The sequence below is a fragment of the Sander lucioperca genome, chromosome 15 (genome assembly GCF_008315115.2).
Source record: "Sander lucioperca isolate FBNREF2018 chromosome 15, SLUC_FBN_1.2, whole genome shotgun sequence".
In the NCBI taxonomy this organism is placed as follows: domain Eukaryota; kingdom Metazoa; phylum Chordata; class Actinopteri; order Perciformes; family Percidae; genus Sander; species Sander lucioperca.
This window is the reverse complement of record NC_050187.1, coordinates 5,955,991-6,028,079: the sequence shown is the minus strand read 5'-3', so window position 1 is coordinate 6,028,079 and position 72,089 is coordinate 5,955,991. Positions and strand designations below refer to the sequence as shown.

The 72,089-nt window shown below is 40.9% G+C and overlaps 2 protein-coding genes and 1 long non-coding RNA gene across 3 annotated transcripts; 2 read left to right on the top strand and 1 right to left on the bottom strand.

The window, feature by feature from the left end:
* Positions 1 to 7,060: 7,060 nt before the first annotated feature.
* Positions 7,061 to 33,963, bottom strand: LOC116064180. Its single transcript, XM_035992471.1, has 7 exons — positions 33,902 to 33,963; positions 33,263 to 33,520; positions 28,926 to 29,491; positions 18,854 to 18,998; positions 8,479 to 8,520; positions 7,230 to 8,084; positions 7,061 to 7,197 (listed from the first exon to the last, which is right to left on the bottom strand). Exons 1-6 carry the CDS (start codon positions 33,921 to 33,923, stop codon positions 7,273 to 7,275), a joined length of 1,845 nt encoding a protein of 614 aa, XP_035848364.1. The 5' UTR covers positions 33,924 to 33,963; the 3' UTR covers positions 7,061 to 7,197; positions 7,230 to 7,272.
* Positions 33,964 to 42,874: 8,911 nt separating this feature from the next.
* LOC116064188 (E3 ubiquitin-protein ligase TRIM39-like) lies at positions 42,875 to 61,239 on the top strand. Its single transcript, XM_031319229.2, has 2 exons — positions 42,875 to 42,971; positions 59,400 to 61,239. The coding sequence occupies exons 1-2, from the start codon at positions 42,953 to 42,955 to the stop codon at positions 60,779 to 60,781; spliced, it is 1,401 nt and encodes a 466-aa protein (XP_031175089.1). The 5' UTR covers positions 42,875 to 42,952; the 3' UTR covers positions 60,782 to 61,239.
* Positions 61,240 to 61,944: 705 nt separating this feature from the next.
* Positions 61,945 to 62,556, top strand: LOC116064189. Its single transcript, XR_004895228.1, has 2 exons — positions 61,945 to 62,018; positions 62,275 to 62,556. It is a non-coding gene; the product is annotated as an uncharacterized LOC116064189 (long non-coding RNA).
* The last annotated feature ends 9,533 nt before the right edge of the window (positions 62,557 to 72,089 follow it).

Genomic DNA, 72,089 nt, shown 5'->3' with positions numbered 1-72,089 from the left:
GCCTCGCGATAACACGCCATGTGGCTTTAGAAAGTGGCGTGTATGTTTACACTGTGACGTTGCAGACTGCCGTCCGCTGTATACAGCGTAGACATACACGCGTATAGTTCAAAATGCGTACAGATAACACGCCACTTGGCTTTAGGAAAGTGCCGTGTATGTTTACATGATGTCATGTTACTTTTCTTTTTAACTCTGTAACAGTAGAACTGAATGTTTTTGTCATTTGACTTCAATAAATGTCTGTGGTATGAAATAAAAGCAGTCTTGATCATTGGTAACATTCAGCAGAAAGGGAACTGAACTCTGTTTAGTAGCACATTTATCTACATCAGTATTACATTGTGTTGCCAGGTTTTCCTAAAAGCATGTTTGCAGAAGTAGTGAGACTGTAAATCAACAGCCATCTGATCTTAAAGCTACTGAATAAACATTTATCATAGGGTTGTGCTTTCAGATAATAAGGCCTCCTGCACACTGTCTGTGTGGCGTGAGCGTGTCAGCTGCGTGGCGTTTCCATTTTTATTTCGCTAACCTCTGTTAACAGGTTAGAGCTTGCACACTGCGTGACACGCACTTCTACCAGCAGCAACAGCGTTGCGTCAGACACGTTTCTGGTGTGCAAAGACAGAAAAGTAAGTAAAGTTTATTTGTATAGCACCTTTCACAGATAAAAATCACAAAGTGCTTCACAATAAAATGTAATACAACACAAGAAGTCACAATACAATCAAATTAAAATACAAGAAAATGTATAGACAAATAGAAAACATAAACAACCATAAAAACCCCTCAACTAACTAAAAGCCTGCTTGAATAGCAGAGTTTTCAATTGCTTTTTAAAAGATTCGACAGAATTCACGCAACGTAGAGGGAGCCAAGTCATTCCACAGCCTAGGAGCTACTGCTGGGAAAGATCGGTCCCCTGTAGTTTTAAACTGAGTGTGGGAAACCAAGCCTCTGACCCAATGACCTCAGACTACGGGTGGGAGTATGAAGCTGTACCAAGTCAGAGATGTAGGGAGGAACCTGACCGTGCAGAGCTCTAAAATTAAGGACCAGGATTTTAAATTAAAATTTAAAAAAACGCCACGCAACTGACACGCAACAGAAACGCCACGCTCACGTCATGCAGCCAACCTAATGCTTACTGAAACGTAGAAGGCAGTGGGAACAGAAATATCAGAAGATTACCTTTGTTAGCTGATAATGGGCTCATAGTCAGCTGCAAATATGGCTTGACCCCAAAAAATTATAACAAAAGATTTCTCAGTGGTTTACAGTAGTATCAGATGTACTTAAAAACATCCTAAAAGTTTACCAAAGTTTGACTCCAAGAAAGGCCCCATTTTCAAAATGGCGGCCGTCAGGTCCTTAAAATGACCATTACTCCTTTGTATTCCTCCTAGACCAGGAATACTGGTGCCTGATACATGTTTTGCCCATGTACTATTGTAATTAGCATATTTGCATGATAGAGAAGTGATTACAGGTACAATTGAATTTTAAAGCAATTGGTTATAAGCATATTTAATGTGAAAAATAAGGGCGAATACAATAACAATTTTATATTACAATTTCAAAGTAATTGCATATTTCTCCTTTCTCATATCGTTTTGCCTAGTGTTAGTGGTTTCTGTGGTTCATAACCATTCTTTTGATTCCAACAAAGAATACATACAACTGTGTGATACTGTAAAATTAGTCAAAACAGGGCTGCCACGCTCAATACCGCTAATGAAAGTTACGAATGTAACTACGGTTCTATGAATCTTGGATGACCGCCAGAGGCAGTGTTTCACACTGAATATATTCCATATTGCACTTGTGCAGGTCGAGTATTTATATCAACAAAGTCACTTGTGACCTCGGGGTGACCCTAGCCAAGGTATTAAGTTCCGGTGTCACCCTGAGCTCATTCCTTCAGAATCTTCTCCCATGTTCCCAAGATTCCGAGTGACCAAGAACTCTGGCGGTCATCCAGGATTCATAGAACTGTATTTACATTCGTAACTTTCGTTCTATTTCATCCTTACGGAACGCCAGAGGCAGTGTTTCACACTGGATGACTCATATCAACAGCAGACGCCCTCAGCCGGAAAACCACGGCCAATGAATGGGGGGGTGGCATCATGCATCCTGCAATAACGTGAGAACGTGCTTGGCGACGCCATGAGGCCGCGGCACATATTTCCTCCCAGGGCACACCTCTCCAGTCGTCCACGACGTGGAGACACTCCTGGTAGAGTGACATGTCACTCCAGATGGTAGGGATTGACCACTTGCTCTGTATGCAGAGGCAATGGCCTCCACAAACCAGTGGGAAAGGCGCTGCTTTGAGAGACCACAGCCTGTCATACGACCACCATAACAGACAAAAAGTTGCTCAGACTGACAAATTCAGATGGTAGTGTCAACACAAACCTTAAGGGCCTGCACTGGGCATAACAGACTTGACTCATCCCCTCCTCCAGAAAAACATGCCAAGTGGATAGGCGGATTGAGGTGTAAGCGTGCCAGCATATTAGGGAGGAATGCCATATTAGGTCACAAAATGACACCAGAGCCATCCAAGTACCACCTCAAACAGGAATCACTCATGAGCAAAGCAGGTAGCAGGCCAACACGTTCCATGGAAGTGATGGAAAAGAGAAACGCAGCCTAGGCTGACAACTACCTCAGCTCTGCCTGTGCCAATGTTCAAAGGGAGGCGAGCATAGGACGTCCAGCACCAGGGGCAGAACCCCTGCAGGAGCCCTTGGGGCGCCCGAGGGACACAACCCTAGAGCCCCAGTTAAGAAGCAGGATACGACCTGTGGCTCCCCACAGTGTCATTGTCAACCGCAACATGCTGCGATGAAATGGCAGATCCACAGACTCTTAGGGTAGGAGGTAACCATCCACCATCCAGTAGGTTCTGCAGGAACTCAAGGATGGAAGGCACAGAACAATGCACTGGGTATAAGTATGAGCCGTACACCACCGAGAAAAAAGTTACCACCTGTTCCCGTACTGCAGATGGGCAGACAGTGATCTAGCATTCAGGATAGTATCTCTGACAGGTCCTATGCAATCTGTCAACAGCGGGTCAGGCCCCACAGCTGAAGGCGACAGGGGTCCATATCTGGATGAATCCGCCACAGGGGGCTCTTGACGACAGAGGAAGACTGCGACCAGGTCTAGTGCCCCCCTGGTGGTATATGTGAAAGACTGTCAAGGTGTAGTTCGACCTGATGAGCATGTGCCTTCCCCACAGGTATGGCAGGAAATGCCGTAGAGCCAGGTGCACAGCCCGTAGTTCCATCACAATGATGTGCTCAAGGGCCTCATGAGCCGACCACAGGCTCTAAGCCATCCTGTTTAGCCACACTACGCCCTGTGCCACTTGGTAACCTAGTGGAAACCATTCAGCCATCCCTTCAGGGGGCGCAGAGACAGAAAGCCCAAGGGAACGACAGCCGAGGCAGCTGTCAACTTGCCCACAAGGCAAAGAAACTGGCCGTAGGGAACATCCTGTCCCCTTGTCATTCATGCTCTGAAGCGATGGACAGGCCCACATAGTGACACCGCTTAGAGCCCCACCGATGAAGGTTATGCGCTGGGAATGAGTCAGAGAACTCCTTTGAGGTACACCGTGAGATCCAGTCGGGCCACTTGTGAAAGAAAGCGAGACGCGTCCTGGGCTGCCCGAAGCCGGGACTGCACACAAATCAACCAGCCACCTAGACACGGCAGGATCCTCATGCCCTGCGACTGCAGGGATGAGAGGGCTGCTGCAACGCACCTGGTAAATACCCGTGGAGAGAGGGAGAGTCCAAACGGGAGGACCCTGAAATTACAATGACTGACCAGGAAGGCAGAACAAAGACACTGCCTGTGGTGAGGCACAATAGGAACAGGAAAATAAGCATCCATCAAATGGATGGACGTGAACCAGTCCTCTTTGGCAACAGCACGAATAACATCTGCTGTGCTCAACATGTGGAACGGCAACACTTTCAAAAGGTTGTTGAGTCCCCTGAGACCCAGAACAGGGCGAAGCACACCACCTTTCCACTGGACCAGAAAATAATGTCATCTTGACCTGGCTGAAGGTTGGGGGCTGGCTTGTACCCTTGAGCTAAGGTGGAAACCACCCACTTCCCCTTGGGGGGGGGGGGGGGGGGGGCGACGAGTAGCCTCCATGGCCTGAGGCTGTGAAGAGAGCAAGTGAGCAGGTACGCGACGTAGCAAACAGGCCTCTCATTGGGGCGTTGAGGCCCATGGTGGCCCCCCAGGGTAAGCCGGTGATTGGAAGCGATGAAGATCTCGTTGGCCGGCCAGTAGGGGGCATGTCCCCGCGAAGACCAGTGAACTGCCGCCTGGTCTGACCAGCCTGGACAGTACACTCAAGCACCTGTAAAGCAGCCGAGAGGGCAAGCATGAGGTGAGAGAGGAAGTTACCAAAGCACAACTTTGATGGTGGAGTCATCTGCAAGAGTTTTTGCCCTGTCTTTCTGTTTGAAGTATATTCCAAAAATGGGTTTTCCAATCATCTTTTCAATGATCTCATTGCCAACACTCTCAAACTCATGCACATTCACCTCCTCTTTGGCAACAACACCAGTTACAATGTTTCTCAGAGATGGGTCTGGAGAGAATGGTGTGCAAATCCTAAGCTTTTCCTTAATCTTTTCTAGATCAGAGTGATCTCTTTTCATCCTTGCTTCTGAGGATTCTCTGTGCTGCTCACTTGTCATGTAGGTGAGGTCATTGAATTCCTGCATGGCGTTGTTGTATTCAGATGTGATGGGTGTAGGCATGGTCCTCAATGCTCGCATTTCTTCAGTCATTCTACTTCCGTGGGTCAAGCCTCCACTGCTTTTCAAGGATCGCATTAATGTCTGCTCGATGACAAAGTCAGAGCTAAGGCCTGCCCAGTACTGGTTGCTGTGGCGGATCACATGGAATACCCCTGGAAAACTTGTCATATACATCAGGGTGTCTGGTCTCGAGTAGGCACATTTCTTGTAGGTAGAAATATGCCGATTTCAGGTAGCTGCAGTGCCCAGTGGTGGCAAATATTGGCAGACAGTCCAACATTTTAATGAGGTAAGCAATATCAAATGTCAGTATTCTCTTCCACCATCTTCTGAATTGCTGAAAATTGTGAATTTAGATTTGCTGAGTTTAGTATAATCCCACCTTTATACTCAAAAACATCTATAGAGGATGCATTACATATGTATTACCTTATTCGAATTGAAATGAGTGAACATTTTAGAAGGTTCACACACAGGCCTCTCTTTGGGCTAATTAAGAGTTGTTTTTGATCAAAGTTATACAACTCCAATTTAAGTTACTTTTGGGTGCAATAACTTTTACATTGAATGTCAAGTCCATGTTTTAGCAAAAAATGGTACGTGTCCAAAAAAACGTACATCAACGACATCTCTGGTTCACCCCAAACAAAGATAAAACCTTACAGTATCTCACAGAATTATGTATTACATAAGTATGTAATCATGTCAGTGCAATTTAGACAAGTCCAATGGATTTATAGACCTAGAAAACATGGGGTTAGACATCAAGATTACTTTGCTAGGTCAAATAATGAATAAGTTAGGATATTTTAAGGGCTTCCTGCCCATCTCGGACACCATCTTGAAAATTACCCCTTTCTAGTGGTCAAATTTTGGTAAACTTTTAGTATGTTATTAAGGACACTTAATACTACAAAAAACAGCTGAGAAACCTTTTGTTAGAATTTTTTTAGGGTTAGGTGTTTTTTTTCCATATATGCAGCCGCCTATCATGAAGATGAAACCGGCAAACATTTACAGTAATGCTCATGTATGAGAGGTGGATATCACCCACTATGCATTGCAGTTATGCATTGTGTACATGTCTCTAGACAAGTACAAATCAGAAAACAGAGTGACTGAAAGAGGATGGGATAATGGACAACAACTTAGAGTTTAGGCAAGAGTGCAGAAAAAAAACACAAAATGTTCATATATATTCACATGATAATAATAAGACACATAAAATAATTAGGCAAAACACATATAGGGTGTTCATCTACTTTATCACATTACATCTGACCACCTCATGTTTCATGTTCTAAGAAGCCAATTATCGACCTTTAAACATGACTGAGCCTCTGAAAAGGAAGATTACTGGAGAGAAGGGGTGGTGATGGCGCAGTGGATATGACACATGCCTTTGGTGTGGGAGACCCGGGTTCAATTCCCACTGCAATACATCGACCAATGTGCCCCTGAGCAAGACACTTAACCCCTAGTTGCTCCAGAGGCATGAGACCTCTGACATATATAGCAATTGTAAGTCGCTTTGGATAAAGCGTCAGCTAAATGACATGTAATGTAATAAAAAAGGGGACTTCACAAACATGTTTAAGGCCTAAGCATGGAATGACTACAAAATAAAAACCTCATTCAAAAATCATTAAAATTTGTGTGTGACAAATATACAGTATGTCAAAATCTAAGCTTTGTCTAGCTGCTTTGTCTAGGAAGTGATTAGCTCTCAGTAGCAAACTCTTATATGTATATAAAAATCACGCATGGAAACATTATGTACATAAAAGAATTGTTGCATCGAGGTGCATCGATAATCGGTTTAGAATCAAATCGTATTTGCTATATATATATAAGTTTATAGAAATGAGGACACAGAAAATACATAAAATACATAAAAATATAAAACACGACAAAATGCAACTTTGGCCAAAACATTTATTCTGTAACTAAACACACTGATGATTGAACATGTTTTGTACTACATGTGTTATTACATAATAATTGTTGCAGAACTCATGTTTAGCTTTTTCTTCAGTATATTCACTGGGTGGAGCACTGGCACACAATATGTTTATTATAGGCATACTATACAATTACTTTTTATGCCTTTTTATGACTTTTTATAACTTTTTATTACATTTTTCGACTGACTATATGTTGGAGTCATGTGGACCTATGTCAAAGATTGTTGTTCCCATCAGTCACACACATGTGAAAATAGGGTCCAGTTTGAAGAGAAAAAAAACCTACCCTTTAATCTACAAAGTGAGGACTATTTTAGAAATTGGCTTAGAAATCAGAACTTGTTTTTAACTCAAAGTAATCCAGTGATAGTTGACTGTACATCCATCAGGAGCTGCTGACTCATCATTCAGACACTGGGCCTACAAGGAAACTAATTTAGTCTGAAAACATGTTGTAGCTAACTCACTGACATTATACTTTATACTATCTTACACCAGAGAAGCTGCTATATGATTACACAGAAGTGTATATTGACGGGTTGTACAGTACATTGACGTTCAGCCTTAGCTCTTGCTTCAGCCTCATGTATTAAGTTCATTATTTGTTTTTTCAGTTCCAACATCTCCCCGGAGAATCTGGCTGTCAGTTCCTCGATCTCTTTGTTCCTCTGTGCCTCAGTCTCTTTCAGGATTTCTTTTTTTTTCTTCTCTATTTCTTCCTCTGCTTTTATGTACATCTCTGTGGTGTAGTACGACCCGCCATTATCCTCGACCATCTCGTCTATCATCTTCAGAAGCTCAGTGACTTGAGACGGGTTTTCCACCTCGTTGTTGAAGACGTGATAACGACCATGACATTTCTGAATGATTTCTTGCAGGTCGTCACTCTTTGAAACAAACTCTTCAATAGTTTGTTTCTTCAGCTTGTCTCCATGGGTAAACAGCACCATTGTGTAGTTATCTTCATCTTCACCAAATGTGTCTTGAATCATTTTCACAGTTTGTTTCTCTTCCTCTGTGAACCTGCCGAGCTGAAGAATCACCAGGAAGGCATGAGGACCAGGAGAGGACATACCGATACACATCTTGATCCTTTTCAACACTTCTTCATTGCCTAAACTCGTGTCAAACAGCCCTGGAGTGTCGATGAGTGCAACCTTCTTCCCTCCAACCTCTCCTCTTTCTTTCTTGCATTCAGATGTCACAGAAACGGCGGCTAGTTCAGACTCAAAAGCCTCTCTGGCCAAGATGGTGTTTCCTACTGAACTCTTTCCCGCCCCTGTCTTCCCAATCAGAACGATCCTCAACTCATCAGATCCTGCAGATAAAAATACACAGAACTTTACATCAGACACTGTGAGGACTGCTGTTGTGAGTACATGTTCGATGGAGAGAGGTTTCGTCTTAGTTTTAGTGAACATCCAGTCAGAACATTTTGATTCTTGGCTGTGACGTAGCTTACATAGTTTGAAAATAGATGCAGACTGAGATGTTGCTGTTCCTAACGCTAGATTTGGTTTATCAAAGACGCTAGCGAAGCTACACAGGAGAGAAATAATCACAGCAGAAACCACAGATAGGTGGGACCTCCCTGTTTAACTATATATCTTCAAATGTTACAGTTATAGCTGGAAATGACGACAAGTTTGCTGATTTATCATCTCTCATGTGCATTGAATAATGGAGAAAGCAGTAGGAAAATAATGTGTTACCTTTCAACATTTTGGACGCCATGTCTCTCAGCTGGTCAGAGTCTGAAATGGGAGAAAAGAAAAGTTTCTTCAAGTATTTAATAATATGCAGATGGAATAACACAGAAACAGAATAAAGGCAGTAATAATAACATGAAATGGAATAAATAAATATGTTTATTACTGTATTATAAAACTCTTATTTCAACTCGATTCTATGTTTTAATATATTCTGAGTATGAAGTCCTCTTTTATTTTAAACTGTTTCTGACTGGATCAGCTTTTGTCTGAGCAACAGAAGAAAACTAAATAACAATAACAATAATAATAATAATAATAATAACTAGAACTGCAAGCAGTTATCACGGGGCCCAAGCCACCCACGCCAGTCACCCCCGACGCCCGGGGGAGCGAGCGAAAGCCGAACCCGAAGCCGGGCGGCGGGGAGGCAAACGTCAGGCTAAATATCGAGAGGCGCGAGCCACGACGTCTGCGGTACTTCGCCGTTGCAAACGTAGCAGTCAACAGTTCACCTCCACGCATATACAGACCACCTTTAACAATTCTCTACAACAAACAAACTTCTTAACCCCCCTGACCGCGGGGTACAGCAGAGAGAAATGAGAGAGTGACCGAGAGGGTGGAGGGGGGAGGCAGGTGTGGTGGTTGAAGGAGCAGGGGAGGTGGTCACGTTGTTGCAAATGGCGTCATAGGCGCCGATTTATGTTTTCCTCCGTGGGTGCTTCATGGGAAATTAAGCATCAATGCCACCAACATGACCAATCACACTATGACAGACTCTCCACTTAGCACCAACTGCAATGTTTAATTGCACAGTATCGGCTCCTATGAATGGTGTTGATTTTGGATTGAAAAAGTGAGAGAAAAGAGTTGAATTTGTCCACTGTGAAGGTTTAGCAACTTTGTCAAGTGGGTTAAGAAGTTTGTTTATTGTAAAACACCAGGGGAGCACACAAAAGTAAAAACCAAAACGGTAGGAGGCAAACATCAGTAAATATTGAGAAGTGTGAGCTGCAAGGTCTGTAGTACAATCCCATTGCAAATGTCATTAACATTGAGTAAAAGGGCCAAAACTCGTCTACGTCGATTATAGCACCCCCTAATGGCCGATCTTTGCCAGATTTGGTACAGAGTCTCAGAGCGGCATGCTGAACGAGCACACACAAGTTTCGTGTTGATTGCATTCACTGTGGCAGAGATATTGCAATTGCATTATTGTAGAAAACTAGGGGAGCACGCGAAAGCAAAAACCAAAACGTAACGGTAGGAGGTAAATATCAGTAAATATTGAGAAGTGTGAGCTGCAAGGTCTGTGGTACAATCCCATTGCAAATATGTCATTAACAGTGGCAGCTTGGCAAGGCAGCTTTATTTGTATAGCACATTTCAGCAACAGGGCAATTCAAAGTGCTTTACATGAAAACAGATTAAAAAATTAAAAACAGATAAAATACGAGAATAAAAGTTACAGTGCAGTATAAGAAATGAAACATTGAAGAGCAATTAAAACAGTTAAATATATAAAAGCAGATAAAATAGGAATTTCTCTTTTTATGCTTATATAGATTGTCATACAGTGTCAACAATGCAACTTCAGTATAAGAAATGAACAGTTAATTAAAGAAAGGCAACATCAAAAAGAAAGGTCTTCAGCCTTGATTTAAAAGAACTGAGAGTTGCAGCAGACCTGCAGTTTCCTGGGAGTTTGTTCCAGATATGTGGAGCATAAAAACTGAACGCTGCTTCCCCCTGTTTAGTTCTGACTCTGGGGACAACAAGCAGACCTGTCTCAGACCACCTGAGAGGTCTGGGGGGGTCATAGTGTACTAGCAGATCAGAAATGTATTTTGGTGATTTATAAACCAGCAGAAGTATTTTGAAATCAATTTTTTGAGGCACTGGAAGCCAGTGTAGAGACTTCAGAACTGGAGTGATGTGATCCACTTTCTTGGTCTTAGTGAGGACTCGAGCAGCAGCGTTCTGAATCAGCTGCAGCTGTCTGATTAATTTTTTAGGGAGACCTGTAAAGGCACCGTTACAGTAGTCAAGTCTACTGAAGATAAAAGCATGGACAAGTTTTTCCAAGTCCTGCTGAGACATAAGTCCTTTAACCCTTGAGATATTTTTAAGGTGGTAATAGGCTGACTTTGTAATTGTCTTAATGTGGCTGTTAAAATTCAGGTCTGAGTCCATGACTACACCAAGATTTCTGGCTTTGTCTGTTGTTTTTAACATTATCGTTTGAAGCTGAGTGCTGACTTTTAATAATTCCTCTTTTGCTCCAAAAACAACCACCTCAGTTTTTTCTTCATTTAATTTAAGAAAGTTCTGGCACATCCAGTCGTTAATTTGTTCAATGCACTTAGTCAGTTGTTGTATTGGACTATAGTCCCCTGGCGATAAGGTTATATAAATTTGTGTGTCATCCGCATAACTATGGTAACTTATTTTATTGTTTTCCATATTTTGAGCCAGTGGAAGCATGTAGATGTTAAACAGGAGAGGCCCCAGAACGGAGCCTTGGGGAACTCCACACGTCATATTTGTATGCTCAGATGTATAATTCCCTATAGACACAAAGTAGTCCCTATTCTTTAAATAAGACCAACAGGTTCTCACACTCATCTCGTAAAATACGGACGCTTGGTCAGGTGCCTTTGTCGTTCTTATTGACGCTAAAAGTCTCCTTTAGCGCTATAAGTAAACGTGCTTGGTCGGGACTATTGCTGTCCCTTTTGATGCAGTTATGTTTAGGAAAAGGTCGTGGGTGGGCGTACGGTTCTGTGACACGCGGGAAGAACGGGATGGTTATGTTTAGGAAAGGGTCGTGGGTGGGCGTACGGTTCTGTGACACGCGGGAGGAAAATAAAAAGCGACTATAGCAAGCGTGACATGGTTATGTTTAGGAAAAGGTTGTGGGTGGGCGTACGGTTCTGTGACACGCGAGCATGACAAGCGGGATGCGAACCCCGCTCTCCTGGGTGAAAGTCCTGTGTTTGTTTGACCCATCCACCACCCCAACCAACCTCCTTGCGCGGAAATTCGCCCTTACATACTACTCGCTAAATCCTATCTAACTGCTGCTCTCCCCAGTGCGTTACACAAATACGCTGAAAGATGCCTTTTTCGTCACATCAGACGCTGACAGCCACTGTCCAAACGTCCTTATTTTACGAGTTCGGAATGAGAACGGGTTGATAAGACTCAAACCACTTTAGTACCAGTGTTGGGAGTAACGCATTACAAAAGTAACGCAATTACAGTAATGTATTCCTTTTTGCTGTAACGCAGTAATATAACGCATTACTAATTAAATTTCGGTAATATTATACTCGTTACAATCTCAGTAACGCGAGTTACAACGCATTTTAACGCAACATTTAGTGGTGCATTGTTTTTTTAAAGAATTCACCAACACCGCACATTTTTTCACAGGAAAAAAAAAGCCGTATTATTTTCCTGTCGCTGTATTCGATGGTTGAGATGACTGCAGAGACAGATACATTTGCGATATGGACATTTTCAGGAGTTATTACGCTGCGTTGAAGTGAGCTGTCCTGTTTCTGTTCCCGTGGTCAGAACCAGAGACGGTACGGACAGCATGTATGTCCCAACAGGTGACGGTACGGACAGCATGTATGTCCCAACAGGTGACGGTACGGACAGCATGTATGTCCCAACAGGTGACGGTACGGACAGCATGTATGTCCCAACAGGTGACGGTACGGACAGCATGTATGTCCCAACAGGAGACGGTACGTCAGCGGCTGACAGATATAAACATGTCGGGAATTAATGTTGAGGCTTGCTACACGTAAATATCATTACATTTTATCAGCCGTGGAGAGTAACTCTGCCTGTAGTGGAATGGCTTCGAATGACGACCAAAAGCGTTTGTCTTTTACTGTGACCATTTACTGTTCAATATGTTGCAGTTTTACAAACAAGAAAGTGGACATGTTGCATCTCAGTAAGCTAGCAAGAGTAGCTACGCAACAGACAACGTCCGTGTAACCTACTTCAAAATAAAAGCACTTCCTGTGACGGTTCGCAGTAAAACTAAATTACTGTTAAATAAGGTTGTGTAGGCTACCTTTCCACAAATCAGCTGTAAATCAAGTACTGTAAATAATGTTAATAGTGAGTTTTAAACTTTGACTTGTCAAAATTGAACATTTCCTTTAGAGTGTTTTAAACTAAACAACATGAATTTCTTATTGAAGTGCTATAAACAAACATTTTACAACAATGTCGTACTTTTAATTGAGTATTTTCATTTTCTCCTACTTGCCTGTTATACGTTTTACTTATCTATTTTTTATAGCTTTAGTTACTTTGCATATTTATATTGATTATACAAAATATGAATAATCTATGATGTATTAAAGTGGATAAAGACGAGACTTCATTGATCCGGTGGTGAAATTAACAAGCTAGCTGCCAAATCAAATTTCCCCTGTTATTTTGGTGAAAGTAACTCAAAAGTAATGCAAAAGTAGTGTAACGCATTACAATTCAGAGACAGTAATATTGTAATATAACTAATTACTCTCAAATGACAACCATTGAAGAAGGTGGCAAAATCATTGCAGGCCTTGGTGGATAAAAGTTCCGATGCTCCTGGTGCTGGAGGGTTTGTTAACCTATCGACAGTAGCAAACAAAGAACGTGAATTATTATTGTTTTTGGCAATAATGTCCGAGAAGAAGGACCGCCTTGCATTCCTCAGTTCCAAATTATAAGTGCGAAGTCTCTCTTTATAGGTGTTGTAGTGGACCTGGAGATTAGTTTTTCGCCACCTGCGTTCTGCTTTTCGACACTCTCTTTTTTCTGTTCTTACCAGTATGGCATTTCTCCATGGAGATCTTTTCTTATCAGAGACAGTTTTTACCTTAATGGGAGCAATGGCATCAATAACATTTGTAATTTTACAATTGAAATTGTCTACAAGCTCATTGACTGAGACCCCTGAGAGGGCGGGTGTGGACGAGAAAAGCTGACTGAATGTTTCACTGGTGTTGTCAGTGATATACCGTTTTCTGATTAACTTTGTTTGGACACTTTTGTGCACAGAGATAGTGCCATTAAAGAAAACACAGGAATGATCAGAGAGAGCAGCATCAGTCACCACAACCTTGGAAATGTTCAAACCCTTCGAGAGTCAAGAAAGTCCAGAGTGTGCCGCTTGTTGTGTGTGGGCTCCATAACATGCTGAGTCAGTCCATAGTTCTCAAAAATACAACACAGTTCTTTGGTCCCTCTATCCTGGGGGTTGTCAACATGAATGTTGAAATCACCAGCAATAACTACACAGTAAAAGTTAATACAGATTAAAGACAGAAGTCCACTAAAGTCGTCAAAGAAGGATGCACAGTATTTAGGTGGCCTGTAGATAATTAGAAATATAGGTCGAGAGGGGGACCTTAACTGAAGAGCCACATATTCAAAAACTCAGTGATTGAGTTAAAGTGCCAAAACATGTCTACGTTGATTATAGCGCGCCCTAATGGCAGATCTCCGCCAAATTTGGTACAGAGCCTCACAGCCGCATGACGAGCGAGCAGCACAAGTTTTGTGGTGATTGCATTTACTGTGGCAGAGATATTGCATATGCAAATTTCCCATTTAAATGCATTGAGTTATTGGCCAAAACAAATAAACGTTGCTTATAGCGCCCCCTAAAGGCCGATCTTCGGCAAATTTGGTACAGAGCATCGTAGTGGGATGTTGAACAACGATCTCAAGTTATTTGCTGATAACATGTAATTTAGTCGAGATATGATATGATACGTGTGTGGTAGCTAGCTAGGAAAATTTGTTTGGTCGTCAAATGCGCATACTTTAATGTAGCAAAATTCCTTGAGTAACTTTTGGTCACGTCCATCTGGAGATGCTAGGTATCAGGTTTCGTGCTGATCAGTCGCACGGCCTAGGACGAGTTAAAGTTGGTTTTGCGCAGGGGCGGATCTAGAAAAATATTTATGGGGTGGCGAGAGGGGGGGCAGGAATTTTTGAGGGGAGGCAACATATGGCAGATGTATATATACTGAATTTTATCACAGTTTGATGAGAAATAGTATGTACACACTACAAAAGATGTGTCAGAGAGGCAGCGTTGCAGGTAGAATTTGTACAAGATTAGGAACTGATTAGTTATAACCATCAGACTGTGTTAACCAGTGTTGGGAGTAACGCGTTACAAAAGTAACGCAATTACAGTAATGTATTCCTTTTTGCTGTAACACAGTAATATAACGCATTACTAATTAAATTTCGGTAATATTATACTCGTTACAGTCTCAGTAACGCGAGTTATAATGCATTTTAACGCAACATTTAGTGGTGCGTTTTTTTTAAGAATTCACCAACACCGCGACACATTTCTTCACAGGAAAAAAAAAAAAAGCTGTATTATTTTCCTGTTGCTGTGTTCGATGGTTGAGATGACTGCAGAGACAGATACATTTGCGAGATGGATATTATTTTCAGGAGTTATTACGCTGCGTTGAAGTGAGCTGTCCTGTTTCTGTTCCCGTGGTCAGAGCCGTGTAGCTTACTTCAAAATAAAAGCACTTCCTGTGACGGTTCGCAGTAAAACTAAATTACTGTTAAATAAGGTTGTGTAGGCTACTTTTTCACAAATCAGCTGTAAATCAAGTACTGTAAATAATGTTAATAGTGAGTTTTAATCACACTATAATTGAACATTTCCTTTAGAGTGTTTTAACCTAAACAACATGAATTTCTTATTCAAGTGCTATAAACAAACATTTTACAACAATGCCGTACTTTTAATTGAGTATTTTCATTTTCTCCTAATTGCCTATTATACGTTTTACTTATCTATTTTTTATAGCTTTAGTTACTTTGCATATTTATATTAATTATACAAAATATGAATAATCTATGATGTATTAAAGTGGATTCACAAGCTAGCTGCCAAATCAAACTTCCCCTGTTATTTTGGTAAAAGTAACTCAAAAGTAATGCAAAAGTAGTGTAACGCATTACAATTCAGAGACAGTAATATTGTAATATAACTAATTACTCTCAAATGACAGTAACTAGTAATCTATAATGTATTACATTTTGGAAGTAACTTGCCCAACACTGGTGTTAACACACACTAAGATTTTAGCCTGGGAGAGTATTTTTAGGTTAATTTATTTCATTTTTTAATTTAATCTGAGCAATAGATCTAAAATACATTCTACACAAAATATAAAAACTCATCTCCCCATCTCATCACACTTTCACACTGACAACTTTCCCTAATTATTCATATTTAAGCAAACATGAATTTTTATATTTATTTGATGTCTAAGCAATGTCTCTTAAATTTTATAAAAATGTCCATCTTTGTCATTCGTTGTTCTTATTCATATGTAACTTAGTATATATGCAGCAACAGTTTCCATACCATGTGGACCAGCTGGACTGGAGATCGTTGGTGATGCCCCAGGCTCTCTCCTTTCCCTTTCACTGTCTGAGCCCTGCACGGTATCTTGTCTCTCACTTTCTGCCTCCTCATCTTGGTGATGCTCTCCCTCCATATCTTCACCGCTGTGGTGTTCTCCACCTCCTCCTGTCCCTGGTCGCCTTGGCCTTGTATTCTATCTCTGTCACGTTTCTGTTGCCCTTTTGTCTCCACCTCGTCTTCGTCTTCTCTCTCTCCTTCCACCTCTTTTCTCTCTCCTTCTACCTCATCTTCTCCGTCTACCTTGCTCAGTTGTTCATTTTCTATTTCTCTCGCCTTTCTCTTTGGTGAGAAAAAACTAAATATGCTACCTTTCCTCTTCATTTCTGTAAGATTAAAATTTTTTACAATGTTTTCCTTGACAGACGTTGAATCAGTATTAGCTTTTGTAGCCGACTTTACACAGAACAAACGTCAGACCTAAGTAACATTATATGTATAGTTAGCAAAATAACGTTCTGCAACCTGATTTTTATCATCTCAAAATCAGCATCGCAACTGTGCTAGCACTGTGCTTTCGTTATAATTAAATTTCTTGATAGATAGTTAATCCGTCCTGTCTTTTGACCTCTTTCCTCCTGTGTCTCCTTTCCTCACGACTCCTGGCTCCCTCGCTTTGCGCCACTCAGTTTTCCAAACAAATCAGGCTCTTGCCGCTCTGGCGTCATCTCGTGCTGCATTCACTGCATTCGGACATTGGAGATTCACGCTCATCAATTGTCAAATTGGCCATAACTTTTAATTTGTTGCTGCCAACTGGGGTGGCAGCAGGGGTATAGGGCATAGGGTGGCATTTGCCACCCTATGCCACCCCGGTAGATCCGCCCCTGGTTTTGCGCATTGGGCGATATTGCGAAAAAGAATTTAAGCGGAAATGGGCGGGCCTATATCATGTGATTCAGCTTGATTCAAGGAACACGTGGATGTAAGGATTTCTAATGTGCGATGTGTAATATGGGAGTTAAAGGCAAAAAAAACATTATAGTGCCACCTAGTGGTCCACATGTGTAATGTTTGGTAGGTGTGGTCCATGACCCATTGTCTATCTACCCTGTAAATTTAAAGTTGTTCACGTTAGTGTAAATAATAAATTTAGACGTGGGTCCCATAGGCCACGCCCACTTTGGCCCCTCAGTGCCCCACTCTAGCGATGGCCTCAGGAGTGTCCCTAGATGGTATCCATCAAATGTTGTAAAAATCAGATTAGCCGTTCATGAGATATAAACTTAACTTAACTTAACAGATGAGTAAAGTGCGGATGAATAGAGATGAAATGAATGACATTGCACAGTTGGAGGTGACAGAGTAATAAATAAATAAATATGCAGAATATTGTCCAGTGATGTCTCATATTGCAGAAACAGCTAGCAGTGCTACATTATGATGTTGCATTAAAGAGTCTGACTGCTGCTGGAATGAAGGACCTGCGGTAGCGTTCTTTCTTGCACTGAGTATTGTGATAAACAGTATTGCATTTCCCCCCCGACTCATTTCCTGGTTCTCCTTCTCCATAAACAACATAAAATCAAGGAGAGGATTAACTTTTCCTACTACAGATTTCACACCGTGGTCAGAAAGAACAAGGGAGACACACACACACACACACACACACACACACACACACACACAGCTTGGGACTTGAATAAAAGTTGTCCATATAAATGTGGTAACCTGTGCCCACCCAGATGCCCTATTCAGGTTAAGGCAATACCCTGATTTCTCAAACGCCATGTAAACATCTTCACAGCCCGGTTAGAATCAGAGTTCTTATAACCCGTTAACAGAGCTAGAGAACTCCTCCAGTAACCGGGGGATTCCTGCATGTATGCACCTTAACCGGGCTATGAACATGGTGAAAAACGTATAAATGTACCGTACACTTAAACTGATATATATGTTTATAGGAGCCTAAAATGTGCAGCTGGCCCTGTATGCAGCAGGATATTGCTTAGCTTCTGACTATAGAGAAGTATCTCATAAAACCACACTTCATAATATCTGGACTTTGCCTTTAAGATAAAACTTATCAGCTGCCTGACAAAGTTCACCTTACATTACGTCATCTGAGACAGACCAGGAAACCATGGGCGTAAATTTCATCTGACAGTTGGGGGGACAATAAACATGAAATTTTTCAAGAGCAAAGACACACACATACACACACACACATACACACACACACACACACACACACACACACACACACACACACACACACATACACACACACACACACACACACACACACACACACACACACACACACACACACACACACACACCTCCTTGAAAATGACAAGGAAGAGAAGGGAGAACAGATTCTTTAATTCTACCATTTTTTTACCCCTGTTTTCCTGTTTCTGTGTCTCAGTGACTGATGGGAACAACAATCTTTGACATTGGTCCAGTATTAAGCAAGAACGCTGCAGTCGGCAGAAACAAGCTACAATATAAGTTAATAGGACAATTGTCCAGCTTGTATTTACCTTCACCGACTGCAGCGATCTCTCTTAATACTGGACCAATGTCAAAGATTGTTGTTCCCATCAGTCACTAAGACACAGAAGCAAAACAAAAAGTTTTTACCTGTTTTAGGGCATGTTTAGGAAAAGAAAAGAAAAAAATTTAAATAAAAAAATTTAAAATCCATTTAATATGGAAGAGTGACTTTTCAGTCATTTAAAATTTTCTATCGCCTTTTAATATTTTATTCTAAATTAAGGAACTGGTTCTGTGTGATCGTACCAAAAGCCTCGATCTCTGCCACTGATCAAACTGATAAAGTTTTCCAGACCGAGTCCCTGTCCAGTGGAGGCAGGCACCAAGACTGTTCATCAACTTTCACCAGTTTATGTTAAAGTGCAGAAAATGCCGTATTATTTTAGAGTTATACGATACCTCTCGAAGTTCTTAGTGAAAAACGTGAAGCTGGTCCGTGCAGGGAGCCGTCTGATGTCCCAGGAGGGTACGAACACCACTTTTTATACAGTTCTGTGTCGATGCAGTATGACCAAATAAGGAATTTCCTACTGTTCAACTGGGACTTTACAACACACACACACACTGTAGAAATATTTTATTACCAAAATGTGTGTATGTGCTAGTTGCAAAAGAGAAATCAGACAGTCCACAGTCCATATAATAGTAGAGATAGAATGCAGTATGATCATATATAGTGCATTGTTGAAGTGCATTAATAAAAGTAATACGTCTCCATAACAGCAGGCAGCACTAATCTGTATTGTCGCCCCAAAAAATGAAGCTGCAGCTCATTGGACGAACGCATCACATGGGTCTGGCTTCTCCTGAATTTTAAAGCCAACCATAATGGCGGCTCGTTCGGAATACGATCTCGTATTTTATGAAAATAGTTCACCGAAACGTTTTTCTGAAAACGAGAGAAATAGGCCTGCTAAATCTGTCTTCATTTCAGATCGACAAAGGTCAGTTTAAAAGTCAGATTTTGGGAGGCGTTCGTCACACTCATCCCGCTCATCATTTCCGGTAATTGGTCGTTGAGTCTGACTGCCCGCTGGCCGATTCAACAAGTCAAATCGGCCTAAATGAACGCCGACGGCTCCTCCAACTGACGACGGTACAGAACACACCAAACAGACTCGAGTCACCGACCTCGCCAGACTGTCCGACGGCCAATAATCGGGTTGGTGTGTCAGCGCCTTTAAACCACGAGTTCGAGTAATTTACTGCCTGTGTTTACTGCCAGAATTCCCTTCATGAGTCAGTTCCTTGTAATTTGATGCTCAAGTTGGGTGCAACACGATCTTTTCTTTAGACTGATCTCATGAAGTGGCGTATGTATGACACGCCAATTCGTATGCCATTATTGGCGTGTTATCAAGACGCATACTCGCTTTTTAGCGTGTTTATCAACGCCCTTTGGCCTCCATTGACTTACATTACCTTGCGATTGCGTGTGAATTGATGCCGTAGCGAGTAGTATGAAAGGGCAAAAATTCGCATAGGGAGGTTGGTCTGGGTGGTTGTACAAAAGGCCGTCTAACAGTGGTGGATGGGTCAAACAACACAAGATTTTAACCCAGGAGACAGGGGATCGTGTCCCGCGTGTCACGTTTCCTTCGTGTCCCGCGTGTCACGTTTCCTTCGTGTCCCCTATGTCGCGTTTCCTTTCCATGTTTGTTCTTTTCCTAAACCCAACCCCGTTATTCTTTTCCTAAACCTAACCAGTTCTTCTTTTCCTAAACCCAACCAGTTCTTCTTTTCCTAAACCCAACCCGCATGTGACGTTTCCTAAACCCAACTGTAGCCTCGCGATAACACGTAGCCTCGCAATAACACGCCACGTGGCTTTAGAAAGGGGCGTGTATGTTTACGCTGTGACGTTGCAGACTGCCGTACACTGTATACAGCGTAGACATACACATGGATAGCTCAAAATGCGTACAGATAACACGGAAAGTGGCGTGTATGTTTACGTGAAGTCATGATGTCATTTTTCTTTTCTTTTTAACTCTGTAATGGTAGAACTGAATGTATTTATCTTTTTACATCAATAAATGTCTGTGGTGTGAAATAAAAGCAGTCTTGATCATTGGTAACATTCAGCAGAAAGGGAACTGAACTCTGTTTAGTAGCACATTTATCTACATCAGTATTACATTGTATTGCCAGGTTTTTCAGAAGCAGTGGGACTATAAACCAACAGCCATCTAATTTTAAAGCTACTGAATAAACATTTATCATTGGGCTGTGCTGTCAGATAATAAGGCCTCCTGAACACTGGCTGTGTGGCGTGAGCGTGTCAGCTGTGTGGCGTGAGCATGTCAGCTGTGTGACACCTATCTTTTACGTGACACGCAAGCTTGTTGGAAGCGTTTCCAGATAAAATAGAATACAAAAAGATGTTTATATGTCATTTTGACACGAATACATTTAATAAATTACATTTTTACGTTTGAAAGTCCCTAAGTTTTGACATAAATGCAGATATAATTGTAATTTAAAATCCATCCATCCATCTTCGTCCGCTTATCCGGGGTCGGGTCGCGGGGGCAGCAGCTCCAGCAGGGGACCCCAAACTTCCCTTTCCCCAGGGGGCATCCTTACCAGATGCCCGAACCACCTCAACTGGCTCCTTTCGACGCGAAGGAGCAGCGGCTCTACTCCGAGCTCCTCACGGATGACTGAGCTTCTCACCCTATCTCTAAGGGAGACGCCAGCCACCCTCCTGAGGAAACCCATTTTGGCCACTTGTATCCTGGGTCTCATTCTTTCGGTCATGACCCAGCCTTCATGATGTGAGGGTAGGAACGAAAACTGACCGGTAGATCGAGAGCTTTGCCTTCTGGCTCAGCTCTCTTTTTGTCACAACGGTGCGATAAATTGAATGTAATACCGCCGCCGCTGTGTCAATTCTCCGACCAATCTCCCGCTCCATTGTCCCCTCACTCGCGAACAAGACCTCAAGGTATTAAAACTCCTTCACTTGGGATAAGGACTCATTCCCTACCCTGAGTAGGCACTCCATCGGTTTCCTGCTGAGAACCATGGCATCAGATTTAGAGGTGCTGATCCTCATGACAGCTGCTTCACACTCGGCTGCGAACCGATTCAGTGAGTGCTGAAGGACACAGGTCGATGATGCCATCAGGACCACATCATCTGCAAAAAGCAGCGATGAGATCCCCAGCCCTGTCCATAAATATTACAAACAGGATTGGTGACAAAGCGCATCCCTGGCGGAGGCCAACCCTCACATGAAACAAATTCGACTTACTGCCGAGAACCCGGACACAGCTCTCGCTTTAGTCATACAGAGATTGGATGGCCCTGAGAAGGGACCCTTCACCCCATACTCCCACAGCATCTCCCACAGTATCTCCCGGGGGACCCGGTCATATGCCTTCTCCAGATCCACAAAACACATGTAGATCAGATGGGCATATATCCCAGGCTCCCTCCAGGATCCTTGGGAGAGTGAAGATCTGGTCCGTTGTTCCACGACCAGGACAGAATCCGTATTGTTCCTCTTCAACCCGAGGTTCGACTATCGGCCAAACCCTCCTTTCCAGCACCTTGGAGTAGACTTTACCGGGGATGCTGAGAAGTGTGATACCCCTATAATTGGCACACACCCTCTGGTCCCCCTTTTTGAACAGGGGAACCACCACCCTGGTCTGCCACTCCTTTGGCACTGTCCCAGACCTCCACGCCATGTTGAAGAGGCGTGTCATCTAAGACAGCCCCTGCACACCCAGAGCTTTCAGCATTTCTGGACAGATCTCATCAATCTCCGGTGCTTTGCCACTGTGGAGTTGTTTGACTACCTCAGTGACTTCCACCAGGGAAACTGATGAAAATCCCCCATCATCCTCCAGCTCTGCCTCTACCATAGAGGGCGCATTAGTCGGATTTAGGAGTTCCTCAAAGTGCTCCTTCCACCGCCCTATTACCTCCTCAGTTGAGGTCAACCACATCCGATCCTTACTGTACACAGCTGGGATGGTTCCCCGCTCCCCCCTCCTGAGGTGGCGAACGGTTTTTCAGAAGCACCTTGGTGCCGATCAAAAGTCCTTCTCCATGTCTTCTCCGAACTTCTCCCACACCGAACTCCTCCCACACCCTTTGCCTCTTTCACTGCAGAGGCTGCAGCCCTTCGGGCCCTTTGGTACCTTGCAACTGCCTCCAGAGTCCTCTGGGATAACATATCCCGGAAAGACTCCTTCTTCAGTCGGACGGCTTCCCTGACCACCGGTGTCCACTACGGTGTTTGTGGGTTACCGCCCCTTGAGGCACCTAAGACCCTAAGACCACAGCTCCCCACCGCAGCTTCAGCAATGGAAACTTTGAACATTGTCCACTCGGGTTCAATGCCCCCAGCCTCCACAGGGATGCACGAAAAGCTCCGCCGGAGGTGTGAGTTGAAAGTCTGTCGGACAGGGGCCTCCTCCAGACGTTCCCAATTTACCTGCACTACCCATTTGGGCTTACCAGGTCTGTCCAGCTCACCAGATGGTGATCGGTTGACAGCTCCGCCCCTCTCTTGACCCTCTCTTGACCCTCTCTTGAAAAACATACGGCCTCAGATCAGATGAAACGATTATAAAATCGATTATTGACCTTTGGCCTAGGGTGCTCTGGTACCAAGTACACTTATGAGCATCCCTATGTCTGAACATGGTGTTCGTTATAGACAATCCATGACTAGCACAGAAGTCCAACAATGAACAACCACTCGGGTTCAGATCAGGGAGGCCGTTCCTCCCAATCATGCCTCTCCATGTGTCTCCATCATTGCCCACGTGCGTGTTGAAGTCTCCCAGCAGAACTATGGAGTGCCCCACTGGAGCCCCATGCAGGACTCCATTCCAGGTCTCCAAGAAGGCCGAATACTCCAAACTCTTGTTTGGTGCATATGCACAAACAACAGTCAGAGTTTTTCCCCCCGACAACCCGCAGGCGTAGGGAGGCGACCCTCTCGTCCACCGGGGTAAACTCCAACGTAGCGGCGCTCAGCCGGGGGCTTGTGAGTATCCCCACACCCGCCCGACGCCTCACACCCTGGGCAACTCCGGAGAAGAAAAGAGTCCAACCCCTATCCAGGAGTATATACTGATCTGATTACAGCAAAGACAACGTCGGCAGTATTGACGGCAAAATAGGCTACAGAATATTTCCTTCTGTATTGACAGGTGCAATATTTGAAAATCAATAATTATTTATTATTATTATCAAAAACCCCTATGAGCGAATGAGGGAGAGGTAGAGTTGCCCTGCCCAGAGGAAGCCCGGGGCCCCCGTCTGGAGCCAGGCCCAGATGGAGGGCTCGTCAGCGAGCGCTTGGTGGCCGGGTTTGCCACGGAGCCCGGGCCGGGCACAACACGAAAAAGCAACGTGGCACCTTCCTCTCCATCCTATGGGCCCACCACCTGTGGGAGGAACCGCTGTGGGCAAGACTGTGCGTACAGATAAGCCCCACTAGGTTTATTTTAGTTTAGTTTATTAGTTTATTTGTCAGGGACCGTGCACAGTTCAGGCCTGTACCAGAGTTAGCTATACAGCTAATTTACATCTGTGGTCCCTGGGCAAGGGGGATAAAAGGACAATATAGACAATATAGACAATACTATCAAAACAGATAGAAACAACAAACAACATATAACAAGCATTACATCACGTATAAACCAGTATACAAAATATACATTCCATGTTATAAAAAGATCAATGATCACATAGTTGTTTCACCTTCAGCCAAGTCTTTAAGGATATTTTAAAACTACTGAGACTTGCACAATCTCTAATTTAAAGTGGAATTAAGTTCCACTTTACTACTACAGTAAATGAAAAAGCTGAGTCTTCCTAAATTGAGTGTAACAGTCACCTCTTACAGAAACCCTGGAGACCCTTACATTATCTCTGCAAAATGACACACATTGCTTGAGTGGAGGTGGTGCAAGATCATGGGTCAATTTATACATCAGGCACATGTCTGCAAATCAGAGAAAACTGTCAAAGGTTAATAGGTTATGTTTTTTATAATTGTGCAGTGATGGTACTTTCTTGGTTTTTTGTCAAGAACTTTCACAGCTTGTTTGTAAAGGGTACATAAGGGTTTTAGCGTAGTCCCACCTGCCTGGGACCAGCTTGTAGAACAGTAAGATAAATGTGAGAAGATCACTGAATGCAAAAACAGTTTGGCAGCGGCTATTGTTAACTGGTGTCTTATATGTCTAAAATTAGCTAAACTAGCTCTGACACAATTGGATATCTTTTTTATGTGTTTTTTAAAACTTAAATTATAATCAATAATTATGCCCAGATACTTGAAATGATCAACGATATGTATTACCTCTCCCATAATACAGATATCAGGCCGATGTTGTGTAACATTCCTCTTGATAGAGAAATACATGCCCACTGTTTTGCTTACATTAACAGTAAGACAACTGTGAGTTAACCAGTCTGATACTTTCTTTAGAACTGCAATAAGTTTTGCTGCAGCTTGTTCTCTAGTTTTTGCAGGGTTAGGGTTAGATCTATCTTATCTATAGAGTATAGATAACTGTATCGTCTGCGTACATTTGGATGTGGACTTCTGGGAAAATCAAAGGCAGGTCATTAATATATAAACTAAATAAAATTGGTCCTAAAATAGATCCCTGAGGGACTCCAGTAGTGCAGTTAGCAAAGGAGGAGCATCTATCATTAATCCTGGTGCACTGCTTTCTAGAATCTAAATAAGACTCCATCCATGTCAGAGCATTGGGGGAGAAATTAATCTTTGACAGTTTGGATAACAAAACATTATGATTCACTGTATCAAACGCCTTCTTAAAATCGAGGAAAACAGCCCCAACAACCCCTTCATTGTCAAGGATGGATTTTATTTGCTCAATAAAGTTACAAGTAGCTGTTTCTGTGGCATGTTTCCTGAATCCAAACTGCATAGGGTGCAGTGGAAAATGGCCTTGATTTAAATAGGCTAGCAACTGGTCACAGACTATCCTTTCAGTTACTTTGAAGACAACAGGGAGGATACTAATAGTTCTATAGTTCATTATATTAGTTGCATCTCCAGCTTTAAAGGTCCCATGACATGGTGCTCTTTGGATGCTTTTATATAGGCCTTAGTGGTCCCCTAATACTGTATCTGAAGTCTCTTTTATATAGGCCTTAGTGGTCCCCTAATACTGTATCTGAAGTCTCTTTATATAGACCTTAGTGGTCCCCTAATACTGTATCTGAAGTCTCTTTTATATAGACCTTAGTGGTCCCCTAATACTGTATCTGAAGTCTCTTTATATAGGCCTTAGTGGTCCCCTAATACTGTATCTGAAGTCTCTTTTATATAGGCCTTAGTGGTCTCCTAATACTGTATCTGAAGTCTCTTTATATAGACCTTAGTGGTCCCCTAATACTGTATCTGAAGTCTCTTTCCCGAAATTCAGCCTTGGTGCAGAATTACAGCCACTAGAGCCAGTCCCACAATGAGCTTTCCTTAGGATCTGCTATTTCTGTGTCTGTAGCTATTGAGGAGGAGAGAGGGGGGGGGGCAAGGTGGAGGGTGGGGGTGTGGCCCGCCGTACGGGTTGAGCAGAGGCTGAACAGTTTGACCGGCCTTCGCGGCCTCAAAACACTACCGGCCCACTGGGAAAAGTCCCGACTCTCCCACTCGCCACTCAGCTACTGGTTAAGTGTATATCAGGGAACATGCCTGCCACACTCGCAGTTACCCGGTAACTAGATCCTATCCTAAACAGATTCAGTATTATGGTCTATAGAGCGGTAGTTACGATAAGACACATGAGAGAAACATCCAACTGTAATTTATTAATACATTTATTTATGTGTGTAGATTTTATCTCAACTATAAGACCACATTTCCCATCAACCCCGCTACTTCCTGTTTAGTGTTTGTTTTCTTCCTGTCAACCGGCCGGCATGGAGTTAGTTTTGATGATGAGTGGAGTAGTTGAAGAGCCTCGCTAGCTTCAATGAGTTTTTGTTGATAAAGACTAGAATGACTTCACCACAACTGCTGATGGACTTGTCGCAATTTTCATTGCGCTAACGTTATGGAAATTACATTTACGATAGTAATGCGGAGACTTTGCTGCTGAAGTAGGAATCCTTTCTGGATTGAAGTTACTTTACCTCATCAAGACATGGATTATTAACTTTTAATTTGCTTTACTGAAAGGAAAATCGTGTAAAGGCATGAGGTAATTGACAACACTAGATGTTAATATATGATGAGTGACAGCAGGATTCAACATGGCTAATGTTTGGGGAGCTAACGTTAGCTGGTGAAAATGTAACGTTAAGTGCGGCTGGTCGGTTAGGGCTCCGTGTTGCTGGATGTGGCTAATGTTGATTTGTGTAACGTAACTTTACTCTATGTGTAACGTTACATGTTTACGTACCGTTAGCTTGCTGGATTTGTCTTGAGATATTATAAAATGAGATTTAGGAGTAAAGAAGAGTACTTGTCGTTAACTTTAATTTAATTGAAAACTTAACACAGATTGAGTGAAATCAGCCGCAGCAGTCAATGTAGGGTAATATTAACAACGTGTTCAAAACACTGTTATAACATTAACGTTACTAAATGTCTTATTTGAGGTCAAAAATCAATCAACTAAAAAGAATCAATCAACTAAAACAATGTTTGCTGTTCATAAATGCTGTTAAGAGCTAGCTAGCAATCACCACTAACTGACATCTCAGCCGGTCCGTTAACAGTTGCTAGGTAACGTAACTAGCTAGCTAGCTAGTTCACCAACTTTTCTGTATTTATAGTTAAAAAAAGAAGAGAAAAAATACTTTATCTACTCCTACTGATATGTGGAAAGTGATGCCAGCCTCCTGGGTCTCTTCGGTCCTTCTGGTAAAGCAGTTAGGTGCTGCACAGCTGATAACCATACTTGCTGCCATAGGTGACAATTGTAAACAGTACCCTAGTAAGATGGCGGACAGTTATGCCATTTGTTATGACGTCATGTCATATCTATTGTTCTATATCTATGAGGTAACCTTTCCCCTTATGACGTCATAAAAGGAAGATTCCAGATCAGCCCATCTGAGCTTTCATTTTCTCAGGCAGAGCAGGATACCCAGGGCTCGGTTTACACCTATCACCATTTCTAGCCACTGGGGGACCATAGGCAGGCTGGGGGAACTCATATTAATGTTAAAAAAAAACCTCATAAAGTCATATGCCAGTCAATGCCATGGGACCTTTAAAGACAGGGGTTATTACTGCTGATTTCCAGGCATTGGGAAAAAAAACTTTGTTTAATGGATAGATTTACCAGATGAGCAATTGGAGTACAGAGGATGCTTTTATACTTCTTCAAAAATGCACAATCACAAGCAAAAACATCTTTATCCTTAAAGTTCTTAAACGTGCATAAGATTTTAGTTATGGCACTTTGGAGAGATTTTTAACCTACAAAGTGAAGACGTTTTAGAAAGTAAAGATGTTTTAAAAAATGGAAGATATTTTATATCTATCTGTCTATATATGTCTATATATACATATGTATATGTATATATATATATATATATATATATATATATATATATATATATATATATATATATATATGTATATATATATATATATATATATATATATATATATATATATATTCATAAATATACATTTATAGAAATGAGGACGCACAAGTCACATGCTGACAGAGAAAATACATTTATTCTGTAACTAAACACACTGATGATTGAACATGTTTTATACAACACGTGTTATTACATAATAATCATTTTACATACATATCCAAACAGCTTTCATGTCTGATTAAGGTGCCTCATTGGCAACATTTGCATAAAAAAACAACTCCTTCTCAGAGTCATAATTCAGTAAAATCTAAACAGACATGATTAACATATTTATAGATGCAGTGTGACTTAATCTTTCAGATATTCCCTGTCACCTCTATGTCCAATGTTATTTTAAATTAATAAATCTGATTAGAAATCATACGAAACAGAGGCTGCAGAACTTGTGTTTAGCTTTTTCTTCAGTATGATCACTGGGTGGAGCACTGACACACTATATGCTTATTATAGGCATACTATGCAATTACTTTCTTATGACTTTTTATAACCCTTTATAACTTTTTATAACTTTTTATAACTTTTTATAACTTTTTATGACTTTTTTCAACTGACTGGAGTCATGTGGACCGATGTCAACGATTGTTGTTCCCGTCAGTCACACATCCAGGGTCCAGGTTGAAAAAAAAAAAACGGTAGTTACCCTTTAACCTACAAAGTAAGGACGATTTTAGAAATTGGCTTAGAAATCATAACTTGTTTTTAACTCAAAGTAATCCAGTGATAGTTGACTGTACATCCATCAGGAGCTGCTGACTCATCATTCAGACACTGGGCCTACAAGGAAACTAATTTAGTCTGAAAATAACAAGTTGTAGCTAACTCACTGACATTATACTTATATATACTATCTTACACCAGAGAAGCTGCTATATGAGTACACAGTGGGGTTTGGGGGGGGTTGTACAGGACATTGACGTTCAGCCTTAGCTCTTGCTTCAGCCTCACGACTTAAGTTCACAATTTCTTTTTGCATTTCCAACATCTCCCCAGAGTACTTGGCTTTCAGTTCCTCCATCTCTTTCTTCATCTGTGCCTCAGACTCTTTCAGGATTTGTTGTTTCTTCTTCTTTATTTCTTCCTCTGCTTTTATGTACATCTCTGTGGTGTAGTACGACCCGCCATTATCCTCGACCATCACGTCTATCATCTTCAGAAGCTCAGTGACTTGAGACGGGTTTTCCACCTCGTTGCTGAAGACGTGATAACGACCATGACATTTCTGAATGAATTCTTGCAGGCCGTCGCTCTTTGAAACAAACTCTTCAACTGTTTGTTTCTTCAGCTTGTCTCCATGGGTAAACAACACGATTGTGTACTTATCTGCATCTTCACCAAATGTGTCTTGAATCATTTTCACAGTTTGTTTCTCTTCCTCTGTGAACCTGCCGAGCTGAAGAATCACCAGGAAGGCATGAGGACAGTAGCGGAGATAGCGTGGGTGCTTGGGTGCAATCGCCCCAGGGCCCCGTGTATATATCATAATAATAATAATAATAAGGGGCCCCTCAATCACCGCCGATCTTCTGTCACTTGACGAAAACGGGGCCCCATATTAAAGATCGTTAGCTGAAAGAAGCTACTGAACATGAGCTAGTGTGTTGTGATAAACCAGCTGTTCTTATCAAACGTAACAGTCACTTAACTCATGGTTACAATGGTAAACCAGCACAACAATGACAATTACCAGGCAACAAAACACTACATTCTAAGCAGACACATTTAAAAACAAAATTTATGAAGTTACATTTTGTATTTTAGAACAAACGGCAAACTTATCAGCACATTTTAACACAACTCTATTTACCGCCTTGCATCATGGGAATTAGCAAGCCAATGAGCCACGCTCTCTTTATTTTTTCACGTCGTTATTTCCTTCTGAGTCAGTTAGACAGTATAACCTTCAAATGCATAATGCAACTCCGTCTGTCTGGTTCTTTGACAGTGGCAGCGCCATATATATATATATATATATATATATATATATATATACAGAGGCCAATGGGCAGCGCAATGAGCGCCGCCATGTCAAGTCCCCCCTAGCTTGTTGTACTTAGTTACTGTTGCTAAGGCCGGCCCAAGCTTCTCCTACTTAGCAACAGTAACTAAGGGTGGCATGAGGCACAAATGTATAATGTAAACATTAGCTATATAAGCTACTTTCCTGATAGCACTTAAGAGAATAGTTACAAAAATGGAGAGAAAATATAAATCTGGCGCATTAAAAAGAAAAGAACGAGATAGTAGGAGAAGTGTGGTAGCATCGTGTGCTCCTCTCACATCATACTTCTCATCATCATCATCATCATCATCATCATCATCATCATCATCATCATCCCTGACTCAACAAAATGATAATAATACTGTTAACGTTGTAACTCAGTCATCTAGTGCTAGCCCTACTAGCCTGACACCGGCTAACGATGAGGCTAACAGCGGTCACAGCGGCTACAAAGAGTTTCCACATGACCAGGATAAGTGACGCTTCAGTCCGGCTTGGTGTATGCGCCAGATGGGAGGCTCAGGTAACCCAGTGGAGCGTCAGTGGTTGATGTACTCACCCAGGGCAAACCGACCGTTCTGTTTCTGTTGCTGGCTTTTCAGTAAAAAGTCCAATGACAGTGCTGGGAAAGCCTGGGCTGACCCATGTATGGGGTTTTCTTCATTTAAAAAAGGGACAGAGCGGGTTGAGACACATGAAAGGTCCGGCGCTCACCTGGAGGCAGAGAAGGCATATCTAATGACAAAGTTTGGTTTGAGTCAGGACAGCACTGTCATTGCGGAGCTTCTGAAAGCAGAGAGAGAGCAGGTGGAGAAGAACAGAAGGATCCTACACAGGTTGGTGGACACCACGCTCTTTTTAGCCAGACAGGGGCTGGCTTTTCGTGGCCACAGAGAACATGCTGGGCTGGGAGCCCCTGACTCTAACGAGGGGAATTTCTTAGAGCTCCTGAAGTTGCTGGCTCACTATGACTCCATCCTCGAGCAGCACATGAATGACCCCGTTAGCAGAGTGACATATCTCAGTCACCAGTCCCAAAACCAGCTCATTGCAGCTCTTTCCAAAGAGACACTGAGCACAATAATCAATGAGATAAAGTCAGCAAAGTTTTTCTCAGTTATTGTAGATTCCACCATAGATATAACCAGAATAGATCAGTTTTCTCTTTCACTCAGATATGTCACCAAAACAGGCAGCAGCATTGAGCGCTTTATTAAATTTGAGGCGTTACCTGATGGCAGTGTGGCGTCCTTTTATGATCTTTTGCATAAATTACTGACAAAGGACCTTGGTCTTAATGTAAATGATCTGAGGGGACAAGCATATGACGGTGCCAGAACGATGTCAGGGCAGTTAACGGGGCTGCAAGCCAGGGTCAAGCTAAATTGCTCAGACAAGGCATTTTATGTCCATTGCTGCACACACAACCTCAGTCTGATTCTTATGGATGCTGCGGGTTGTTTGTGTAGCGCTAACGTTTTTTTCGGTACACTTGAGACCTTGTACTGTTTTTTAACTTCAAGCCTTCCGAGATTTAAAATACTGGAGGAGGAACAGGAAATCATGCAACTGGAAAGAACCATTCTTATGCTGAAAAGCCTTTCTGACACAAGGTGGGCCTCCAGGAAGCAGGCCACAGAAGTGCTGATACAGAGCCTCCCAGCAATCCTCACAGTCCTGAGCCGTATCCATCACCACCACAACAGCACACCAAGACAGCCTCTGAAGCTGACGGCCTGCTGTCAAAACTCAGCACATTTGAATTCATGTTCATGTTGGTGTTTTGGAACAATTTGTTGAAGAGGACATACATCCTGTCGAATTACCTTCAAAAAAAGTCACTGGATGTCAACACTGCTGTGGATCTAATTGACAGAACTGTGGCTCAGATCAGAGAGTTAGGAACAGAGGAGGCCTTTGACAGCATGGAGAACACAGCAAGAAGTCTGGCCAGAGAAAGACACGCAGCCACCGAGTTTGCGGAGCAGAGGAGTCGCAAGAGAAGAAGGCATTTTGACAAGGACGCAGAGGACGACCAGATCGAGGACAGCAGACGCCGCTTCAAAGCGGAAATTTATTTTAACATTCTGGATGTTTTTGTGGGGCAGTTTGAAAGTCGATTTTCAGACTTCAAAAAAATGGCCAAACTGTTTGCAGTACTCTGCCCAAACAGGTTTGAGCACCGTGATGCTGAGGAGAAAATGCTTGAGCTGGCCCGTTTCTCCTCAGAAGACATGCCCGAGCCAGAAGACGCAGTGGAGGAGTTTCGCTCTTTTCGTGCACTGTATTCAGAGTTAAACATGGATCTCACCACGACGCCGTCCTGCCATTCCTCGTACCAACGACATGGATAGAGCCTACCCACACCTGACCATTCTCCACAGGATTTATAAAACCCTTCCTATCAGCAGCGCCAGGGCCAAACGAAGTTTCAGCCGTCTGCGGCTCATTAAGACATAGTTGCGTTGGTGCATGGATGAGGCCAGGCTGTCATATCTCACCTGGCTGAGTGTGGAGCAGGACAGACATATCGACAAGGACAAAGTGGTTGGCAGATTTGCCACCATGGAGGAGAGGAGGATGAAGATGTAATAAGGGACCATGATATGTATATAGTTTTGTTAGATGTATTTGTTCTTGAGGATCGTTAAGCAGACAACAAAATGGTAAGAAAAAAAATCGTCTAAGAATTTATATATATATATATATATATAAGTCACTCAGAATGTTATAAATTTTATAGTTTTACTCCCAGTTGAGTTTTCATGTAGCACATTTCGCCTACTTATGGAGTTGTAAACAAACGTTGTGTTCAATACAGTATAATAGTGCCGTGTCAATTATATAGCGTGGCACTGATTGAGAGCCCTTGGTCTGTTCAGCACCATCGCTGTCCATCAGCTGTTGCTGTCCGTGGTGCTGAAACATTTTCACTAGACTGGCAAACTGCTTTCTTTGTTTGTTTGTCAATACAAACTTGTCAAAACATGTGTCTTTTCTCTGTGTTTTATTTGACATATAGGCTTACTTGGCTCAACAAGTGACACATCATAACATATGCATTCATCAGATAATTTACCATTTTTATTTAACGGTTTTAATTTTAAAATGACTTGGTAGCAGAGGGTGGGGGCATGATGAAGCCTCGCCCCCACTGTACTGAGAGTCTAGCTCCGCCCCTGCATGAGGACCAGGAGAGGACATACCGATACACATCTTGATCCTTTTCAACACTTCTTCATTGCCTAAACTCGTGTCAAACAGCCCTGGAGTGTCGATGAGTGCAACCTTCCTCCCTCCAACCTCTCCTCTTTCTTTCTTGCATTTAGATGTCACAGAAACGGCGGCTAGTTCAGACTCAAAAGCCTCTCTGGCCAAGATGGTGTTTCCTGCTGAACTCTTCCCCGCCCCTGTCTTCCCAACCAGAACGATCTTCAAGTCATCAAATCCTGCAGATAAAAATACACAGAACTTTACATCAGACACTGTGAGGACTGCTGTTGTGAGTACTTGTTCGATGGAGAGAGGTTTCGTCTTAGTTTTAGTGAACATCCAGTCAGAACATTTTGATTCTTGGCTGTGACGTAGCTTACAGAGTTTGAAAATAGATGCAGACTGAGATGTTGCTGTTCCTAACGCTAGATTTGGTTTATCAAAGACGCTAGCGAAGCTACACAGGAGAGAAATAATCACAGCAGAGACCACAGATAGGTTTAACTATATATCTTCAAATGTTACAGTTACAGCTGGAAATGATGACAAGTTTACTGATTTATCATCTCTCATGTGCATTGAATAATGGAGAAAGCAGTAGGAAAATAATGTGTTACCTTTCAACATTTTGGACGCCATGTCTCTCAGCTGGTCAGAGTCTGAAATGGGAGAAAAGAAAAGTTTCTTCAAGTATTTAATAATATGCAGATGGAATAACACAGAAACAGAATAAAGGCAGTAATAATAACATGAAATGGAATAACTAAATATGTTTATTACTGTATTATAAAATACATATTATTATTTTAACTCGATTCTATGTTTTAATATATTCTGAGTATGAAGTCCTCTTTTATTTTAAACTGACTGGATTGGCTTTTGTCTGAGCAAAAGAAGAAAAAAAAATAAAAAAAAATAAAAAATAAATGAATAAGAAAAATATGCATGTTGGGGTTACTGGCGGATGCCGCTCCTTGCGGCCGTACATTTACGCGACACTCAGACAACCGGGGGATTCCTGCATGTTTACACCTTAAACGGGCTATGTACGCGCTGAAAAACGTATAAATGTACCGTACACTTAAACTGATATATATGTTTTTAGGAGCCTAAAATGTGCAGCACCTCTAAATCTGAGGCCATGGTTCTCAGCAGGAAACCGATGGAGTGCCTTCTCCAGGTAGGGAATGAGTCTTTACCCCAAGTGAAGGAGTTCAAGTACCTTGGGGTATTGTTCGCGAGTGAGGGAACAATGGAGCGGGAGATTGGTCGGAGAATCGGCACAGCGGGTGCGGTATTACATTCAATTTATCGCACCGTTGTGATGAAAAGAGAGCTGAGCCAGAAGGCAAAGCTCTCGATCTACCGGTCAGTTTTCGTTCCTACCCTCACCTATGGTCATGAAGGCTGGGTCATGACCCAAAGAACGAGATCCAGGGTACAAGCGGCCGAAATGGGTTTCCTCAGGAGGGTGGCTGGCGTCTCCCTTAGAGATAGGGTGAGAAGCTCAGTCATCCGTGAGGAGCTCGGAGTAGAGCCGCTGCTTCTTCGCGTCGAAAGGAGCCAGTTGAGGTGGTTCGGGCATCTGGTAAGGATGCCCCCTGGGCGCCTCCCTAGGGAGGTGTTCCAGGCACGTCCAGCTGGGAGGAGGCCTCGGGGAAGACCCAGGACTAGGTGGAGGGATTATATCTCCAACCTGGCCTGGGAACGCCTCGGGATCCCCCAGTCGGAGCTGGTTAATGTGGCTCGGGAAAGGGAAGTTTGGGGTCCCCTGCTGGAGCTGCTACCCCCGCGACCCGTTACCGGATAAGCGGAAGAAGATGGATGGATGGATAAAATGTGCAGCTGCCCCTGTATGCAGCAGGATATTGCTTAGCTTCTCACTATAGAGAAGTAAGTCATAAAACCACACTTCATAACATCTGAACTTTGCCCTTTAAGATAAAACTCATCAGCTGCCTGAGAAAGCTCCACATCTTACATTACGTCATCTGAGACAGACCAGGAAACCATGGGCGTAAATTTCATCTAACAGTTGGGGGAGACAATAAACATAACATTTCTCAAGAGCAATTTTTGAAGGGGACACACATAATACAGCCGAAATTGTACTTGTACAGGATATATGTAACGTTAGTTGTGGAACACCAGTAAGAACGCTGGCAAGCGATTTTATTCACTTTAAACATCGGATGAAGTGATTCTTTTCTCTAATACAGATGATGCTGAACTGAGAACTGAACCCCCTAGCAAGCAAGCTAACTAACTAACTAACATTTTCTGTAACCAGTGAAAGTATGTTGGGTGGAATTAGCAAGCTAGCTAATGTTAACTAACTATCCAACAAGCTACCAAACAAGCTAGGTGACGTTATAACCGCTAACATAGAGGATTCATGGAAAAATCTTTTGTCATGGCTAATTTATTAAACCTACATTGTGTAGTTTTTTGAGTTGATTCTTAGCAATAAAAACCTTTGTTCTTTCACAAATATGTGTTCATTCATGTGTAATTACTTCCACCAACTAATCAAAGTATTCTTGTAAGCGTAGAATCTGACATTCAGAATCATTCAGAATACATATAAGCGACTCGCTTGAATGCAACAGGCAAAGCAGCATGACCAAAATTAATACTGGAGTGGCTAGAACAGCTGCGTGTAAACGATGGAGATACTAAGAGATAATTTCGGGTTCGGCCACCGTAGGAGTTAGAAAGTAATATTCAGTCGGTTGTCACATACAATTGCACCGCTAGATGGGAAAAATTCTTACACAACGTAGCTTTAAGGACACAGTGAAAAAAATCACTTCACTCGATTTTTAAAGTGAATAAATTAGTGGCCAGGTTGGGTCAGTGGTAGAGCAGGCGCACATATACTGACACATGTACTCAGAGGTTTATGCCTCGATGCAGAGGTCCAGGGTTTGAGTCCGACCTGTGACAATTTCCTGCATCTCTTCCCCCTCTCTCTCCCCTTTCTCACCTAGCTAAAAAGTGAATAAAATAGCTTTATCTACTTACTGGAGTTGCACAACTAACCTAAAGTTACTGAAGTGATTTAAACTTTGTTCTCTCTCCCACCCAGCACTGTCTGTCTTAAAACGTAACTCGCCAAAATGCAACCTAGGGTCTTTTGTGAATGTACCTGAGTCAAACTTTGCATAATTAGGACGGAAGCGGCACTGTTCAGTCAAATGGCCTTTTGAATGGGATTGCTAGGGACACTGCTATGATCACATCAAAATCATTATTTTTAAAACACTAAGATGGCTCAACACAACATGAGACTTTGCCCCAAGTATCACCAGGGGCTCTACACATGAACTCAGCATTGAAAATAATGGTTGTGTACATAAACTCTTTTTGACTGCTGAGATGGACGGCGACCGGAGACACCAACAGCTAAAGTGAGTTGTTAAAACCTTTGTTTTTAGTAAACTCTGTGAACACAAACAATGTTGTCAATGCTGAGTCTGATCCTTTTAGTTTAACATGAAACAGCCCCGAAATCACCAAAACCACCAGACTCTATGTAAATAATCATTTCATTCAAAGTGGACAGAAACAAAATAAAACTATCAAAAGCCGTCTTGGTTCATCTTTCCACTGTTCCAACAATCACCACTCTGGTTTGGTTGAAATAAACCCTTAATTCACCCATTTACATGTGGAGATATGCTGGCTCTATACACGCTAAAAGTCCTGATTATTTACATGGAGTCTGGTGGAAATATGCTGGCTCTATACACGCTAAAAGTCCTGATTATTTACATGGAGTCTGGTGGAAATATGCTGGCTCTATACACGCTAAAAGTAGAGATTATTTACATGGAGTCTGGTGGAAATATGCTGGCTCTATACACGCTAAAAGTACTGATTATTTACATGGAGTCTGGTGGAAATATGCTGGCTCTATACACACTAAAAGTCCTGATTATTTACATGGAGTCTGGTGGAAATATGCTGGCTCTATACACGCTAAAAGTACTGATTATTTACATGGAGTCTGGTGGAAATATGCTGGCTCTATACACGCTAAAAGTAGTGATTATTTACATGGAGTCTGGTGGAAATATGCTGGCTCTATACACGCTAAAAGTCCTGATTATTTACATGGAGTCTGGTGGAAATATGCTGGCTCTATACACGCTAAAAGTCCTGATTATTTACATGGAGTCTGGTGGGTTTGGTGATGGTGATTTCGGGGCTGTTTCATGCTAAACTAAAAGTATTTTTCTCTTTGTTTACACTGAGTTGGCCATTAAAACTCATTCTGAGTGACGTGTGTTGTGATTTTTCTGACATGAAATAATATAACTGCGTCACAAGGTGGCACCACTGTCTCAATCAGCAGCTCTGAGGGAAACAGGAAGTGACACGCTGGTGCATTTAAAGTAATTATTATGAACAGCTGCAGAGTCACTGTAGATTAGAAACTGATGTTTTTAATTGTCAATATTTAAATGTAAACCAGTGTCTTCATTAAAGGCTTTAAAGTGTTAAAATAAGGAAATTTAGATTAAAAGTTTAATGATTTATACATAGTTTACATGAGGAGACATTATTACAGTTTTTTCGATTGCTAAACGACACTGGGCACAACTGAATGTGAATGTGCAAAACTCAAACCACAGTCTACATTATGACGAAGGATAAATTAAAGCTGTGTAACCTCAGGCACTTATATTCTGATTCCAATGCCAAGGGCCAGACATGGAGAGTTTATTGCATTTATCTCATTGAAAAGTCCAATATATTTGATCGTCTAACTGCACTTCGCATTTGTCTAATTGTTCGTGATATTGTAGCTTTTTTCAACATTTGTGTTGCTATTTCCGTTTTTTTTGTCTCTTTTCAAGAGACTCTCTTTTTTTTATAATTTGTCATTTTCCGAAGTTTTTTAAAAAAAAATTGCGCTTTTTTGGCAGTTTTGACTGTTTTTTTTCTTCAAATTTTGTCGTATTGATGTCGACATAAAGTCTGCAAAAAAAGTTCCTTAACCATCATAGAATCTTTTTGGTTTTGCGCACAAGCTTGACAAAATGTATTGTGAACCTAAAGCGGGCCGGAACAACTCTGCGAGGGGCCGGATTTGGTCCGTGGGCCTTAAGTTTGACCCGTGTGCTCTAAACCAGTGTTTCTCAAATGGGGGTACTTTGGAGGACTGCAGGGGGTACGTGAAATGTTTGCAAAAATGCTAATTAAAAAATATGTCATGCATAATTCCTAAAATAATTATACTATGATAATGAATGAATTAAGTGATGTATTGTAAACATTTGAATTGTAGCATTTTAATGTTTTTGCTTAAAAAAGGTTGGTGTTTAGTGAATCTATCACTGCCGGCGCTGTATTGTACAGTCCCTCCAGAAAAATGCGATTATGTGATCGCATAATTCAATGCATAATCAGCCAAAGTCTGCATATTTATGCGGGGGGCGCATTTTTTCAAATACGCCGCACTTTCGCCGCATAAATTGCTGATTTCCGCGCAAAATATGCGGGGCTTGCATGATTTCATAATCCCCGCATTTTCATTGCAAAAAAGTCACATATATCTTATCATAAAGTTGAAAAATGTTGCGTTTACTTCACACAAGAGCAGCCATTTCCCCCTGTTGCCATGGGAACGTTATGAAGTGATGTAATTACGCGACGTGAACATCATCGAAAAGCTGCAAACCCCGCAATGAAGCCATGATGAAACCGCAATTTTTAAAAGTTCCCGCAATTTTTGTAAGTTCCCGCAATTTCATCGAATAAAATTGCATAAATATCCTGCATATTCCATCGCATTTTTTAAGAAAATGTGCCGCATAATCGAAGATTTTTGCCCGCAACAATCACAAAAAAACGGCGCATTTTTCTGGAAGGACTGATTGTACCTCTTTATATAGACTTTTTTTTCTACCAAAAATGTTTTGCGCTGGTCAGGGGGTACTTGGCTTAAAAAGGCTATTCAGAGCGGGTACAATATTGAAAAAAGTTTGAGAACCACTGCTCTAAACTATCCTTCTAAAGCGTATATTCTTTTTGATGATCTCTTAACCGGTGGACTGAAATAAATTACTGAGACGATAAAATAAAATTAAGTACTTTTACTGAACATGCATTACAAACGCATGCAGCCCAGACATGCGGGCCCACCACCCAGACCTCCCCATGTCTCCCAGGTTAGGAGCAAATGCTGAACACTTCAGTCCCTATTTATTTCTCTCTGGGCGTTGTCCTTCCTCTGTGTCCTCAGAATGTGAGGGGGTTATCCCCCATATATATATATATATATATATATATGGGGATGCTTCATGCACCCAGGATGGCACGGCGTCTGTTTATATATATATATATATATATATATATATATATATATATATATATATATATATATATGGGGATGCTTCATGCACCCAGGATGGCAGGGCGTCTGTTCATTCTCCCAATGGGTTGACAGAACCCCCTGTCTTCCTCCTCTTCCCCTTTTTCGTGACCTTTCCTGTGTTCCTGCTTATCTGCACCCTTAATCCATGAAGGTGTAAACTCATTTTATGACTTGAGCTTAACTTTCTGTGCACCACAAACATTCCTTGAACCACTTCCTCTATGATGAACACAGATCTTTTTGCAACGAGCACATACACACAGATAGGCACATGAGACACTTACACTATAACTTGAATAACATGACACCTTTAGGTAAAATACATCTCTAATTAATAGAAATATCTCTTCAATTACCAACAGTCACCTGAACTACACAGTTCACATCTCCTGAAAAACTCATTCACAGCAACACAACTCTTCACACACATTGAGATAACACACACACACATAGATACACACACACACACACATACACACACACACACACACACACACTGTAACTCAGAACACACTGAGAGTAAAGACACTAGCATCAAACACCAATATACAGAAATTAAAAACTTTTAATCTTTACAGTTTGAGTGACTTCACATTACTCAATAGTTTCTTTAAAGAAAAGATATATAGTTTATAATATACCAATTTGTACGTAAGGTAAACAAGAAGGAATGAAAATCAGCAGTTTGCTTCAATATAGTATTTTGTCTCTAGTACTTTATGGAATTACTGGAAATAAACTAAAGGTGCATACCAGTACCAGAGAATAGTGACTAATGCTGCCTCTCTCCAGCATCATGTCCTCTTCATCACACTGGATGTCTTCATCATCTCTAAATAATAATCAATGTGGTGTTTCCATTACTTTCACCTCCATTACTTTCTGAAAAACAGTAAGAATAGTTTTACTATAGTAAAGATATAGTAATTTTCAATGTTTTTTCTTTTTTTTTTTATATATATATGTATATATATATATATATATATAAAAATTATATATATATAATTTTATTTTTATATTAATTTTTATATATATATATATATAATTTTTTTTGGCATTTTAGGCCTGTATCTGTATAGGAGAGGTTAGACTTGAAAGAAGGGGAATGACATGCAGCAAACGGCTGCAGGTCGGAGTCAAACCCGCGGCCACTGCATTGAGGAGTAAACCTCTATATATGGGCGCCTGCTCTACCAGGTGAGCTAACCAGGCGCTCTGTTTTTCACTTTTTTATAGCTGTGTATATAACCTCAGACTTCTTACCTGGACATGTATCTTTGCTCTTTTACCTGTTTCTCTCAAACGGTACAGTGTATAATTAGTTCATTCTTATTTGGTGTTTGTATACAAAAAAAGTCTTTCTGAGCTTTCTCTATGTATATATATATTACCTGCATAAATCCTACCAGAAATACCAGGAGAAGAAGAGAAACAGGCCCTTTTTGGACAGCGTTTGTCCTCACATTTCTTACACAACGTGTGTGTTGAGGCCTGAGGTCAGTTATCAGAGTCAGTCAGTTAGTCAGTTAGTCCATCATGACATCATGTTCGCTTACAAATAACACCTCTTTTTATTTTATATATATATATATATATATATATATATATATATATATGTATGTATGTATGTATTGTAGCTAATGTGACTGTAGGGTAACAGACAGGCACGCAGGAAGAGAGGAAGAAAAGGAGAGGAGAAGAGAAAATGAGGAGAGGGGTAGATAAAGAAAAGAGAAAGAGGGGAGGAAAAAGGAGAATAATAATAATAATAATAATAATAATAATAATAATAAGCTTTATTTGTATAGCACCTTTCATACACAGAGTGCAGCTCAAAGTGATTTACATTTGGAACATTTAACACAATATTAGAGAATAAAATAATAATAAAAATAATACAACTCAAGGCTAGCGCATCATGTTGTTGCAAGTCAATCAATAAATTTTTGTCAAAAATAAACCCAACTCACAATATTCTTCAACCAAACACATGAACACATCTAGAAATAGATTAAAATATAAATGACAACAGTTATACGTCCATTAACAATTCCATCTATTGATGCATATAGTTAGTAACATTCAGTTACACAACACAAGATAAAAAAAGAGGTGTTATTTGTAAGCGAACATGATGTCATGATGGACTAACTGACTAACTGACTGACTCTGATAACTGACCTCAGGACTCAACACACACGTTGTGTAAGAAATGTGAGGACAAACGCTGTCCAAAAAGGGCCTGTTTCTCTTCTTCTCCTGGTATTTCTGGTAGGATTTAGTAAAGGAGGCAGGCCAGGACATGGCTTCACTTGGAAGCTCACTGTGCCTCATGTGAAAGTCAGATTGCCTCCCTGAGCACATTGTTAGAAAAGGCACAATATTCACTACATTTTGATGTAAAAGTAAGAGTTAAAACTGTGGATAGTATCACAAGGCAAAGAGAATTTTGGTTCCGCCTCTTTCCACTCTGTCAGTTGGGCCCTGCCCTCTGAGTCTGAGCATTCCATCCCATACACACCAATGTAAAAATGGCAGAAGGGCATTTTTTCTAAGCCTCAAAGAAGACTGAAGATTTAAAAAAGTACTAATGGGATTTGAAAGTTGAACATCAACCCTGAATGTCTGAAAGATGTGGAACGTTTAAAGGTTCGAATGGATTTCTCTGTGAATGTATGAATGAGTAGCTAGCAGTTGAAAATGTATGAAAATGTATGAAAATGTGTCAACTTTGAACATTCAGTCCATCCGCTTTAATGGGGCATAAATGTCCACTAAACGTTGAATATTTCAGAAATTATGAATGTTATAAATAGATGCGCACCATTCTGAATCAAGCTGAACATTTTGATGTTTGAATGTAGTTTTTATGTTGAAAAATGTGGAAGGGTTATTGTGCAAAAATCTGGCAAAAGAATAAGAATAGAAATGTAGAATAACATAGTTGTTGCCTTCAGCATTCACACCAATTATATTTCTGCTGTCTCTCTTCACAACGAACGGACCAAACTACTGTGAGGTAAGGAAGGGTGCTAATAGATATGTGACCCTTTGTGTGTGTGTGTGTGTGTGTGTGTGTGTGTGTGTGTGTGTGTGTGTGTGTGTGTGTGTGTTTGACTATACATAATTATAATATTATTTTATTTATATATAATTACATTATTTACCACACACAGTGTGTTATTTAATGATTTTTTTTTAGGGGAGGACCCCCCCCCCGCCCCCCCTGTGATTTAGGACTCTGCAGGAACCCAGTTAGTTCCTGTTGAGTTGTCAGTGAGAAGAGATGCACCGACAGACAGACGGTAAGATTTACCTTTTATTAAGTGAAATACTTTAACTGTAATCTGCTGCAGACTGAAAAACACTCAAATACTCAAAGTGAAAGTAACTGAGGCAACTTTCTGCAGCAGGGAGGGGCACACGGGAGACGTTTACCTTCTGGGCTTTCTGCCAGAAATCTCTCACACTGTAAGAAAAACGGATAATGTCCTGGCAGAAAATGACCAGTACATGTTCCGTTAAGTTTACGTGCGTTTCTGTTAATCCATAAACGGAAAATTCAGTATATTTACAGTACATGCTCTGTGCATTTGACGGATGTTTCCGTAATTAAATCAACAATTTGCCCTTATGAAATCCAATCCAGGCAGACGGTGGCGGGATGCCCCGACACTTAAAATTCAACAAAGAATTTAACCGTGACCAATCAGTGTTGGACCTCCAGTCTGTTGAGATGATCTCCAAACGCAGAAACCAAGCGCAGTCACACCATCAAACGTTAAGACACGTTAAGAAAAAAGATCCGTATTTTACCGTAATCCAGTGACAAGAAAAAAAAAGTAATCCACAGCGATCAGGAGATCCACCTCGCCGTTTAAACAAAGTGGAATACTTGAGGATAACTAAATGACTTGCCTGTATTTACAGCTTAAACACATTTGCCCACTCTGACATCACATTTTCAAACCAGTTAACACACAGGATCAAACTGAAGCTCAATGGCCAAAATGACGCATTTTGTTAGCAAAATGCTCTAACACTCACAAAACATTAAAAGCATGCAACATAAGCAAATATTTCCATCAAACACCACAACTTGTGGTCAAATTAATTTATTCTTTCAATCAATCATTACACAATGGACAACAAAATACAAAATACAGCCATCAATATGAAATATGACACTTTACAAACTCAAATGGATACTGAAAAAAAAAGAAAAAAAGCTATCAAAGGAAACTTATGGGTGGAAATGCCTTTAAAAAAAAAAAAAAAAGATATATTTTATCTTTCACATTTAGTCCATTCGTTCTTGACGATTATGCCACAGGTTCTCATCAACATCGCATTGAATGTTTTCCCTTGCAATGCACCGAGGGAAATACCTCCTTGCGTGGCGCATCCATCCCTGGCAGTCCTCTGCACCTATTGCCAGGCAACCAGCATTCATTGCCTCCAGGAGGGGCATCTGCTCATATGGCCGGTGATCATACACCTTCCACCTCCAAGCAGAGAAGAACTCCTCGATTGGGTTCAGAAAAGGGGAGTATGCAGGAAGGAAGTGCATCATAATACGAGGCTGTGCTGCAAACCATTCGTTCACAAGGCGAGAGTGATGGAAAGCCACATTGTCCCAAATTATGACATACAGAGTCATGCCAGGCCTCAACAGCCCTCTCTCTTCGGGTGGAATCAGTATTTCTTTCAATGAATCAAGAAATGTGATGAGGCGTTCTGTATTGTATGGGCCAATGGTTGGTATCTGGTAAAGGACCCCATCATTGGAGATGGCAGCACACATGGTGAGATTGGCACCCCTCTGACCTGGCACTGTGACAGCGGCCCTCTGCCCAATGATGTTCCTCCCGCGTCTCCTCACTTTACAGAGGTTGAAGCCGGCTTCATCCACAAAAATTAATTTGTGATGTGCCCCCTCAGCTTCAAGCTCCATTATTCTCTAAGAAAAAGAACAAATTCATAAAGCAAATTACAGTATTCCAGTCGCATGCAACTATGGTAAACAAGGTATTACAATAACAAAATCTGTACCTGCACATACTGGAATCGTGCCTCCTTTACGATGTCAGAGTTTCTTTGAAATGGACCTCGGTACAGCTGCTTCATGCTGACATGGTGGCGTTTAAAGACTCGATCTATAGTTGCCAAACTCACACTGTTTATATTTCTAAATGCTCCCTGATCTGCAATTACTGCTGCCTGGATTTCACGCAGTCTGATTGCATTGTTTGCCACTACCATATCTACAATGGCAGACTCCTGTTCAATACTAAATATCTTTCCTCTGCCACCAGTGTGTGGTAATGTGTGGATCCTATAAAGTAAAAGCAAAAAGCATGTCAAAATTGACATTACTGTATGACAGTCACATAAATTGGATTGATAAAACATCTGCATTACTGTAGCCACAGTTTGTTCTGCTAACAGGGCAACACAGTAAAGCTGAAATACACCGTGGAATACATTACAGTAACACTGTGAATTACCTGTTCTCATTCCCAAAAAGCCTGACAATAAATGCCACATTGCTCCGAGTCAGAATGGGCTGGACCCTTTGTCCAGCCTCTCTAAAGGACCAGCCATGATTGATGACATGGTCAATAATTGTTGCCCCAATTTCATTTGAAACTTGAGCTGGATTTTGTCCTCTTGCTGCTGCAGCTCCTCCACCACGCATACGGGCTCCTCTTCCTCTGGCCCCTCTGCCATGGCCTCCACCACGCATACGGGCTCCTCTTCCTCTGGCCCCTCTATCATGGCCTCTTACTCTACGGCCTCTTTGATCCATGCTTGCAAATAGCAACACAGAGGTGGCATCTTTTATAGATGGATGAGGACTGATTGCTGATTGAAGAGTTGTGCAAATGAGTTTCACACAGGTGCATAGAGTTTTCTAATTATGCAAGTACTTTCTATCAGCTGTGAATAGATGTTTTCCTTTTGTTCACCACAGTGAATCCAATAGAGTTCGGGGTCTTTCAATGAGATCTGTGGTAACTGTTTTGACAAAGGGTGTGAAAAATGTGTGAAACAAATGAAAAAGTGTTAAAACATTTGCAAGAGAAGACTTCTGCTGTGCTAATAATGTGATGATGAAGACAAAGCGGATCCCAGTTTCATTTAGTGTGTCTTAGCAAATGAGAAAAACTGTAAATGTGTGAGGTCTGCCCTTATACAACAGACAATAGTATATTGAATTGATCATAGATTGTGTTTTGGACTGCAGTTTCTCTTGAAGCCTCTCTACATTTTTGTTTTGTTTAGTAAATGCATGCATATTTTTTTTTTTACTGTAAAGATTATTTTTTGGGCTTTTCCACCTTTATTTGACAGGACAGCTAGTTGAGAAAGAGAGAGAGAGGGGGGGAAGACATGCAGTAAATCGTCACAAGTCAGATTTGAACCCTGGACCTCTGCGTCGAGGTATAAACCTCCAAGTATATGTGCACCTGCTCTACCCACTGAACCAACCCGGCCACCAATTTGTTTCTATTGCTGCAGAGATTCAATACAAAAAATTATTGACCCATTTCAGAGTAGCTTTATAGAATGTAGGGTTTATGAAAAAAAGGAGACAGAGACAGAATTGTGGTACTCCTCTTCCTCTCCCTCATGAAGGCATTTTTCTTATTTTCTGTGTTCATCTACAGTATATTGTTCTAATAGGACCTCTTTCTGTATGTATGTACTTCCATATGATCATGGGATTGAAAGAACCTCAACACCTGAGTGGGTTTCCTAGAAGGGAATCAGCTGATTGATCTATTTGCATAACTTCAATCAGCTGTTTCTCAATAAATGCATGTATAAAATGCAGAGGATATATTTGTGTTTCAATTTACAATATGAGCAGCTGTTCACTTTGACTTTAGCCTATACGTTAGGTTTAGAACATGATGTTATGTGTTCTGACTTACAGAGTGAAAGCATTTGCAAATTGGTCAGTACAGATCCATTGTTTTGGTTTTGGTGGAGCTTGTGTGTAAAAGAAGTTCAAGCATTTTAAATGTGTGTTAGCTGTATGCATTTTGTGTCAAAGCAACAAGAAATGTGTTAATTGTATAGCCTTCACAGACAGATGTTGTGCTAACTGCGTTAAGAGTTTAGGAAAGTTGTTAAAAGTATTGAAAAAAGTGTCATAGCGATCGTGAAAAACTGTAACACAAAACAACTAAATGGTGGTCTGTAATACATCAGATTTCATTTACAGCTTTAGTAAAAAAATATATTTTAATGGCTCTGGCTCTCCCCGGAGACCATTGTTGACACATATGCAGGACGCAAAAAACGAAAATTACTGTTGCACTAGTCTGGACATCTTACCGTGCCAACACTGTAATAAAGGTATCCTAAATGCCATGTATATACATTTGTTGTCAGCTTCTTAATTGATTGCGCGTTTTGTGTAGATTTGGACATTTATACGTTTTATTCCACATTGTTTTTTTTGTTTTTTTTTATTTATTTATTTTTATTTTATTTTCACACGTTTTCTATACAATTGTACATAGCGCAACAGTGCTGCCATGTACATAAATACACAAATATACAGCACAATATACATTACTTACACAAACGTCTTCTACCCATTCCCCACCCTCCCCAATCCCCATGCAGCCTCATAACCTATCCGTACAAGTATACATTTGGAGTAAAGTGAGCCTACATTTTGCCGCCCACAAACAAAAAGACAAGGTAGGGTATATCCTACATACAGACAAAATGCTACATAAAGAAGCATAAGAACAGAAAGAAAAGAATAAAAAAAAAAAAATAGATAATTACAGTTTTTCTCATTTGCTAAGACACACTAAATGAAACTGGGATCCGCTTTATCTTCATCATCACATTATTAGCACAGCAGAAGTCTTCTCTTGCAAATGTTTTAACACTTTTTCATTTGTTTCACACATTTTTCACACCCTTTGTCAAAACAGTTACCACAGATCTCATTGAAAGACCCCGAACTCTATTGGATTCACTGTGGTGAACAAAAGGAAAACATCTATTCACAGCTGATAGAAAGTACTTGCATAATTAGAAAACTCTATGCACCTGTGTGAAACTCATTTGCACAACTCTTCAATCAGCAATCAGTCCTCATCCATCTATAAAAGATGCCACCTCTGTGTTGCTATTTGCAAGCATGGATCAAAGAGGCCGTAGAGTAAGAGGCCATGGCAGAGGGGCCAGAGGAAGAGGAGCCCGTATGCGTGGTGGAGGCCATGGCAGAGGGGCCAGAGGAAGAGGAGCCCGTATGCGTGGTGGAGGAGCTGCAGCAGCAAGAGGACAAAATCCAGCTCAAGTTTCAGATGAAATTGGGGCAACAATTATTGACCATGTCATAAATCATGGCTTGTCCTTTAGAGAGGCTGGACAAAGGGTCCAGCCCATTCTGACTCGGAGCACTGTGGTATCTATTGTCAGGCTTTTTGGGAATGAGAACAGGTAATTCACAGTGTTACTGTAATGTATACCACTGTGTATTTCAGCTTTACTGTATTGCCCTGTTAGCAGAACAAACTGTGTCTACAGTAATGCAGATGTTTTATCAATCCCATTTATGTGACTGTCATACAGTAATGTCAATTTTGACATGCTTTTTGCTTTTACTTTATAGGATCCACACATTACCACACACTGGTGGCAGAGGAAAGATATTTAGTATTGAACAGGAGTCTGCCATTGTAGATATGGTAGATATGGTAGTGGCAAACAATGCAATCAGACTGCGTGAAATCCAGGCAGCAGTAATTGCAGATCAGGGAGCATTTAGAAATATAAACAGTGTGAGTTTGGCAACTATAGATCGAGTCTTTAAACGACAACATGTCAGAATGAAGCAGCTGTACCGAGGTCCATTTCAAAGAAACTCTGACATCGTAAAGGAGGCACGATTCCAGGATGTGCAGGTACAGATTTTGTTATTGTAATACCTTGTTTACCATAGTTGCATGCGACTGGAATACTGTAATTTGCTTTATGAATTTGTTCTTTTTCTTAGAGAATAATGGAGCTTGAAGCTGAGGGGGCACATCACAAATTAATTTTTGTGGATGAAGCCGGCTTCAACCTCTGTAAAGTGAGGAGACGCGGGAGGAACGTCATTGGGCAGAGGGCCGCTGTCACAGTGCCAGGTCAGAGGGGTGCCAATCTCACCATGTGTGCTGCCATCTCCAATGATGGGGTCCTTTACCAGATACCAACCATTGGCCCATACAATACAGAACGCCTCATCACATTTCTTGATTCATTGAAAGAAATACTGATTCCACCCGAAGAGAGAGGGCTGTTGAGGCCTGGCATGACTCTGTATGTCATAATTTGGGACAATGTGGCTTTCCATCACACTCGCCTTGTGAACGAATGGTTTGCAGCACAGCCTCGTATTATGATGCACTTCCTTCCTGCATACTCCCCTTTTCTGAACCCTATCGAGGAGTTCTTCTCTGCTTGGAGGTGGAAGGTGTATGATCACCGGCCATATGAGCAGATGCCCCTCCTGGAGGCAATGAATGCTGGTTGCCTGGCAATAGGTGCAGAGGACTGCCAGGGATGGATGCGCCATGCAAGGAGGTATTTCCCTCGGTGCATTGCAAGGGAAAACATTCAATGCGATGTTGATGAGAACCTGTGGCATAATCGTCAAGAACGAATGGACTAAATGTGAAAGATAAAATATATCTTTTTTTTTTTTTTTTAAAGGTATTTCCACCCATAAGTTTCCTTTGATAGCTTTTTTCTTTTTTTTTCAGTATCCATTTGAGTTTGTAAAGTGTCATATTTCATATTGATGGCTGTATTTTGTATTTTGTTGTCCATTGTGTAATGATTGATTGAAAGAATAAATTAATTTGACCACAAGTTGTGGTGTTTGATGGAAATATTTGCTTATGTTGCATGCTTTTAATGTTTTGTGAGTATTAGAGCATTTTGCTAACAAAATGCGTCATTTTGGCCATTGAGCTTCAGTTTGATCCTGTGTGTTAACTGGTTTGAAAATGTGATGTCAGAGTGGGCAAATGTGTTTAAGCAATTGAGGAAAAACTGTAAAATAATGCAGTTTCTGTAATTCCATCTGATGTTAGTGTTTTTATGACATTGTGCAGTGATTGACTAAATGTTCCTGTTGGAAGAGAACATGTGTTAGTGTTTTGGAAGAATTATTTGACTTAGACACATGTTTTGCATTGTTTTGGTGGACATAGTGTATTGTGTTAGTGAATTATTGTATTTTGAAAGTCCATATTGGAGTTTAGTTTACAATGTGTGATGTTGAGCATGAAATTAACTGTTTTGCCAATCGTGTGTTGTAGGTGTGTTGGTGCGTTAAGAGTTTAGGTAGGTTGTTAAAAGTATTGAAAAAATTGTCATAGTGATCGTGAAAAACTGTATTTAAAATATTTATAAAATATCTGGTCATGCCAGAAGTAATTATTCCACTCATTTTTTAAACAATGCAGTTACCCCCGCAAACTCCGCGTATGTAAAAAGCTCTGTTTGAATCAAGGGGTCACATGTCTATTAGCATGAATAGTGTGTGTGTGTGTGTGTGTGTGTGTGCAGGGCATGAAGTTAACTTTTTTGACCACCAGCCAGTGTTTTTTTTGCCTCATAAAGGTGTAAACCAGGACTTGCTGTGTCTCTATGATCCTATCCTGTCCTATTGATGGTAGCCTACTCGTGGACATTGCTCCGTCATCACGTGCTGTAGTGGGGGGGGCAGCCTTGATAATCCTGTGTTGGCTTGTTACGCCACTGCATATAAGAGATGAGATGACAAAATCAGGAGTAGCCTACGCCACCACAACAACAAAACACTGGTGAATGTGCACCATAACACATGAGTTGTTGCAAAAAAGTTGCAATTTTTTTGTATAGTTCTTAAAAATAAAAAAATAAATAAAAAGGAAACTTGTTTTGGGGAGAATAATAATTATTACTATTAATTAATTACTCTGGGCTGAGATTTTCTAGGAACCTTACCAAAAAGGCTCAGGATGCTGCAGATGTTGGTATAATATGAAAACAGCTGGTGGATTTAAGACACAAAATAATAATTTATTGAATTAATCAAATATGATTAATGGCAGTGGCTTGTTGATCTTTACATTGTTAGTTAATTTCCTATCCTGGGCTGGGACACATTCATACGGTTTGATAAAGGACTTATTGGACTTTAACTTATCATTGCACTTACAATAACAAGAGTAGCTGTCCTCAATTTAGGTCATCCTGTACGTCTCATCTGCGTTTTTCCCTGCATCCACCGTGTGTGATTGTGTGTGTGTGTGTGTGTGTGTGTGTGCATGCGTGCGCGTGTCAGTCGCGGGGGAAATGGAGCAGCAGCCCCGCCCGCTGCAGAGAGCCGACAGATTGAAACAGCAGCAGCTTCAGCGGCTTTAGAATGAAAAATCGTTACAGCGTACATTGATGTTAAAATGTATACGTTGGCAGGACGGTCTGAAATGTTTTGCGCGGTCTTTCGCTGTACGTTTTGTTGGTAAATGTGAGATGTCACATACGTCTAGTAGGGAAACCTACTTTGTCTAACTGCTCCTGCATTGTAAGAAATGATTCTGTGGTCATGTAGATTTGAATTAATGTATTAGGTAAAATATATTCAATATGATTGTGTTTTTGATTTTGAGGCAAATATTTAATTAAATTTCAAATAAAAATGTTTGGAATAAAATCCAACCATTGTAGTTAAATAAAACATAAGCATTATATTTATCTAATCCCAAATAGAATATTGAGTTAATTCAAATCAATGTAATCAGGCTAATTTTAATTGAAAAGCACTTCCTGTCAACCTAGTTAGCTAGCAGCTATAATGTTACCCAGCATGCTGTTCGGCTGTGTAAATTTGTAGGCTAAATGTAAAATTATTAGTGTTAGAAATTGTTAAAGTCACAAATAGTTGTGTGCTATGGTGTTTTATCCTATTAAAGAGAGTTAGTTGTGGGTTAATTGTCGTTGTAAATTTACAACCATGAGTGAGAAGGGTACGAAGTTAACAGGGCTCCCGTTCTGAAGTCACTTGCAGATTAATTCGGCCGTAGCGTTCTCTGCGGCATTGCACCGGTATTACGGTATGTGAAAAATTCATATCATATGGGAAATTAATATCCGTATACCGGTATACTGCCCAGCACTACTCCAATGAGTCGAAAGCATAAAAGTGAATTGCTAATAAAATTCTTATTTGAGTATTTGTTAAGTTCTGTACTTTCTGGGCCATAGACTAGTTATTCCTATGAAAGAATATTTAGATTTAATTCATTGCATTGATTAAATTCAAATCGATGTGCAGATTAATGTAGATGATTATTACTCAATTATATATCATTGATATGTAGAATTAAAATAATTTTTATTAGTACTATACATTACTACATTAGGGAGTTTATCGTTTTCAAATCAACTCAATATTTTTGTTTAGGTTATAATTAATTCTGTACTGTTTTAAATAGATAACTATTAAGGGTCTCATTTAATTCATATTTACTCAATACCAAACCATGTGAAATTTAATTAATAATATTGCTTGTAATCTGTTGCCTCATTTTTATTGAGTAGATATGGTGTATCTTTTCTTACAGTGTGGGGCGTGAGTCCGATCAGCACGAAAACTTGCACATAGACTCGGAGGACCCTCATGACAAAAAGTCATCAAAAGAATTTTTATAAGTAAAACAATGCGCAAGTTATGGAGGACCAACTTCCTGTAGGTGGGTGTCGAAACAGGAACGGTTGTATCTTGGCAAAAGTTATTCCGATTTACATGAAATTTAGAATGTGTGGCCAAGTTTGTGAAATTGCGTCCGTCAAGAGGCAAGAGGCAAGGGGTGAGGGGCGAGGGGCGAGGGGCCGTCATCGCTGCTTGCAGCTTTAATTATTAGGGCCTGAGCGCCGACAGCGGTGAAGGCCCTATTGAAACTGAAGGAATTACTCTTTTTCCTTCGGCCGGCAAATTAATCGTCTTTTTGAGGGGCTTAACATACTCAAAAACTCACAAAATTTGGCAGTCGCATCAAGTCTGGTGAAACTTTACGTATTTTAAGGGTTTCGGGAATAGGCGCACAAAAATGGCTCGCTAGCGCCCCCTACAAAGTTAAAAAAATTGAGCCCCTGCAGTACATTTAACGTAGACTCACAAAACTTGGTACACATATGTAACATGTAAATACCTACAAAAAACGTCATTGGAGCCATACCCTAAACCCAACAGGAAGTCTGGCATTTTGAATTGAAACTTCGAAATTAGTGCGATTTTGGCCATTTCCACATGTCGTACTTTAACGAACTCCTCCTAGAGATTTCATCCGATCAACTTCAAATTCGGTCTGTGCCATCTTAAGACATTAAAGATGAAAAGTTGTTAAAAGAAAAACTTTTCGTCATAGGGCATGGCCGTGGCGGTGCGTTTCACCATCAAAACAGGAAATGGGTGTAACTTGAGTGTACATTGTCCAATTGGCTCGAAACTTTTCAGGATTCATAAGAGTCCAACTCTGAGGACATCTATATGCCGATATTTACTTAAAGTCATAGCGCCCCCTAGTGGCGGGAAGTAGGCCTAAAAGTCAAGGTGCTATACTTTAACGAACTCCTCCTAGAGATTTCATCCGATGTACTTCAAACTTGGTCTGTATCATCTCAACACCTTAAAGATGAAAAGTTATTAAAAAGAAAAACTTTTCGTCAAACGGTGTGGGCGTGGCGTGGTGGCCATTTTGAGTGTTTAGTGATGAACGAGAAAGTGGCTGTAACTACAGTGTAAATTGTCATATCTGCTTGAAATTTCACACAATCAACAAGAGTCCAGGCCTGAGGACATATACAGGACAATATTGACTTTTGGTCATAGCACCCCCCGCTGGCAACAGGAAATCAGCCTTATATGACAAACATCATCTGATTTAAATGAAACTTAGAATGTGTGGTCTACATGTGACATATTATATTACATACATTGACATATATTGACATTCTGTTGAAAATATCACAGATTCATGCCCCCCAGGTATTGATCCTAATGGCACTTTACAAGTGAATGAATCTGAAAATGTTTTCTGCAGGGTCACATGTAGTACTAGTACTATTCCAGTTATAATCAACAATAGACCATACAAAGTGTTGAATCCCCTAAGTAGTAAGAAGTTGACTGCAAACATAGTCAATTTAGCATCCAGTTCACGTCAGCCACAGGTAACCAAAAAAGGGGCAATACTTAACAACCTAATTGGAATTACAACTACCACTGCAATGATAGAACAGGATAGGAAAATTAGATGCGGTCTACTAAATATCAGATCTCTGTCTTCTAAAGCAATACTAGTAAACGAATTGATATCCGATAATCAAATTGATCTATTCTGTCTAACTGAAACATGGCTGGGCCATGAAGAGTATGTCAGTCTAAATGAAGCCACTCCTCCCACTCATATTAATACTCAAATTCCTAGAAGCTCAGGCCGAGGAGGGGGAGTTGCAGCCATATTTGACTCAAACCTGTTAATTAATCCTAAACCTAAACTAAATTATAACTCTTTTGAAAATCTCGTTCTTAACCTTCAGCATCCAACATGGAAAACAGTACAGCCAATTATATTTGTTGTTGTCTACCGAGCACCAGGTCCATATTCTGAATTTTTATCGGAATTCTCAGAGTTTTTATCATGTGTAGTCCTAAAATCAGACAAAGTACTTATTGTAGGTGATTTTAATATCCATGTGGACGGTGACAGCAATAGCCTTAGTACTGCTTTCAACTCACTACTAGACTCAATTGGTTTCAGTCAGAGTGTGCACGAGGCCACGCACTGTTTTAACCACACCCTTGACCTTGTGCTGGCATATGGCATCAAAATTGAAGACGTAATAGTATTCCCGCAAAATCCTTTATTATCAGACCACTTCTTAATAACTTTCGAATTCTTACTACCCGATTATACGAAATTAGATAAAAGCTTCTACGCTAGAAGCCTATCTGACAGTGCTATAGCTAAATTTAAGGAAGATATTCCAACAGCACTAAACTCATTACCGTGCCGTAATATAACAGAGGATCTTTATGTAAACTTAAGTCCCTCTCAAATTGATAATTTCGTAGACGGTGCTACGGCCTGCCTACGGACGACTTTAGACTCTGTTGCTCCCCTTAAAAAGAAGACGATGAAGCAAAGGAAACTAGCACCTTGGTATAACTCCCACACTCGTAAATTAAAGCAAATCTCGCGCAAACTTGAAAGTAAATGGCGTTCCACCAGACTGGAAGAATCTCGTTTAGACTGGCAAGACAGTCTGAAAACCTATAGGAAGACCCTAAGAAATGCCAGATCAGACTACTATTCATTACTAATAGAAGAAAATAAGAACAACCCAAGGTTTCTTCTCAGCACTGTAGCCAGGCTGACAGATAGCCACAGCTCTATTGAGCCATCTATTCCTATAGCTCTGAGTAGTGATGACTTCATGAGTTTCTTTAACGATAAAATTATAACAATTAGAGATACTATTCATCACCTCTTGCCCCCAACCTCTAATGGGTCACCTTTAACTGACAGACTGCTAGAAAGAACGACTAGACCTGACATATACTTAGATTGCTTTTATCCTATAAACCCTCAACAATTAATGCTAAAGGTCTCTTCAGCTAAGCCATCTACCTGTCTCTTGGACCCCATCCCAACGAGGCTACTTAAAGAAGCGTTACCCGTGGTTAACACTTCATTGCTAGATATGATAAATATGTCTTTATTGACAGGTTATGTACCGCAGTCATTTAAAGTAGCTGTGATAAAACCTCTACTGAAAAAACCCACCCTCGATCATCCTGAGGTCTTAGCCAACTATAGACCTATATCTAACCTTCCCTTTCTCTCCAAGATCCTTGAGAAAGTAGTCGCTAATCAGTTATGTGATTTCCTACATAGCAATAGCTTATTTGAGTACTTTCAGTCAGGATTTAGAAAGCATCATAGCACAGAGACGGCACTGGTGAAAATCAATCACGATCTTCTAACTGCATCAGACAAAGGACTTGTCTCCGTACTTGTCTTATTAGATCTTAGTGCTGCATTCGATACTATTGACCATACCATCCTCTTACAGAGACTGGAACATTTAGTTGGCATTAAAGGAATCGCACTAAGCTGGTTTAAGTCCTACTTCTCTGATCGATCGCAATTTGTTAATGTTAACAATAAACCCTCCAATTACGCTAAAATTAACCATGGCGTTCCTCAAGGCTCAGTGCTTGGACCAATTCTATTCTCCTTATATATGCTTCCTCTAGGCAATATTATTAGGAAACACTCAATTAACTTTCACTGTTATGCGGATGACACCCAATTATATCTGTCAATCAAGCCAGACGAAACCAGCCAGCTAGCTAAACTTCAAGCTTGCATTAAAGATATAAAATCATGGATGGCCTACAATTTCCTGATGTTAAACTCAAACAAAACCGAAGTTATTGTGCTGGGCCCGAAACACCTACGAACCTCATTAGCCGAAGATATAATTACCCTGGATGGTATTGCCCTGGCCTCCAGCACTACTGTCAGAAATCTAGGAGTTATTTTTGATCAGGATCTATCCTTTAACGCCCATCTAAAACAAACCTCTAGAACAGCCTTTTTTCACCTTCGTAACATTGCCAAAATCAGGAACATCCTGTCTCAAAACGATGCAGAAAAACTAGTCCATGCATTCGTTACTTCCAGGCTGGACTACTGTAATTCCTTATTATCAGGATGCTCAAATAAGTCCGTTAGGACTCTCCAGCTGATCCAGAATGCTGCAGCACGTGTTCTGACAAGAACTAAGAAAAGAGATCATATTTCTCCTGTATTAGCTTCTCTCCATTGGCTTCCTGTAAAATCCAGGATTGAATTTAAAATCCTTCTTCTGACCTATAAAGCTCTAAATGGTCAAGCTCCTTCATATCTTGAGGACCTCTTAGTACCTTATTGTCCCACTAGAGCACTACGCTCCCAGAATGCAGAGTTACTTGTGGTTCCTAGAGTCTCTAAAAGTAGAATGGGAGGCAGAGCCTTCAGCTATCAGGCTCCTCTCCTGTGGAACCAGCTCCCAATCTGGGTTCGGGGGGCAGACACCGTCGCTACATTTAAGACTAAACTGAAAACTCTCCTCTTTGATAAAGCTTATAGTTAGGGAGTGAGGAGTTGCAGTGAACACCTAGACCGGCGGGGCAGGGTGCATAGCTGCAGACACAGCACCCCTGCTTTTCTCTGCTTCTCTTTACAGTCATCAGATTTACCTATCGTAAAATCAATAATATAGTGCCTCTCCTAGTTATGCTGTTATAATTCTAGACTGCCGAGGAAGTTCCTTCTTATGACACGCTCTTTTCTTTTGTTTCCTTTTATGCACATCCTGTCTCAGAAGTGCTTGTTACTCACCTAGCTCTGGGGAGTTTACTCCCCGGAGTCCTTATGTTTCTTCTTCGCCCAGAACATCGCCTCGGATTAGGGCGACACCAAGACCTGGGTCTTGGGTGCAGCTGTGGCTATGGACCTGCTACACCCTGCTACGCTCTGCAATTCCCTGCAATGCCCGGCTACGTCCTGCTGCGTCCACCGCGTCCACCCATGCTCTGCTGTGCCACGCTACATCCTGTACCGTCATAACCCCAACCGTCAGACACCGCCCACCAAGATTCTGGGTCTGCCGAGGTTTCTTCCTAAAAGGGAGTTTTTCCTCGCCACTGTCGCAATAGCCACTGCTAATGCTTGCTCTTGGGGGAACTATTGGAATTGTTGGGGCTTTATAGAGTGTGGTCTAGACCTACTCTATCTGTAAAGTGTCTCGAGATAACTCTTGTTATGATTTGATACTATAAATAAAATTGAATTGAATTGAATTGAATTGAAATTGAATTGAATGTGATAATGAGCCGGCCCCTATACTTTAACCACGCCCACTTACTCAGGCCACGCCCCCTTTCATAACATTTGAACCGTTTAAGGTAGAGTCTTGTGTGAGGTATCATTGAACTCAGCAGAGCAGAGAGTTATTTTTTGATTAGTGATGGTTTGACCCACCCCCTATGCTTTGACCACGCCCCTTTTCATAACTAATTGCCCGTTTTAATGTGGAGTCTTGTGTGAGGTATCATTGAACTCAGCATAGAGTTCCCTTTTCATTAGTGATGATTTTCCCCGCCCCATATGATTAAGCCATGCCCCCTTTAATAACTAATATATATATAAGCTTTATTGCAGACACAGGTCCATATAACACATAATACAGTATACATAGTATAAAAAGGAGATACAAAAATACATAAAAATTGCATATTAGCCTATAGGATATACAGGCTATTGCACTAATGTCGTCTTAACCTAGAAGTGTATCTATAGCAGCTTTTCAGAGGGCTGACTAGAGCTTCAATTATGTGGTTCTCTGACTTGTCCAAGCGACACATAAAACTAAACATCAGTTGTCTTAAGAGTGTCTCACACGTTGGCACTCTAGTGGACACAAACAACTGACTGGCACTCTGCCACCTAGGGACACAGAGCAGCACCCTCATTGCATCATTGTCTGCTACCTTCAGCCTCTGCATACTCTTTTTCTTATAATTAGACCACAATTGAGCAGTATATAGCGGTGTGATGTAGGTTCTAAACAGAGAGCACTTCACAGAGTCAGAGCACATAGAGAATCTCCTTATAAGCATGTTAGCTTGAGAGTAAATTTTACAGCGCTGTCGGTAGAGGTCTTTGTCATCCGTCCAGTCATCAGATATGACATGACCTAAATATTTAATTTCCTCACACACAGCAAGAGGACTATCTGACAAATAAAAAGTCGGAAAAGTTGATTTCCTGTCTTCGTCACTTCTAACTATCATTATGTGACTTTGCTTAGCATTATACTTTATGTCATAATCAAGGCCATACTGAGAGCATACCTTCAGCATCTGCTGCAGCCCAGATCCGTTTCTTGTACACTATTGTGTGAGGTATCATTGAACTCAGCAGGGCGTTCCCTTTTCATTGGTGACGACTTGCAGTGTCTGAGTGTAGCGCAAATGCACAGTCGCAAGGAGCGGTGTCCGCCAGTAACCCCAACGCGCGCAGAGGCTGTGCTTCTGTGGTAGTACAGGGCAGCTTCCAGGTATGAATGTGATCAGATCAGACTGTGGTGGTACTGGGTAGCTTCCAGGTTTGAATGTGATCAAATCAGACTGTGGTAGTACTGAGCAGCTTCCAGGTATGAATGTGATCAGATCAGACTGTGGTGGTACTGGGTAGCTTCCAGGTATGAATGTGATCAGATCAGACTGTGGTAGTACTGGGCAGCTTCCAAAAAAAAGTGTTCAGGCTGGTAAGTTGATGTACCCAAAACAAATATCCACTGAAATATAGAAGTTTTTTTCGCCATGCAAAGTCTATGTGAAAAGTCTTTCTGGGTCAGAGGGGTATGGTTGCTTTAAGACATGGCGCTGTTCCTGTGGACTTGGGGCACACGTGAGACGTTTACCAGAAGGGCTTTCTGCCAGAAATCTCTTAGATTTAGACAACAAAACTACTTAGTTAGGTTTAGGAAAGGATAGTGGTTTTGGTTAAAATAAACCCTTCTGGCAGACCGCCCTGAAGGTAAACTTGTCCCGTGTGCGAGGGAGGGAAACACAACTGACTTTCTGTTTTAACGTCTGCTGTTTCTACTGTTTTCAGCTGCTCTCAGAGACAAAATGGCTTCCATGTCAGAGGAGGATTTCTGCTGTTCAGTCTGTCATGAAGTCTTTAGAGATCCTGTTGTTCTGTCATGTAGCCACAGCTTCTGTAAAGACTGTCTGGAGAGCTGGTGGAGAGAGAACCAGGCACAGTCGTGTCCAGTTTGTAGGAAAAGAACAAAATGGACAGAACCACCTCGTAACCTGGAGTTAAAGAAGCTGTGTGAGAGTTTCTTACAGCAGAGAGATCAGAGAGCTTCAGAGGCTCTCTGCAGTCTGCACTCTGAGAAACTCAAACTCTTCTGTCTGGACCATCAGCAGCCAGTGTGTCTCGTCTGTCTACATTCAGAAAAACACTCCAACCACATAATCAGACCCATCGATGAAGCTGCAGAACAACACAAGAAGGAACTCCAGGAAACTCTGGAGCCCTTAAAGGAGAAGATAGAGAAATTTGAACGAGTTAAAGTGAAGTGTGATGAAACAGCAGAACACATGAAGGTCCAGGCCCGACGCACAGAGACGCAGATTAAGGATCAGTTTAAGAAGCTTCACCAGTTTCTAGAAGAGGAAGAGGAGGCCAGGTTGGCTGCACTGAGGGAGGAAGAGGAGCAGAAGAGTCAGAGGATGAAGGAGAAGTTGGAGGCTCTGAGCAGAGAGATAGCAGCTCTTTCAGACACAGTCAGAGCCACAGAGGAGCAGCTGAGAGCTGAAGACATCTCATTCCTGATCAACTACAAGGCTGCAGTGGAAAGAGTCCAGCAGCGCCCCCTGCTGGATGATCCACAGCTGCTCTCAGGAGCTCTGATAGACGAGGCCAAACACCTGGGCAACCTGAGCTTCAACATCTGGAACAAGATGAAGGACATGGTCTCCTACACTCCTCTGATTCTGGACCCAAACACTGCTCATCCAGAACTCATCCTGACTGAAGATCTGACCAGTGTGAAATGGGGAGAGTATCAGCAGCTTCCTGATAATCCAGAGAGGATTCATTATTCTTTCTCTGTCCTGGGCTCTGAGGGCTTTAACTCAGAGACTCACAGCTGGGATGTCAAGGTTGGAGACAGTACAACCTGGGAACTGGGTGTGTTAGCAGAGTCTGCCCAGAGGAAGGGAGACATAGAGTCTGGATTATGGACAATAGGGTTCAATGAAGGTGAATACTCAATAGTGTCTCCATCAGATCCACTCACTGTTCTCCCGTTTAAGAAGCATCTCCAGAGGATCAGAGTGACTCTGGACTGGAACAGAGGAAAGCTGTCGTTCTCTGATCCTGATACTAACATCCACATACACACCTTCACACACACTTTCACTGAGAAGATGTTTCCATTCATTTACACTGATGGTAATTTGAAGATATCACCACTGAAGGTCTGAACGACAGGTCTGATGGAGTCTGTAGTTTTAGGGTGGTGTTTATAATAGTAAACAACTATTCACTTCCTAAACGTTAATGTGTTCCATCTTTTTATGTAGAAATAATATCTGAACTGAATGATAAAATAAGTTCAAACTTTATACCGGCAGCAGCAAACAGTAACAGGAGTCAGCAGATTAAATATGAAAGAATATAAACAGAATAATGGTTGTTAATATAAAGGGTAGTAAACTGATTGCAGCGGTAAAGGAGACGGCTGAATGAAACAACAAAAGGTTTTAAAAAGCTAAAAGATATGTGTTTATAAAGGTAAATATGGATGTTTAGATGAAACATTATTATTGTTGTTTTGAGCTGTCGAAGGCGTAATATACAAAACTGGGCTTTTTCCCAAGTTTTAGTTATTTTTCAAAGTTTTTGTTGCCTTTTGACGTTTTTTTACAAGATTTATTCCCAACAATTTTTTCGATGTTTTTATCCCTTTTTTAAAATCCATGCAGACATGTCCCCCCCCCCTTCCCAGATAGTTGGAGATCTCGATGTTAATTTGAGATGAAGACTTGCAGATAGAGAGAAGAATGAGCTCACAGTGAGTCATAATGTGACAGGAAAGGGCTTGGTGTAAGTAAGGTTAAAGGTTAATGTGATTTATCTTTTCCTAAACCTAACTGTCCCGTTCTTGTGCCATATGTCAGTTAAACGTGCGTTGCAACCCAGAGAATGTGTTGGTTGTCTATGTGTAGTTTTGATGTAAGTCATTATTTTTGAGATACTAAAAAGGGTTCGACATAAGCAATGCCTCGATAGCCCAATGGCCCGATGGCTCGTTGGCTCGATGGCTCGATGGCTCGATGGCTCGATGGCTCGATGGCTCGATGGCTCGATGGCCCGGTACAGTAAGACTCTATGTCGGGCAAGTTGATTGGCCAATCAAAGTGACGAGTGTAGAAATATTACTATTATTTAGACGTGTTATTCTCAGTATTAAAGTTCATATTATATTGTGTTGCTCATTGCTGTGAGTTGTGTGTAGTCATAAGACGTTGGTCACAAGTTCCAGGGAGGACATACTTGTATTCCCTGTACAATGAATAGGCTTGGATGCACAGATGGTTTAGCTTTAGCTTTTGATTACATTATAGTTATACCTAAACATTATAGTTTAGGAATGTGATTGTATGTTAGAAACTGTTTTATAACAGACAGAGAAGTAGAAAAACAGAAAATAGTTTTTAGGTTGGTGTGTGTGTTCGGGCGAGGAGAAAAGATTACAAGAACAAGAAGAGGAAGTTACATTTACACCACAAAGAGGCCCCAACCCTGCACGTGTGTGAGGACACACTTGTATTCCCTCTACAATGAATAGACTCGGACGCACAGATGATTTAGCTTTAGCTTTGATTACAGATTATTATAGTTTAGGAATGTGATTGTATGTTAGAAACTGTTTTATAACAGACAGAGAAGTAGAATAACAATAAATAGCTTTTAGGTTGGTGTGTGTGTTACAGTTACACCATAAAGAGGCCCCAATGTGTGTGGTGTATGAAGATAGTAGAATCTGCCTGGAGACGGAGGATAACACCCCATCAAGGAAAAGGATAAAGGTTGAGGGATATTGCAGATTCGGGGCTCACAGATCGACAGAGACTTTGCTGACCTGAGCTCCGTACATTTGATGTCTGAAGCTAGGGAAACTTAGTCTCTTTTTGGGAACCCACAATTGTGTTCTGTAAACTTAACTGCTGGACTTAGTAAACTTTGCTAAACTTGAGTCTATCGTCTCAGTTTTGATCATTGAGTTCTGGTATCACAAGTCTCATCAACAGACGCCCAGGAACTAGAGTGGTTCGAGTAACTGGAGTCAGATCTTTTCTGGCCTTCGGGCCTGTGTTTTTTGCCAGAATTCCCTTCAGGAGTTAGTTCCTTGTAATTTGATGCTAACGTTGGGTACAACACGATCTTTTCTTTTTAACTCTGTAACGGTAGAACTGAATGTATTTGTTTTTTAACAATAAATAAATCAATAAATGTCTGTGGTGTGAAATAAAAGCAGTCTTGATCATTGGTAACATTCAGCAGAAAGGGAACTGAACTCTGTTTAGTAGCACATTTATCTACATCAGTATTACATTGTGTTGCCAGGTTTTCCCAAAAGCATGTTTGCAGAAGCAGTGAGACTGTAAACCAACAGCCATCTGATCTTAAAGCAGTGGTGGATCTAGAACATTTCACATGAGGTGGCAAAGGGGTAGCGAGAGATCTTGGCAGGGTGGCAGTGGAAGACGGTACATGGGAACCCCCATATGTAAACACATTGCTATGCCCTACTATGCCCCGCAACACCCTGCTACTAATATTACTTCTAGTCATAGTTCCATTATCTTTATTGTTACTGTAATTGCCACAGTTCATCATACCAACTGCTATAATTATTATGAATCATAATTATAATTCTCTGTTGTATATCTGTATCAGTGTCTCTGTGTCCAGCCCAGTCTCACGGCAGTTGGTTTAAATGTCACGTTATTTTAATCTATTGATACGTGTTCACGGGGACGTTTTTCTCTTTTTTTTCGTGGTGGCCAGCACGAAAATGTGAAGTAATGTATTTCAATGGGAAGCATATTTCGTGGTCACAGCACGAAAATGGTAGAGAGTAGTATAAAGAGCCGAAAGCGGGGATCGCGTCCCGCGTGTGGCGTTTTGGTTCCCGTGGTCTTCCTAATCACAACCGTCCCGTTATTGTCGCGCGTCCGCCGCGGCTGTCTCCCGGTCGTGTGAGGCACCCTTTCCCTGTAGTGTTTTTCCTAAACCCAACCTCCATCCCGTTAATGTGTCACGTCCCCAGCGGCCGCCTTGCGGCCGTCTCCCGGCATGTGAGGCGTCCTTTCCCCGTAGGGTATTTCGTGCTGGCCACCACGTAAAAAACGAGAAAAATGTCCCTGTGAACACGTATCAATAGATTAAAAATAACGTGACATTTACACAAACTGCCGTGAGACTGGGTTGCTGTGTCCCAACCGGCAGCAGCAGATGGCTGCCCACCAAGAGCCTGGGTCTGTCTGAGGTTTCTGCCCAAAAGGAAGTTTTTCCTCACCACTGTTGCACCAAATACTTGCTCTTGGGGGAATTGTTGGGTCTTTGTAAATTATAGTGTGGTCTAGACCTGCTCTATCTGTAAAGTGTCTTGAGAAGAGTGAACTCTGAAATTGAATTAAATGGCTTAATCATATTTACTGATACTGACAAATAGAACAGAAAATAGAACAGAATGTCTTATTTTATCAGTAATTATTTTCAAACAAAAGGTCAAACAAATGCTATGATAGAGAAACTGTAAAACATCATTAGATAATCTATAGATACAGTATATGTCAATATTTATACATCTAACCCTATAACATAGACAACAGAATGGAAATAGCCAAACACTGAAAACATGTCATTTCACTGAGTGATATGACATGCTATGCTACTGTACTGCAATTTATATGGAAAAAGAATATAAACAAACCATATGGTCCAGGGGTAACTCCAGCCTCCTCTTCCTCCATGTCATCTTCATCTTCCTCCTCCTGATCATTCTCTGCCTCGGTCCCTCTCTCTGAATCTACAGCCTCCTCTTCCTCCCTCACAGTCAACTGTTCCTTTCCCTCTTCTCTTTCACTTATTTCTGCATCTCCTTCTGTGGTCTTCTCCTGCTCTAACCCTGCCTGGTCTCTCCAGTTTACTGCCTTCTTCTTCTTCATTTCCCTCCTTCTCTTCCTCCTGTGCAACATGCCCACTTTTAGGCTTCTGATAATATCTCCAGCTACTCTGGCCTGCAAAGGTCAAGATGTGATTATCTGGTCATACTTGTATTACATTACACTGTAGGGCCCTGTAGCTAATAAGTAGCCTAAGAAATATAAAATCAGAATACATTTATTACATGCACACAACAGTTATTTTTAGACTAGCCTTTGGACAGTTTGACAGTAAAGGATGTCACCTGGTGTAATTTGTGCAGCATTATTATTGCTGTGATATGTGAGAGGAAGACGATTTTATAGTACTCCTTAACTAATCACATACAAATGATCGGTCTCAGCAAGCACTGTGTACTGTGTTGTAACGTAACACCACCGAAACAGCGACCCTCTGTAAATGTTATGAATTCAAACATGCCAGTATGTAATATTTTGTATTATGCTGTTCTTGTCTTTACTAAAATCAAAACTAATCAAAGGGCAGAATGATCTTACAATTCACGAGGAGGCGATTTGACTTTTGGCTAACGTAGTAGATGCACTGTTGTTGATGCTGACTCACCTTTAGCATACATTACATTTATTACAAATGTAACTTTACATTAAACATGTGTTTAAACTTCACCTGGGGAAACTGACTTCACCTTCAGAGCTCAAAAAATCACACTTCATAACATCTGAAATGTCCTTTTAAGATCAAACTTATCGGCTGCCTGAGAAAGCTCCACACATTAAATTACGTCATCTGAACAGACCAGGAAATCAGTTAGTTCCTGTTGAGTTGTCAGAGAGAAGAGACGCACCGACAGACAGACGGTAAGATTTACCTTTTATTACAAAGCTGTGACTTTAACTGAGGGAGGACAGTTACAGAAAGGAGCTCTGAAGTACTAAAGAAGTGAAATACTTTAACTGCAATCTGCTGCAGACTGAAAAACACTCAAAGTTAATTTAACTGAGGCAACTTTCTGCAGCATGGAGGGACACGAGACGTTACTTTGGTAAAGTTGGAAAGACATTCACAGATTCGAACTTCCGGGATCAATAACTTCTGAGCTAAATGTTATTAAATCACAAACGATGCATATTTCCTACCGTAGTAAAAGGTAAACAACGAGCTATAAACTCATTTTCATCCGAACGAGCCGTCAAATAACATTGGGCCTCATTCACCAACCGTTCTTACGAAGAAATGTGTTCTTAAACCCCATTTACGCACTTTTTATGAAGATTCTGACATTCACTAATGTTTTCTTATCTTGGATTTGTTCTTAGCTAAGAACAAAATCTATGAACACTCAAGAGCACTCTTACACACATTTGAGTGATGACAGTTTGCTCCAAATAAGTGGTTACTGCATTTTATTTAATTCTACAGTCGTTTACAATGATAGTATTTTACTGTAATGTATTTCTGATCATTTTTTGAAAAAAAAATCATAGTATGCAAAGAAACACAAACACTGCAATTTACATGTGAAAATTAACATTGTGGATGTGTTCATTATGAATGAATGTATGATATTGATATTTAAATTTGTTCTGCAACATTTTTTTATTTCAGTTTGCATAAAATTTTACTTAATTTTTACTTACTTACTCACTCGACCAGCCAGAATTACAACAAATAGTGCTACACTAATTGATAACATATTTACCAACGCTATTGACTATTAAGTTGAAAGTGGACTAATAATAAACAACGTCAGTGATCATCTGCCAGTTTTTGCAAACATACATAGCTGCACTAAGACCAGGAAAGACTGCAAAATATACACAATGACCAGACACAGAACCCAAGAAAACATCAATACATTCAAAGAGGATTTAATGAAACAAGACTAGGGAAAAGTGTACGTAGAAAATGCGAATGAAGCCTATGATTAATTTTTGACTGTTATACCATCACTTTATGAAAAAAACTGTCCTCTTGTAAAGAAAGAAGTAAAACAGAAATCTGATGAAAAACCGTGGATAACTAACGGAATATTAAATGCATGTAAGAAGAAAAATGTATTATATAAAGAGTTTTTAAAGAAGAGGACAAAAGAAGCAGAAAAGAAATATAAAATATACAAAAACAAAATGACCAGAATCATGAGAAACAATAAAAATAATTATTATAGTAAACTACTGGAGGACAACACAAGCAATGTAAGAAACACCTGGATGGTGCTGAATTAAATTATCAAGAAAAAAAAAGACAAAACAGGAGACACTAACTATTTCCTGACTAAAAACAATACAGAGGTTAAGGATATGACCTTAGCTGCAAATTAATTTAATGATTTTTTTTGTTGGAGTTGGTCCAGGTTTAGCTGAGGAGTTTGCAAAGACTGGTAGTATAAATGATGTGCTGAGCAAGAATGTAAATATTAATGAATCTATGTTTGTTAAGGGAACTGATGAAAAAGAAATTATTGAGATTGTTAAAACATTTAAGAGTAAAAAGTCAACAGACTGGAATGGCATTGACATGTTTATGGTAAAAAGTATTATTGGTTGTGTTGTGAAACCTCTAACACATGTATGTAATCAATCTCTGAAAACTGGAGTCTTTCCAGATAAAATGAAAATGGCAAAGTGATACCAATATATAAGGCTGATGAAAAACATACACTATCAAACTACAGACCTGTTTCACTGCTCTCCCAATTTTCAAAAATACTAGAAAAAATATTCTCTACAAGGCTCGATAATTTTGTTACTAAACATAATATACTGTGTGATCAGCAATATGGTTTCAGGGCTAATAGGACAACTTCACATGCACTTATTCAATTTGTAGAAGAAATAACAACAGCAATAGAACAAATAAAATATGCAGTGGGGATATTCTTGGATCTTAAGAAGGCATTTGATACAGTAGACCACAATTTATTGATCATAAAATTACACAAATGGAATTAGGGGGACTGCACTTTCTTGGTTAAATAGCTACTTATATAATCGACAACAATATGTTGAACTGCAAAACCATAAATCAAAGTTAAAGAAAATCACCTGTGGGGTCCCCCAGGGGTCAGTGTTGGGACCATTGTTGTTTAACTTGTATATAAATAATGTATGGGTGGTGGTAAAAAAATTGAAAACCATTTTATTTGCTGATGACACTAATTTAATCTGTTCTGGGGAAAATTTGGAACAACTCTTGGATACAGTGGAAAATGAATTAAAAAAGATGAAAAGTTGGTTTGATGCAAATAAACTAACACTGAACTTAAGTAAAACTAAATTTATAAATTTTGGTAATCGTGCAACAACTTTACACAAAAAAAACTTATGATAGATGACATTGAAATAGAAAAACTAAAAGAACTTAAATTTCTGGGAGTGATAATCAATGAAAAATTGTGTTGTAAGCCACTTATACACTATATTAAGGCTAAACTATCCAAATCAATTGCTATACTGTATAAAACAAATTACCTATTAAATCAACGCTCATTGTATACATTGTATTGTTCCTTCATACTGCCATATATTACTTACTGTTTGCAAGTGTGGGGAAACACTTACAAAACTAACACTGAATCTATTTTTATTCTTCAAAAGAGAGCCTTAAGAATTGTAAATAAAACCACTTATAGAGCACCAAATAATCCACTTTTTATCAAATTAAAAGCACTAAAATTAAGAGATATTGTTGACTTTAAAACTGCACAAATTATGTACAAAGTAAATAATCAACAGCTATCGAACAGTATCCAAGGGTTGTTTCAAATTCGAGACAGCAAGCATAACTTAAGAGGAATGTTTGTATTTCAAAAGAAACTTATAATTAACAAATGCTAATTAAAGCTGCAAGCAGCGATGGACGGGCCCTCGCACCTCTGCATGCGTCGGGGTTACTGGCGGAAGCCGCTCCTTGCGACCGCGCATTTCAGCGGCACTCAGACACTGCAAATCATCACCATTGATAAGGGAACTCCCTGCAGAGTTCAATGATACCTCACACAAGACTCTACGTTCTAGTGTTCATTAGCTGTGAAAGGGGGCGTGGCCTAAGCATAGCAGTCAGGGCAAACCTTTACCAATAAGAAAGGAAGTCTCTGCTGAGTTCTTTGATACCTCACACAAGACTCTACCTTACACGGGTCACCAGTTATGAAATGGGGCGTGGCTTAAGCATAGGGGGCGGGCCAAACCATCACCAATGATGAAGGAAGTCTCTGCTGAGTTCAATGATACCTCACACAAGACTCTACCTTAAACGGTTCAGGCGTGGCCTGAGTATGTGGGGGCGGCTCAGTATCACATGTAGACCACACATTTAGCCTGGGTAAACCCTGATGAACTTCCGGCAAATTTGAGATTTGCTCTGCAAGTCAGTCTAGCGAAGAGCCCATTCAAACCCATTTCCAATGTCCCCAAAATCGAGGCACCAATCACAACTGTTGAGGCGGGCTTTACACCAATCACAACCGTTGAGGCGGGCTTTACACCAATCACAACCGTTGAGGCGGGCTTTACACCAATCACAACCGTTGAGGAGGGCTTTACGCGACGATGATAGCGCAGCGACGGCGAGCAGCTTTTTGTTTACATTCAACATGACGGCTACCGAATCGCAGCATCACCCAGATCGTTGGTCTGATTGGTTGAAGGACTATCCAATGCGCCCAGAGGCATTTCAGCGGTGTCCGTTGGTGACGCCCCTTTTGAAATTAACTGTCAATGAACCTTTCCCAGACCCACTCTCAGTTACAACTGAGAAGGGTCTGGTGTCAACCAGGCTACCACACATATGTAAATGTCCTCAGGCCTGGACTCTTGTTGATTGTGGGAAATTTCAAGCAGATATGACAATGTACACTGTAGTTACAGCCACTTTTTCTCGTTCATCGCTAAACACTCAAAATGGCTGCCACGCCCACACCATTTGACGAAAAGTTTTTCTTTTAATAACTTTTCATCTTTAAAGTGTTGAGATGGTACAGACCAAATTTGAAGTCCATCGGATGAAATCTCTAGAAGGAGTTCATTAAAGTATAGCACCTTGACTTTTAGGCCTACTTCCTGTTGCACCTAGGGGGCGCTATGACTTTGAGTCAATATCGGCCTTTATTTGTCCTCAGAGTTGGACTCTTATGAATCCTTAAAAGTTTCGAACCAATTGGACAATGTACACTGAAGTTACACCCACTTCCTTTTTTGATGGCGAAACGCACAAAATGGCCGCCCCGCCACGGCCACGCCCTATGACGAAAAGTCTTTCTTTGAACAACTTTTCATCTTTAATGTCTTATGATGGCACAGACCGAATTTGAAGTTGAACGGATAAAATCTCTAGGAGGAGTTCGTTAAAGTACGACATGTGGAAATGGCCAAAATCGCACTAATTTCGAACTTTCAATTTAAAATGGCAGACTTCCTGTTGGGTTTCGGGTATGGCTCCAATGACGTTTTTTGTACATCTTGACATGATACATATGTGTACCAAGTTTCGTGAGTCTACGTTAAACGTACTGCAGGGGCTCCATTTCTTTAAGTTTCTAGGGGGCGCTAGTGAGCCATTTTTGTGCGCCTATTCCCGAAACCCTTAAAATACGTAAATTATTACCAGACTTGATACGCCCGCCAATTTTAGTGAGTTTTTGAATATGTTAAGCCCCTCAAAAAGGCAATTAATTTGCTGTAATAATAATTCCTTCAGTTCCAATAGGGCCTTCGCCGCTGTCGGCGCTCGGGCCCTAAATAATAATATATTAATTAATAATAATAATTCCTTAAGCTATGAAAAGGTCTCGAGGTGATAGTATTGTATACTGACTGTATGATTCCCGAACCTATTAACTAAGTCTAGTATGGATGTGTTATTATTGATTAACTATAGATAGACGGAAAAGAAAGAAGAGAAAAAAAAAAAAAAAAAAGTGTAAATGTGTGTGTATGCATGTATGTATGCATCTGTGTCTATGTGTATGCATGGGTATATGTAAGCTGTAGGTAGGTAGATATACGGTGTATGTGTATGTAAAGACATATAAATAAGTGAAGCATGAAATTGTTTTGTATTTAACTAAAGGAGAAAGGGGGTAGGACCAGAAAAGTTTGCTTATGAACTTCTTCCTACTCCTTTTTGAACATGGGAATTTTTTATTTTAATTACTTACAATAATTTTGGTAGATTGTGCTGAGAAGTACATGTCCTTATTTATCTGTCATTTTAATTTTATTTATGTATGTGTGTATGTATGTATGTATGTATGTATATATATATTACACTTTAAAGGTGCTGTAGGTAGGATTGTGAAGATCCAGGACAAAGAATTTGAACATCAACAACTTCTCAGTCCCTCCCCCCCATTCTGCTAAAGCCCAAAATGGTCTCCTAAGGCCCTCCCCACACAAGGGAGAATGAATAGGCTCGCTGGAGATGAGCCAGCTCTGCGCAGAATCGTTAACTGGCGATCGCCACCCAATGCATGCTGGGTAGATTTGTGTCCGACCTGATCCTGACTTGCTCTGACGTCATGCACACGTGGGCAACGATGACCTCACGAGATCACGGCGGCCGCAGTTCTGAGACGCAGGCAGCGCAGTTGCTTTTCACCGACTGCAAGACCCAGGCGGACCCAGGGGCATGCTGGGAAACGCTGGCTGATCTAACAGCTGATTGGTTCAGAATCGACTCAACATGATGACGTTTTATATAAACTTTTTATTGATTTTGAATTGGAGGGATTTTAACTGCTATTTGTCTGATTTAAAGGCTTATTCTGTACAGAACACATGTTATGTGGCTGATGGTTATGTTTAGAAGTCAGAGAGACGAAATCTGTTCAGATTACAGATCATCTACAGTCTGTTAATTAAAAGTAGAGCATTTTGACAGCTACTCTGTCGTAATAAAAACAACTGGAGACTGTGTAGGAGCTGATATATGGGTCTGATAACATTTTATTAAATCGGAATCGGACCATAGTGTTTCCGTGACTTCCTGTTCAGCCTGAAGGCTGCTGGAATCGGCTGGAAACTGTCCCACTTGACAGCAGATTTTTGTCATCGCCCTCGGCTGCTCCTGCCTGCTCTCGTCTACTTTACAGGCGAAGCGCAGTTCATCTCGAACAAGCCTAATGCGTGTGCATGAGCAGTGATTGACACGCAGTTAGACACCCCCCCTGGCCCTGATTGGTGCATCTGAACAGTTAGACACCCCCCCTGGCCCTGATTGGTGCATCTGAACAGGGAGCTGTGGATTGTTGTAAATCTCTCTCCAGGCTGTAGGTGGAGCCAGAGGAGCTGGATTTATTTTAATGACCTGCTTCCTGTAGTTCTACTGGAACATAGGGTCAGTTTCAGCAGATATGACAGAAAGGTAGTTTTAGAAGTCTTACCTACTGCACCTTTAAGTCTTTGTTGTAGTACAACCACCTTCCCTTGAGTATTTTGTGAGACATTTTTCTATGTAATTATAACATATTTCTTGTGATAAATATACCCAAAAATGATGCATGTTTATTTATGTAAAGTAATCGTTATAGTTCAACCATTATGTGAGCAGTTATAGTCAGGTAAGTATGGAAACACTAATGGAAACACATTATTGAAG

Excerpts from the sequence above, each read along its gene's own strand:
- LOC116064180 (XM_035992471.1), bottom strand. The coding sequence starts at position 33,923 with ATGGCGTCCAAAATGTTGAAAG. Across the intron at positions 33,521-33,901 it reads GGCGTCCAAAATGTTGAAAG|GATTTGATGACTTGAAGATC; the intron begins GTAACACATTAT and ends TTTTATCTGCAG. Across the intron at positions 8,085-8,478 it reads GGCGTCCAAAATGTTGAAAG|GATCTGATGAGTTGAGGATC; the intron begins GTAACACATTAT and ends TTTTATCTGCAG.